This window comes from Halichoerus grypus, chromosome X, assembly GCF_964656455.1.
Source record: "Halichoerus grypus chromosome X, mHalGry1.hap1.1, whole genome shotgun sequence".
NCBI classification, from domain to species: domain Eukaryota; kingdom Metazoa; phylum Chordata; class Mammalia; order Carnivora; family Phocidae; genus Halichoerus; species Halichoerus grypus.
Window position 1 is genome coordinate 111,288,121 of NC_135727.1, and position 72,089 is coordinate 111,360,209.

A 72,089-nucleotide genomic window follows, 5' to 3' on the forward strand; every position below is an offset into this window, starting at 1 on the left:
AATCTTAAAAAAAATCACGTAGGGTAGCATAAGAAAAAAATTAATTCAAATGAATCCGCATGAACCCAGAATACAAACTGAATGCAAGAGGAATGTGGTAATGGCCGCTCTGCACAAAGTAGGAAAGACAAAGGGATTTCCGGTGGTCTCAGAGCCAGGGAACCTAGAAATTGCCAGCAAGTCATCACCATGAAGAAGAGGAGTCCCTCCTGGGAACGGAGGGCTCAGTGGGATAGTCTGAGAAAAACAACAGGAACAGGACAGGGCTTCTCAGACACACACTTGCACACGTGAGGTGAGTGCAAGAGCACCACACGGAGGGCTCGGTGGCTGGGCAGCCTGATCCCACAGGCTTCTGAGAAAGAGTTCCATGCTGAGGCTATCCCCCAGGGCAAGAACTTTGGAATGGGAGATAAAAGAGACAGTCCAGATCTAGCGGGAGGGTGGGATGGGAAGCCAATAGAGGCAATTTTCGCAAATAGGTGGACAGATAGCTACACTGAGAGACCATGTTTTTTAATGTATCAAAGTAACATGAGAAGAGGGAGCCCAAGAGCTTTGCAGCTCGGAAAGCTATCCTGGCCCAACGCTCACGAATTCCTTGTAGAAGTACAAGCAAACTTATCTTCCGTAAACAGGGGGAGCAGAAAAGGAGAGCCTGCAATTTGATATGTGAAAATATCAGGTTTTTTATATTTTTCTTCTTTTCTCAGGGGTAAGGGTAGCATGTCATTATTATATGCTGTAGCAATGCAGCTATAACACAACTGTCAACATTGGAGGAAGGAGGGGAGACTGCAAGGAAAGAAGAATAAGCTTGCTGGTTGCCTTATAAGAATAAAAGGAAATGACTTAAGAACAGACGTTCTGGGAAAGTGTGAGGAGGCAAGAAGAATTTACTAACTTAATATTGCTCATGGTAGACAAGCCGTAGGCAGGAGGCAAGAACCTCTGTGCCTGTGGGATATGGAGGTAGGAAACATTTTTGCATTAGGACCCTAGAGACTCTTCAAGAATGACAAGAACAACTTTGGAACTGGAAGCCACGCTCGCAGACATCAAGGCACATTCCCAAACACTCAAACAACTTAGGAGAAGCGCCCTTGGAAAGTCAAGGAACTTAACCCCGCAGCGAGGAGCAGCCAGAAAGCATATGTGCACTATCTGGGGGGCACAAGCCAGCGTTGCCTAAGGAAGCATATGGAGGTGTCACAAGACCAGCTCCTCCATATGCTTCTAGAACATTTCATCTAAATTTTTGAGGAGGGAGACAAAAGATCTGTTACATAGAAGACAGAGCGTCTATGCCTGAGCATAACAGCTGCAGTGAAAAGTAGTCTGGCAAGTAGGAAAAAATATGAGCTCAAAATCAAATGGATCTAATTTCAATCCTAGCTTCACTAAGTAAAGGTTATCTTGGGTAAATTCCTCACTTTCTCTGAGCTTCCGTTTTCTCATCTCTATGGTGCCACTAATAATCTATCCAGCAATACCACGGTGAGGACTGGCATGTGGAGGTACAGAATGTCTTAGTCCTTCCTTCTCTCGTTCTTCTTCTCCTCCCCCACTCAAATCACCCTTGTAGGTCAAGTACAACAATATCTTGCACATTGGAAGACTACTTCTTGTTCTGGCTTCAGGACTTAAAACAGTAGCTCTCCCTCTCCAAAAACTTACTTTTCTCAAAATTTAACTTTCATGTATAAAATAATACTTTCTATTTGGGATACATATTAATGATGTTTTAAATAGCTTTTTATAGTTCCTGCCCGACTGTTTTCTTATAGACCATTAAGCAGTTGTTACATTCCATTTGTGGCTGAAGTTCTCTCTGCTTTGCTTTTACTGTGCCATATTGGTTAATAAACCATGTGGGAAAACTGCCAGATGAAAGGCTCTTCATCAATGCAAGACATTAGTATTCTATCTTTTTAGAAGAAGAGTTTACTCTCTAGGCATATGGAATTGAATCTAATTAAGGGCATTTGCATCATTTAGTTCTAGCAAAAGCAACACTGTCATTCTGTCATATTAATTTTATTTCTGTCACCTTAATGTTTAATGGCTGGGTCTAAAAAGCTGGGATGCTTGGCCATGCAGGAGAACAGTGAGGAAGGCATTGTGAACAGTATCATTCACTTCATACCTGCTGGCAATCCAAGGGGCTTCCTGAACTAAGCTCTGGTGCTTACACAGCCATAGGGGTCCAACATCCCAGTTTCCTACAATGTAGTACAGCCCCAGCAGACAGGAAGATCACACTCGGTAGACAAATACACAAAACAAGCTGGTTAAGAGCAATCGGAGGCAGTGTGGCTTCTTTCTGGTCAAAAAGTGAAGGGGGAGAATCACAAACCTACCAGAAAGCAAGCAGCCATCATATCTTGCTTGAAAGAAGCAACCATGTGCAAACAAATACTTTTCCTCACAGGAGCTGAATAATCTCCCCCAAATAAGCCAGTCAAATTTCCATGACCCCACACCAGGTCACTCCCCTGCTTACAACCCTCCCCACTGACCTTAAGGGCAAAATAAAAATCCTTAGTAGAACTGATTCAAGGATTTCAAACTCAGATCTGGTATTAGAGGATAAACGACAAGTGACCCTAGGCCTGTGTGTCAGGAAGGTATAGGAAGTGATGGGGACTGTGCTGAATGGCAGGGCACACGGGCCAAACTACCTGACTGGCTGTTGTCAGGAGGAGAGTAATGCCAGATCTTCTGACAGATTTAGAGAAGCCAGAAAACTAGATTGTAAAATCTGATTTTTATTTTTATTTATTTTTTAAGTTTTTATTTTAATTCCAGTTAGTCAACATACAATGCTATATTAGTTTCAGGTATACAGTAAAGTAATTCAGCACTTCCAAACATCTCCCTGTGCTCATCATGACAAGTGCCCTCCTTAATCCCCATCCCCTCTTTCACCCATCACCCCCCTCACCTCCCCTCTGGTAACCAGCAGTTTGTTCTCTATAATTAAGAGTCTGTTTCTTGATTTCTCTCTCTCTCTTTTCCCTTTGCTTGTTTTGTTTCTTAAATTCCACATATGAATGAAATCATATGGTTTTTGTCTTTCTCTAACTGACTTATTTCACTTAGCATTATACTCTATAGCAAATTTGTCATTGCAGATGACAAGATTTCATTCTTGTTTATGGCTGAATAGTATTCCATTGTACATATATACCACATCTTCTTTATCCATTCATCTATCAATGGACACTTGGGTGGCTTTTATATCTTGGTTATTGAAAATAATGCTGCTATAAACATAGAAATGCATGTAACTCTTTGAATTCGTGTTCTTGTATTCTTTGGGTAAATATCCAGTATTGCAATTGCTGGATCATAAGGTAGTTCTATTTTTAACTTTTTGAGAAACCTCCATACTGTTTTCCATAGTGGCTACACCAGTTTGCATTTGCACCAACAATGCACGAGATTTTTAAATAATTCAAACTTAAAATACTATGTAAGCCAACATTCTGCAGAACAAACAAAAGCAAATCTGGACTAAAGACCACCATTTTGTAGTTTTGGCACATGCCAAGAACTATATATATGTATATGTATATATATATATATATGTATATATATATACACACACACACACACATCTATGTGCATATTATTATTTTTTAATTTTTTTTATTTGACAGAGAGAAAGAGCGAGGGAGCACAAGCAGGGGGAGCAGCAGAGGGAGAGGGAGAAGCAGGCTCCCCGCTGAGCAAGGAGCCCAATGCGGGGCTCAATCCCAGGACCCCAGGATCATGACCTAAGCTGAAGGCAGCTGCTTAACCCACTGAGCCACCCAGGCGCCCCTCTATGTGCATATTATAACTATATATATGATATATACAACCATATAACTATATATACATATATACATACATATATGCATATATACATACATATATAGCTATATGGTTGTACAGTTCTATATATGTAATTTACATTCATGGTTCTATATAGTTTTGTACACACACACACACACACATAATGATATGGGTACATGGTTCCAGATATATAACTTATATATAACTGCAACTTTTATATATAACTATATATTATATATAGTTGTATATGGTTATATGGTTTTATACACATATATATAAAACATGTAGATACATAGTAGGAAATAAATACATGGGAGAATCTTCAAACTAAGACAAGAATTTACAACTAGAATAATTAATATCATCTAGCCTACATTCCATATTTTTAATCATTTGGGCAGGAGCTAAGTTCAAGTATCACTTGGTACTGATTATAAAAAGAGAGCCTTACTAAGCAAATTTATGGTATCAATTTAAGTGAATTCTTAACTTCTTAAAATTAATTAATTCCAGAAACCTCTGAGTATTCACTAACACACAAGGCAATTATATATTAGTCAAGACAAAAACTGATTCTTCATTAAACGAAGACATATATTAGATTGCTGTTTCTGTCCCATGTCCAGAATACATCAATATTCTCAGTTGTCATTTTTAATGGCAACAATTCAAATCTTTCACTATTTTACATAGACATCTCCAGAAACCAGTTCAAAACAGAAACTTTTAACCTAATATGATTTTACTACTTTCAACTTACACTTATTATGCTTAAAATACAAGATTGTTTCCAGTGACTTTGTTTTTGCTTCTAAAGATTAGAAAACTGTAAAAAAAAAAAAATAGTTCATACATACACATGGTTCAGAAATCAAAACACTAAAAAAAAATAAGATTAGAAAACTGTGCTTGAGTTTGATAAGGGATATCAGTATATTCTTCCGCTAGTTTCTTGCATGACACATAAACTAGCTTCAAGGAAGTTCCAGGAATGATTTTCAAAAATGTTTGAGCAATGGTAACATCCACGTAATAAGTACCTTCTCCCAGGGTGATACTTTTGAACAATGAATTTATTTAAATATCTAAGATACAGAATATTTTTAAACATCTTATTTCTTTATAGGTATATGCCATGCAGTAAAATCTAATAAAAATGAAATGGAATAATTCCTTTTTATTACCTCCAGTATGTGGGTATACAAATCTATGTAAAGTTGAAAAACAAACCTCATAATGGTAAGGATTCTTACTATTTCCTCATGAATGGATTTTTCATAACTGGGTCACTGGATAATTAACTATTGGCCTGAAAAAGCCACTTAACATATTGTGCATCAACATGTACTAAAGCTGAAATAATACATTCCCAAGTTTAAAAACACTTCCTTCTTATGCCTTGTCTCACAACTGCAGAATACCGGAGGGTCTTGTAATTCTTGAATTTTAATCTTTGTACCACAGCTTTACAAATAATCTGGAGCGGGGCGCCTGAGTGGCTCAGTCGTTAAGCGTCTGCCTTCGGCTCGGGTCATGATCCCGGAGTCCTGGGATCGAGCCCCGCATCAGGGTCCCTGCTCCGTGAGGAGCCTGCTTCTCCCTCTCCCACTCCCCCTCCTTGTGTTCCCTCTCTCGCTGTGTCTCTATCTGTCAAATAAATAAATAAATAAAATCTTTAATAAAAAATAACCTGGAGCTTACAAATACAGCAGGAGAAGGAATCACCTAAACAGAATCACTTAGCTGGGCAGTAGGAGTCTCCAGGAGGATCCAAGTATTTATATGCAACTATCATCATGAAAAATGTCAGAGCTCCTTTGGTTCACCCACCGTCTAGAATGATGAGTGCTAGTGCCTTCCAATTCAGACACAGCTGTAAGGACATCAACAGGTATCCTTTTATTTTGTATCTATTGTTGCCTAATGGGGACAAAAATGATTATTGAGCATCTGCCAATTTGATAAAGTGCTACAATTATCCTAACCGTGTAATACCTATCAGCTTTTTAACAGGGGTTTAAGTGGAATATACCCAGGGAAAAGTAGCTTAAGTCTCTGAGTAGTTTTAGGATATATTTCATTATTTGGGACTTCTCCTTAGAAATCATGGGAAGGGAAAACTGTATTTTTCCACTTTAAGCCAAACTTGGACATACTAAAATACATATTTGTTTGATTTGAAGAAATCATTTTTTGAAAATCAATTAATGTAATCCATCATATCAACACACCAAAAAAGAAAAATCATATGATCATATCAGTAGATACAGAAAAAGCATTCGACAAAATCTGACACCAATTCATGATAATAAAAAAAAAAACCTCTCAGTAAACAGGAATAGAAAGGAACTTTCTCAACTTGATAAAGATCATCTATAAAAAACCTGCACTTGACATCATACTTAATGGTGAGAAACACAAAGCTTTCTAAGATCAGGTACAAGGCAAGGATGTCCCCTCTCACCACTCCTTTTCAACACTGTACTGGAAGTTCTTGCTAATAAAGTAAGGCAAAAAAAGGCACACAGATTGGGACGAGGACATAAAACTGTCATTGTTCCGAGATGACATGATTGTCTATATAGAAAACTTGAAAGAATAAACATAAAAACTTCTGCTCCCCCTGCTTGTGCTCTCTCTCTCTCTGTCAAATAAATAAATAAAATATTTTAAATAAATGAAGTTTGCATGAAAAGGCAAAAGACTCAGAATAGCCAATACAATATTGAAAAAGAACAAACTTGGAGGACAAACACTTCCCAACTTCAAGACTTATGATAAAGCTGCAGTAATTGAAACATTATGGTACTGGCCAAGGAATAAACAAATAGATGACACAGAATAGAGAGGACTGAAGTGGATCACCATCAGTATAGTTAACTGATCTTTGACAAAAGAACCAAAGCGATACAATAGAATTCAGTAAATGTTACTGGAACAACTGGAGATACACATGTAAAAAAAATCTAGACAGTTTCACCCTTCACAAAAAATTAACCCTTTCACCCTTCACAAAAAATTAACCCTTTCACCCTTCACAAAAAATTAACTCAAAATGGATCATAGACCTAAATGGAAAATGGAAAACTACAAAACTCCTAGAAAATAATGCAGGGAAAAACCTAGATGGCCTTGAATTTGCTAATGCCTTTTAAATACACCAAAGACATGATCCATGAGAAATCACAGATAAGCAAGACTTCCTTAAAATTTGAAACTTCTGCTCTCCAAAAGACAATGTCTAGAGACTGAGAAGACAAGCCACAGACTAGGAAAAAAATATTTGTAAAAGACACGTCTGATAAAAGACTGTTATCAAAATATACAAAGAACTCTTAAGACTCAAGAAAATGAAAATAACCCAATTAAAATATGGGCCAAAGATCTTAGGAGACTCCTCACCAGAGAAGCTATACATACAGATAGCAAATAAGCTATGAAAAGATGCTCCACAGCATATGTCATCAGGGAAATTCAAATTAAAACAATGAGATACCATCACACACATGTTAGAATGGCCAAAATCCAGAATACTAACAACACCAAATACTAATGAGGATGTGGAGCAAAAGGAACTCTCATTGACTACTGGTGGGAATGCAAAATGGTACTGCCACTTTGGAAGACAGTTTAGCAGTTTCTTTAAAAACTACACATATTCTTACCATACAATCCAGCAATTACATCCCTTGGTATTTACCTAGAAGAAATAAAAACTATGTCCACACAGAAACCTGCACACAGATGTTTATAGCAGCTTTATTCATAACTGCCAAAACTTGGAAGCAACCAAAATGTCCTTCAGTAAGCAAAAGGATAGATAAACCGTGGTACATACAGAGAACAGAATATTATTCAGTGCTAAAAAGAAGTGAGCTAGCAAGCCATGAAAAAACACAAAGGAAACTTAAATGCATATTACTAAGTGAAAGAAGCCAATCTGAAAGGCTACATATTGTATGATCCAAACTACATGATATTCTGGAAAAGGAAAAACTATGGAGACAGTAAAAAGATCAGTGGTTTCCAGAGATTAGGGGTAGAATGATGAACAGGCAGAGCACAAAGGATTTGGGGGTCCTGAAAATACCATAATGATGGATACATGTCATTATATATTTTACAAACCCACAAGATATACAACAACAAGAGTAAAAAATAATGTCAACTATAGACTTTAGGTGATTATGATATGTCAATGTAGGTTCATCAGTTGTAACAAGTGCATCATTCTGATGGAGGATGGTGATAAGTGGGGAGATTATGCATGTGTGGGAGCAGGGGATATATGGGAAATCTCTTTACCTTCCTCTCAATTTTGCTGTGAACCTGAAACTGCTCAAAAAACATAGTCTTTTTTTTTTTTTTAAAGATTTTGTTTATTTATTTGAGAGAGAGAGAATGAGAGACAGAGAGCATGAGAGGGAGGAGGGTCAGAGGGAGAAGCAGACTCCCTGCTGAGCAGGGAGCCCGATGCGGGACTCGATCCTGGGACTCCAGGATCATGACCTGAGCCGAAGGCAGTCGCTTAACCAACTGAGCCACCCAGGCGCCCCATAGTCTTTTTTTAAAAGATTTTCTTTCTTTCTTTATTTGAGAGAGAGAGAGAGAGTGCACGAGAGGGGGGGAGGGGCAGAGGGAGAGGGAGAAGTAGAATTCCTGCTGAGCAGGGAGACCAATGTAGAACTCGATCCCAGGACCCTGGGATCATGACCTGAGCCGAAGGCAGATGCTTAACCAACTTAGCCACCCAGGTGCCCTAAAAACATCGTCTTAATAAAAAAAAAATTAAAACAAATTCTCCCATCATTATTGTGGATTTATCTAGTTCTCCTTGTTATCCTGTCAATTTTGGCTTTATGTATTTTAAACATACATTATTAGGTGAACACAGATTTAGATATTTTTAATCTTCCTCTATAATTGGACTTTTATCATTATACAATATCCTTCTACATTGCCTAGTAACACTTTTTCCCCTTAAATTCTACTTTCTCTGGTATTATTATAGTTACACTAGCTTTTGTGTGTGCATGTGCAAAAAGGGGCATTAGTATTTTCATGGTGTTTTTTTTCATCTTTTAACTTTCAAGCTTTCTGTATCTTTATATTTTAGGTGTATCTCTTGTAAACATTGGATAGCTGAGTTCTGTTCTTTTTTCTAGTCTGAGAATGTTTTACTTTAATTGGAGAGTTTAGCCCTTTAAATTTAAGGCAGGTGTGGATATATTTGGGTGTAGATATACCATTACATTATTTGATTTGTATTTGTCCCACTATGTCTGAATTCCTTTTTTTTTTTCCTTTTTTCTTGCTTTTGTTTGAATAGAATGAGATTTTTTTCTGTTACTTTACTCCTCTGTTAGTTTGGTAGTTGTTCATTCTTTGACATTGCTTTAGTAGTTAGCCTATACTTATAACATGTTTTCTTAACTTGCTAAATTTAACATAAATTTATGTATTTGTCACTCCTCAGACAATGAGAAAACCATGGGATACTTTATTCCATTTATTCTACTACCAACTTAAGCTCTATTGTACATTTTAACACCACATATGTTTTAAGCCTCATAATACATTATTATTATGGTTTTATACATCTGATATTCATTTAGATTTTTCCACATATTTATCTTTTCCACTGCTCTTAATTTCTTACTGCATTTTTTTTTTTTTTGTCTTTTAAGCTTTTATTTAAGGGCAATGATCTATGATGTAGATTTTAGATCTTATTAAAAGCAGCCACGTCCATGGACTGCACATACTCCTCAAAAGCAGTGATCTGCTCCTCCAGCATATCTGTTCCAACCTTATCATCTTCCACTATACACTGTATTTGAAGTTTTTTAATTCCATATCCCCCTGCAACTAGTTTAGAAGAGCCCCAGACCAAGCTGTCTGCCTGAATGCTTCGGTCACACTCCTCTAGTTTTGCCCTATCTGTCTCATCGTCCCAAGGTTTCACATCTAGTAATATGGAAGACTTGGCAACAAGTGCAGGTTTTTTGGCTTTCTTTGACTCATACTGTGCAAGGCATTCCTCTCTTAGCCTCTTCACTTCTTCACTTTCCTCCTCATCATCAGATCCGAAGAGATCAATGTCATCATCATCTTCACTATCTGTAGCTCCACTTCCTGTGGTGTCTTCCACATTAGCAGGGCCATACTTGCCCAAAGCTTTCTTCACTCCTGGAAGGCTGGCCTTTTCCTTTTCATTAAGACTTGATGTGATTATACCAACGGAGGGCATGATACAAGTCGGCAGGTGGGGGGCCGGAGACTGCTTCAAATACTGCCACATCTGCTTGTGACGGCACATACCCCTCGATGTAGCTCTTGTCCGCTAGGTAGTCATTGAGCACCTGGAGGCCAGCGGGGCTTTTCAGGTCTCCAAAACCTATGGCGTCGGCTGATCCCAGGAACCGGGCGGCAGCAAAGGAAAAGAGGAGCAGAGGTAGTTGGCACCTAGCGCTAAGAAGAAGAAAAGAGGCTTCTTACTGCATTTTAAACCTTCCTTCCGGGGTTATTTTCCATCCACTCAAAGAAGACCATTTAATACTTCCTTCTGTGTGGGTCTGCTGGTGTCATATTCTCTTGGTATTTGCTTTTCTGAACATGTTCTTATTGTATCTACATTTTTGAAGGACATTTTCACTTAATATAGGATCCTGGATTTGCAGTTAATGTCTTTCTGCACTTTAAAGATACCATTCCATTATATTCTGGCTTACTTTTTTGTTTGACAAATTAGTTGTCAGTATTATTATTGCTGTTTTTGAAAATCATATAACTCTTTTCTTTGCATGTTTTCGACTTTTCCTCACTGGTTTTGGTCTTTGCAAAGTCTGCTATGATGCACCTCAGGGTGGTTTTCTTTATATTTATCTTTATTGGGTTTTTTAGTGCTTCTTGAGTACATGGATTGTCTTTCATCAATTTTTTTATAGTTCTCAATATCTCTTCAAATGCTATTTCTGCACCATTATGTATCTTCTCTCCTTCTGGGACTCCAATTACGTGTATGTAAGAAATTTCTATTGAATCTCTGTTTCTTATGCTCATTTATGCATTTTCTATTCCTTTGTCTCTTCATGTTTCAGTACGGATATTTTCTTCTGACCTATGTTCCAGTTAACTAATTCTTTATTTAACAGTATCTAATCTGCTAGAAAACTCATCCACTGAATTATCAATATCAATCACTGTATTTTTCATTTCTAATATTTCCATTTGGTTCTTTTCTAGAGATTCTAATTTGTTCCTGAGATTATCAATCTTGTCTTTTATTTCTTTGAAGACATTAAGCTGTCATTTAAATGTTTTTAAAGTAGCTCCCATTTATTTCTCTTTAATATTATTCCCACATACAGTTTCAGCTTAAAATTCTCAAATTATCTATTCTGAAGTACAACTGAATGCATGATCAGTATTTATAAAATTGGTTACTTAAAACCATTCATTGGAAATATATAAGCACATTTATTTTTTATTTATTTTTTTAAGATTTTATTTATTTATTTGACAGAGAGAGAGATAGCGAGAGCAGGAACACAAGCAGGGGGAGTGGGAGAGGGAGAAGCAGGCTTCCCGCAGAGCAGGGAGCCCGATGCGGGGCTCGATCCCAGGACCCCGGGATCATGACCTGAGCCGAAGGCAGATGCTTAATGACTGAGCCACCCAGGCGCCCTGGAAATATATAAGCACATTTAAATAATAGTAGTGACTAAAAATTACATAGGAAGAGAAAACTTTTGTCCAATCTTGCTACTCTGTACATACATGAAATCAATGGGAGTTTTTATTTAGCTTACAAGTGACTGATACTCCTAGATTTCTGAAAAAATAATATCCTTTTTATCTGAGAAATCACATATTTCCCTTTCTAACTGACCAAGAAAAAAAATAATAGTTCTCCAATTTGTTATTCTCCTCCTTCCCCACACCTTTTTATTTTTTTAATTTTCTCTTTTAGAGGGGGGAGGGGCAGCGGGAGAAGAAGAGAGAGAATCTTAAACAGGCTCCATGCCCAGTGTGGAGCTCGACAAGGGGCTTGATCTCACTACCCTGAGATCATGACCTGAGCCAAAATCAAGAATTGGATGCTTAGCCTTAACTGAGTGAGCTACCCAGGTGCCCCCACACCTTTCTTTTTATTTTTTTAATTTTTTTATTTTATTTTGTTACGTTAATTACCTTGCAATACATCATTAGTTTTTGATGTAGTGTTCCATGATTCATTGTTTGCATATAACACCCAGTGCTCCATTCAATATGTGCCTTCTTTAATACCCATCACCAGGCTAACCCATCCCCCAACCCCCTCCCCTCTAGAACCCTCAGTTTATTTCTCAGAGTCCATAGTCTCTCATCATTCATCTCCCCCTCTGATCTCCCCCTCTTCATTTTTCCCTTCCTACTACCTTTTTTTTTTTTTTAAACATATAATGTATTATTTGTTTCAGAGGTACAGGTCGGTGATTCATCAGTCTTACACAATTTACAGCGCTCACCATAGCACATACCTTCCCCAATGTCCATCACCCAGCTACCCCATCCCTCCCACCCCCAACCACTCCAGCAACCCTCAGTTTGCACAGCAAAGGAAACAGTCAACAAAACCAAAAGACAATCGACAGAATGGGAGAAGATACTTGCAAATGACATATCAGATAAAGGGCTAGTATCCAAAATCTATAAAGAACTTCTCAAACTCAACACCCAAAGAACAAATAATCCAATCAAGAAATGGGCAGAAGACATGAACAGACACTTTTCCAAAGAAGACATCCAAATGGCCAACAGACACATGAAAAAGTGCTCAACATCGCTCGGCATCAGGGAAATCCAAATCAAAACATCAATGAGATACCACCTCACACCAGTCAGAACGGCTAAAATTAACAAGTCAGGAAACGACAGATGTTGGCGAGGATGCAGAGAAAGGGGAACCCTCCTACACTGTTGGTGGGAATGCAAGCTGGTGCAACCACTCTGGAAAACGGTATGGAGGTTCCTCAAGAAGTTGAAAATAGAGCTACCGTATGACCCAGCAATTGCACTATTGGGTATTTACCCCAAAGATACAAATGTAGTGATCTGAAGGGGTACGTGCACCCCAATGTTTATAGCAGCAATGTCCACAATAGCCAAACTATGGAAAGAGCCAAGATGTCCATCAACAGATGAATGGATAAAGAAGATGTGGTATATATATATATATATACACACATACACCATGGAATATTATGCAGCCATCAAAAAACCCGAAATCTTGCCATTTGCAACAACGTGGATGGAACTAGAGGGTATTATGCTAAGTGAAATAAGTCAATCACACCTTTCTTTTTAAACGAAAGATACTAAGCAGGTATTTTTAAATGATCTCAGGTGTTGGGGCACCTGGATGGCTCAGTCAATTAAGTAACCGACTCTTGGTTTCAGCTCGGGTCATGATCTCAGGGTCATGAGATTGAGCCCCACATCTGGCTTCATGCTCAGCACGGAGTCTGCTTGAGATTTTCTCCCTCTCTCTCCCCCTCTGCACGTTCCCCCAATCTCTCTCTCACTCTCAAATAAATAAATAAAATCTTAAAAAATAAAATTAAAAAAAAGAAGATAGCAGTAAGGGAAGAATGGGGTGGGGGAAGTGGAGGGGGAGACGAACCATGAGAGACTATGGACTCTGAGAAACAAACTGAGAGTTCTAGAGGGGAGGGGGGTGGGGGGATGGGTTATCCTGGTGATGGGTATTAAAGAGGGCATGTACTGCATGGAGCACTGGGTGTTATATGCAAACAATGAATCATGAAGCACTATATCAAAAACTAATGATGTAATGTATGGTGATTAACATAACATAATTTCAAAAAAAAGTTTAAATTAAAATAAATAAATAAATAAATAAAATTTTTAAAAAAAGATCTCAGGTGCTGAATCTCCTCATGACAAGGTTTGTGAAACCACTAAATCCATTTGTTTTAGATATACATTATATTTCCCATTTCCATTTCTCCAAGTTATGTAACTATTTCAAAGTTTAAGTCTGGCTTCCATTATAAGAATATCTATTATATGTAAATCACTCAATAACAAACTGACATCACTATTCCTCAAACACATTTGGAAAAGGGATTAATAAATTCAAATTAATCCCAAAGGGTTCTATAGAAGGAACTTTGCTATAACCTAAGTGGGTCCAAAAAATCTATGACTAATGCATAAATAAAAAATCGGAAAAATTTGAGTCAAGCATATCTGCAAAATGTCAGAATTCCCAGAAGCAAATAATCTCTCATCGAATAGCTGTATATATAAATATATAGTACATAAATATATATACTATTTTAAAGTATTTGACTTAAAAATGATTCATTTCCTTTCATAACACTCCATTACTTCTTCCAGATAAGTTTAGAATGTAGCTCTCCCATCCATTCATTGACCTTTAATATAATTATGCTGAGGTATCTCTACTTTGTAAGATAGACACAAAAGTCAGTAAATTGGAAATAATTTTTGGTCCATCCAATCTTAATCAGAATTAAACAGTTAGTGTACAATTTATGGGCTTACCCTCACATTATTAATCAATTTGGCATGGTCATCTACTCTGCCCCATAGTTTATAAGACTAGATAACATAAAAGCCTTTCTTAAAATTATAAGTTCTTACATTATGCTAAGTGAAATAAGACAACCACGAAAAGACATATACTGTATGATTCTACTTACATGAGGTATTTAAAGTAGTCAAATTCATAGAAATATAAAGTAGAATGATAGATACCAAGGGCTAAGAGAAGGGGGGGAAGCAATGTAGTGGGTACAGAGTTTCAGATGTGAAAGATGAAAAATTTCTGGAGATCTTTTCACAACAATGTGAATACACTTAACACTACTGAACTATTCAGTTAAAAATGGTTAGGATGATACTCTGGCTGCTATTCTGACTCAACAAATTTTTTGCCTTTTACTAAAAAAATAGGTAAGATTTTTTTTAAGTTCAAGTTTATCACATCAAGGGTATAATCTTAGCACATTAATCCTTTACAAAGGCAGTCTATTTAATAATATTCCGATAAGCAAAATTATCAGAGTAATGTCACCAAACATACTGTTTTTAAGGACAGTGAAGTATAACTTCAAAGAACTAGGATGCCAATACCTCCGATTATTTTCAAACTCCCAAATAATACTGGTCATATGAAGTCACTTCCCCTGAGACATTATATAGTTCAGGCAATTACTTTTCTCATTTAAAGTACATGTTAAAGTCACAGTGGTAATAAGGCAAGGTAAATCATTTCTGGCCAATATTTATAGGGGCTGCAAACAAGCCTGTAAGAATAGAGTGACATTGCCTGGATTACATGCTTTGTCGTTGCACTAAGTGATAGCCAGAAGGCCTATTTTTAAGAGCTAATTCTTAAATCATAAGTAAATAATTCAAGTGATATCAAGGCTCTTTGAAAGTATATAAAAAATTGGTATTATTAAAAGTCCTGCTAGAAAATGCTAATCCCATTATAGGAAAAACTTACTACTATTACTCATTTTTGACAAATTAATGCATTTTTGAGAAACTGTAATAGCTTTTGTATTGGCCTTAGGTCCCTATTTTCTACTCCTCTTTCTATCAGTTACTGCTCTGACTAGGGTAGGAAAAAGTTAAAGCATTAATATTGGAAGGAGCTTTTCTATGAGAACAACAGCATTTCTGACATGAGCTGAAGTTTCTGATTTAAAAGAATGGCAATTCAGTAAGGTAACAATTACAACCTAAATAAGAATATTTTTTTGCATACCCTCCAAAAAACTGTACAGATCAACAAGAAACATAAAACCACAAAAGCTGCATGATATCATCATAACTAGAAGACAAAAAAGAACAAAAAAACCCATCAAATTACCTGTAAGTGGAAAAATAAACACCAATTTCCAGTAGAGCTATCTTCCAAGCTCCTTCCTCAAACATTTGTGGAAACCTAGGGTGAACCAGAAAAACTGCAGTGGAGAAAAGAGGACAACAAAGGCCCTAAGACTGAATTAAATAGTCTCAAAGACTCTTATCTTACACCATATACAAAAATCAACTCAAAATGGATGAAATACTTAAAACATAAGACCTGAAACTAAGACTCCTAGAAGAAACATAGGACAAAAGCTTCATGATATTGATCTGGGCAACGATTTCTTTGACATAACACCCAAAGCACAAGCAACAAAAGCAAAAATAGTCAAGTGAGACGACATCAAGCTAAAAAAACAAAAACAAAAACAAAAAACCCGTCTTCACATCAAAGGAAACAATCAATAGAGTGAAAAGGCAACCAATGGAACAGCAAAAACATATGCAAATCACATTATCTGATAACAGTGAATATCCAAAATATATAAGGAGCTCCTGTAATTCAATAGCAAAAAATCAAAGAGTCCAATTAAAAATGAGCAAAGGACTTAAATAGATACCTCTCCAAAGAAGATATACAAATGATCAACACATATGTGAAAAGGTAGTTAACATCACTAGTCACCAGGGAAATGCAAATCAAAACCATGAAAGTGTGTCATATCACATCTGTTAAAATGGCTGTTATAAAAAGCTAAGAAATAATAAGTGTTAGCAAAGATGTGGAGAAAAGGGAACCCCTGTGCACTGTGGACAGGAATGTAATTTGGGACAGCCAGTATGTAAAACAGTATGTAGGTTCCTCAAAAAGTTAAAAACAAAACCAGTATATGATCCAGCAATCTCACTTCTGGAAATATATCCAAAGGAAATAAAATCATTATCAAAGCGAGATCTGCATTATCGTGTTCATTGCAGCACTGTTCACAGTAGCCAAAATATAGAAACAACCTAAGTGTCTGTCATAGATGAAGGGATAAATAAAATGTAATACACACATACACACACACACACACACACACACACTCACAAATGTTATATTATTCAGCCTTTAAAAAGAAGGAAATCCTGGAGCACCTGGGTGGCTCAGTCGGTTGAGCAGCCGACTCTTGTTATCGGCTCAGGTCATGATCTCTGGGCATGGAGCCTGCTTAAGATTCTCCCTCTGGCCGTATCCCGCCTCTAAAAAAAAAAAAAAAGAAAGAAAGAAAGAAAGAAAGAAAAATAGAAGAAGGAAATCCTGCCATTTGCTGCAACATGAGTGAACCTGAAGAACATCATGCTAAGTGAAACAAGCCAGATACAGAAAGACAAATACTGTATGATCTCACTTCTATGTGGAATCTAAGCAAGCTGAACTCATAAAAGCAGAGACTAGAATGGTAGTTGCCATCAACAGATGAATGGATAAAGAAGATGTAGTACATATATACAATGGAATGTTACGCAGCCATCAAAAAATGAAATCTTGCCATTTGCAACAACATGGATCGAACTAGAGGATATTATGCTGAGCGAAATAAATCAATCAGAGAAAGATAATTATCATATGATCTCACTTGTGTGTGGAATTTAAGAAACAAAACAGAGGACCATCTGGGAAGAGAAGAAAAAATAAAACAAGACAAAACCAGAGAGGGAGACAAACCATAAGAGAGTCTTGATCATAGGAAACAAACTGAGGGTTGCTAGAGGGGAGGGGGGTGGAGGGATGGGGTAACTGGGTGATGGACATTAAAGAGGACATGTGATGTAATGAGCACTGGGTATTATATAAGACTGATGAATCACAGACCTGTACCTCTGAAACCAATAATACATTATATGTTAATTTTTTTTAAAAGTACATATATAATAAAAAAAGAATGGTAGTTGCCAGGGGCTGGGGGTTGGAGGAAATGGGCATTGCTGTTCAACCGGTATAAAGTTTCAGTCATGCAAGATGAGTAAGTTCTAGAAATCTGCTGTACAACATCATGCCCATAGTTAACAACACTATACTGTATACTTGAAAATTTGTTAAGAGGGTATATATCTCATGTAAATGTTCTTACCACAATAAAAAAATGATTTAAAAACAAGCAATATTTCAGGGAAGTTTCTCAATCAGTCTGAATCCTAGAATGAATGAAGACAATATGGAATAGAACTCCAACCCTTGATAGACAAGTAGTGTGAATGAGAAATAAAGCTTTATTGTTTAAAGTGAAAAAAAATGTTTTTTGAGGGAAAAAGAGATCAAAAACTATATGGACAAAATTCTTTTGCTCAAAAAAAATGAGCAAAAGATTAAGAGATGGTTCCCTAAAAACCCCCACAAAATAGCCCTTAAATATACGATAAGATATTTAACTTCACCCAAACTGATGGAAAAGCAAATTAAATCTACACCAGTTCTCACCTAGCAGATTAACCAAACCAAATCAAACCAAAACCACTTTGTAACACATTTTGTTGAGGTTGTGGGGGAACAGACCCTCTCCTTTTCCCAAGGCTGGGCTCCTTTTCATCTTTTAGGTGTCAACTCTGATGTCAGAGTGAAGACATTGACTTTCCTTGACCACTCAACACAAAGAATCTGAAAATGTTTTGTTAATTGCTTATTTATCATTTCTTGCCCCTACCCCGGAAAATAAGCTCACTGGAGGCAGGGACTTTACCAGTCTTGTTAAGTGCTGCATCTCCATAATAGATGTTCAACAATCATATGATGAAAGAATGAATGATAGATATCTAAACTCTTTAGAGAAAAAAATCTATCTGCAGTATGACAACTTTAGAAAAGACAGTATTTATAAATTCTAAAAATATGGATTCTCTTAAAATTCTAAGGACAGATTGATAGATCAGCATTTCTGAAGATGTGAAAATGTAGCAGGAATGAAATTCTAGCTTGTATAGGTTACCTTTAGCATTCCCGTTTTAACTTACAATTACTGTTTCTCACAAAGTGGTCCTGTTGTATTGTAATTACAAGCCTCAAGAAGCACACATCACTGTGTCTTCAGAAAACATATAGCAAGGTTATCGCTGGGAGATGAAATTACAGATTTTTGTTCTGTTTTTTTTTTCTTTGGAATTTTTGACACTGAGCATGAGTTATTTTTGTAATTAGAAAAAGGCAATAAATGTTATGTTTTAAAGGGAAAGAAGAAGTATAGTTCAGGAAGGAGCAAGAAGGACAATTTTTAATGTGAATACGTTCCATCCCAAAGTCTACCAGCCCAAGCAGCATCATTGGGAAGAAAAGGCCAGGTGTTTGCCTTTCAGCTGCTCAATTCAATACAGCGAGCGGGTTTGTTGCTGTTGTTCTTGTTCTTGTTTTTAATGTGTTCTCCCAAATGCTGAGAGCGGTGTTCCCAAGCCTTGAAAAATATATTTATGTAGGTGAGTCATGCCAACCTAAATCTGGCTGGACAAGCAGGAAGTCTAAGTACATTTAAAAATAAACTTCACTTTTGAGTCGATCCACAAGAATGATGTTTTGCAAGCTGACAGTATCAAGTCGGCAACTTGGGTACTTGTCACAAATACAGATTCCCGGGTCCTAGCACAGGATTCCAGTCAAAATCTCCAAGACCAGTCTAGTTTGGGCAACATGAAGCTGGAACTTGGGGTAAGCTTGCACCTAGTCCCCATCCATCTCCAGAACCCTGGGAAGATGACTTTTTGTAGGAGAGCCTTTCTCTTTCCCCAAATGCAGCACTCCGGCATAGCGCCCGGGCCCCCATACTTACTGTCAAGCAGTACTAGCGCAGCAAAGCCAAAAGGAAAACAGAAATGAGAGGAAAAGCTCCTGACTCCCCACCCTAGATAACTCATCACAAAAGCCTGGAAAGTGATTTTCATGCATTTCATCTTTATCTGAATCCTTTAAAAAAGCTGTTTGAGTATTTCGTTATATCTTCTGGGAGCATATGTAGTGTTTTCAGATTCTCTCACAAATCGATATTATTTCTCAATAGCTCTGGGAGAGAGCGAAACATTGATCAGCTATCCGCAGAGCATACTGCCACAGGGATACCATCTTCTCAAACATCTACTGACAAAGGCAGTATGTCCAAAGGCTCATTGGCTCATCTCTTGCCAGAGCTCCTCAGAGAAGGAAAGGTTGGGCTTTGCCTATTTCTCCCTGCTGCCATGTGTTTGCATGTTACCTGAAAGAAAACGAATGAATCCTATTTCCTCCAAGGACAGCAATTCGAGCTGAGCCCAGGCAGCAGTGATGCAACGGGCGTTGGATTCATCATGCCCACAGTTCTGCACCTGTGTCCCTGCCAGCAGGAGCGAGGCAGCGCAACCTAACGCTTTGCTCAGTCACCTCCCCGGGGACGACAGTGTACACACCAAGGAAAACAAACTCATAGTGCACATTATTTCTATTAAGCAATATGTACAGTTCATGTAAGCCATTCCCTAAAATGTTGTATCTTATTATAATGCTTAAACAATATCATATAAATATATCTGCACCTTGTCTGCTGATCACAAGGATAAAATCCTTCCGGGCTGTGGAGCTTCTCTTTCCATGGCAACCAACAAGGCAACCAGTTGCTTGCATGCCAGAGCAGATGGAATATCAGAGCTGCTCTGGGTGCTGCTCAGGATTTAACCAGAGGCCCTGACCCCATCTGGACTCTCTCATCTGTTCCATTTTCTTTTGGATCGTCATCAAGAAGACTCTTCCTCCTTCTGATTTCGAGCCCACCACATCTCACACAGTGTAACCAACCTCCTCTCCCAGCCACGTCTCTAGAATAGAATCTTGACGGAAGGGTTCTCAAGAATGCTGGGTCCCATTCACTCCATGTGCCAGTTAGTCCTGCTCACATCACACTCACCTAGCCAGCCAAGACACCTGAGCCCCTGACAGAGCCAGACACCACGGTGTCTGCCAACATGGCCAGGTGCCCTTTCTTCTGTTCTATACCCCCGCCCCTCAAACCCAATCCTAGCAGTTCAGTTGGGAGAAAAAAAACCTACCTGAGGGTTTAAATTAACCAAAAATTTAAAAGAAACTGTGTCCTTCCAGTCAGGAGACAGAAACCAAACCAGGCATCTGAATAGGGAAAATTCAGTATAAACAATTAACTAGTAGAAGGTGGTTACTACTAATAGGGTAAAAGAGAACTCTAAGAGTACAGGAATAGTAAATGCAGGGAACAGCGACTCCTTCTAGGACTAAGGGAGATAATCCAAGGAAGGAACAAACTTGAAAGAGACCCCACCCCCATCCAAGATTGAGATTTTGATACCACTGGAAAGGGCATGACTGTAGCTCACTGGATGGCAGGGAAGATCGCTGGAGCACCCTAGGCAGAGCTGGTCCACAGCCAGTGGTCCACAATGATGAGCGAGAATCCACCCACCAGGGTACTGCAGAAACTCCTTGGATGGTGAGTACCACCGGGTCTCACATACACCATCGGCAGCCATGTCATGAGAGCAAAAGGTAAAACACCCCAAACCAGCAAGAGAAACCCCTTCCTCTGCTATGCCTTATACTATCCCTACAGCGCCTTCTACTGACAAGGATGTGGCGCAACAGGAACCCTCATTCACTGCGGGGGGGAATGCAACATGGTAGAGCCACTTGGAAAGACAGTTTGGCGGTTTCTTACAAAGTTCCATCCACATGACATCCTCGTGGCCTTCAGGGCCCTTGTACCTCTCGTCACATGTTCCCTTGGTGTATGTCCACCCACAATGAACAAACAATAAAGCAAGAAGGACCCCCAAAGTAGGAAATGTTTTTTTTTTAAGTGTCCCATTTTTAAATGTCCATGTATTTAAAAAATTAGCAGGGAAAAATGTACTCTCAGGGGAAACATGAGCAGCTTACCTATCAGCAAAAGTTGTTACCCTTAAGTTAAAAAGAAAAAAAAATTGTTACCAGATGGCAAGAAAATAATAAAGGCCAGAATAGAGAACGGGCAAAAGAGAAAAAAGAGGCAATTTACAAACTAAACACCAACAGCCAATAAGCACATGGAAATAATATTCAGCTTCATTAGCTAGCAAAGGAGTGCAAGTTACAAGAACTTGTCAGGGTGGCTGAGACAAAAATGCAAAGCCCCAGAGATAGCAAACTGGGTGGGGAAAGAGGCATTCATACACATTTCTGATTTGGAGTAAAAGTTGGTATAAACTTTGAGGATACTCATTTGGCTATATGAACCAATGCTTCAAAAAGTGATTTCTTCTCGATGTGGAGAAAGGGGAACTCTCCTGCACTGTTGGTGGGAATGCACACTGGTGTAACCACTCTGGAAAACAGTATGGAGGTTCCTCAAAATGTTAAAAATAGAGCTACCCTATGTTCCAGCAATTGCACTACTAGGTATTTACCCAAAGGATACAAAAATACAGATTTGAATATATGCACCCCAATGTTTATAGCAGCATTATCAACATTAGCCAAATTGGAGAGAGCTCAGATGTCCATGGACTGATGAATGCAGAAAGCAGATATGGTATATCTATATACAATGGAATATTACTCAGCCATCAAAAAGAATGAAATCTTGCCATTTGCAATGACGTGGATGGAGCTAGAGTGTATTAGGCTAAGTGAAATAAGTCAGCTAGAGAGAGACAAATACCATATGATCTCACTCATGCATGGAATTTAAGAAACCAAACAGATGAGAATAGGGGAAGGGGGAAAGGAAAAAAAGGAGAGAGGGAAACAAGCCATAAGAGACTCTTAACAATAGAAAACAAATTGAGGGTTGATGGAGGGAGGTGGGTAGGGGATGGGCTAGATGGGTGATGGGCATTAAGGAGGGCACTTGTTGTGATGAGCACGTAGTGTTGTATGTAAGTGATGAATCACTGAATTCTACTCCAGAAACCAATAAACCGATATTGCAATGTAAAAAAAAAAAAGTGACTTCCTCTAGAAAATGTGCTTAGAGAAATAATCACATACATACGCATGGGTTAGTCAATTAGGATATTTTTCAACGAATCATTTATAATAGCCAAAAATTAAAAATAGCTTAACTGACCAACAGGAGGGGACAGAAGGCTGTGAAGTCCAGGAAAGAACTGTAGAAGCACCTAAAGGCATAAGACGGAGGTCTGCAAACTTTTTTCTTTATGGGGCTAGAGTCTCTGTCACAACTACTTGACTCTGGCGTGGTAATGCGAAAGCAGCCACAGACAATTTGTAAAGGAAAGGGCATGGCTGCAGTCTGACAGAAGTGTATTTAAGAGTACTGTGATTGGAATTTCATATAATTTCCATGTGACATAGACTATTCCTCTTTTGATTTTTTTTCCAACCATTTAAAAACGTAAAACCCATTCTTACCTGGCAGGCTGTACCGAAACAGGTGGCAGGTTGGATTTGGCCAGCAGCTGTGGTTTGCCAACTCCTGGCACAGGAAAAGGCTCAGAAAATATTGTTCAGGGATTGGAGCAGATTAATAAGAGTATCAAAGCATGGAGAAAGACTAGAATCAGAATATCCAGGATTGGAGCCCCAAGTTTTTTCAAAGCTCCCTAGACGTAGCCAGGTTTGCGAGTCACTTAAATAAACTGTTAAATAGTAGTTCTTTCTGAGGGATGGGATTATGGGCAACTTAGTTCTTTTTTTTGTGAGCTTTTGGTATGTTCCAGATTTTCTACAACGAATAAGTATTACTTTACTAATCAGGAAAATGTTAAAATTACTAAAAAATATTTTTAGCTTAGGTCCGAGCTCTCAACCTCGGCACTGTTGACATTTTGAGCCAGATAATTCTTTGCCGTGGGGCTGTCCTACGTACCATAGAAAGTTTAGCAGCATGCCCAGTCTCTACTCACTAGATACTAGTAGCAAACCACCCCCCTCAAGTTGTGACAACCAAAAATATCTCCAGATATTGTGAAATGTCATCTGGGAGACAAAATCACCCTCAGTCGAGAACCACCAGCTTTTAGAAGAAAGATCTGATCGTCAGCAGACTTTGGTGAGGGGAGAAAAGATTGAGTGCTATACTTGCATTTCCAAACTTAAGGCCTCTGTGAAAGACTCTGCTTGTCCAAACCATACAATTATAAATAAGATACAGTTTATGAGAGTAAATGTTGCACAATTAAGACTGTAATAGTACTTGCAGTACGTTTTCTTCTTTTCACTTCCTCTCAACTGTCTGATTAATCAACATTCCGGACCTAAAACCCTTCAGAAGGGTGGATTTGTGGACTCAGTCCCCTGAACTTTGGGCCCATGAAGAGGTTACCTAGGCTCCTAGAACTGACAATATGAAAGTGGTTCTTAACTTCTAAGCTTATTTTTCTATAACGTGAGGAAAAGTTTTGCACCCAACCCTTTTTATTATGAAATATTTCAGACACACAATTACATAACAACCACATATTAGCCACCAGAGCAGCAGAATAAAACCTCGTACATACAATTGCTGTGCTGCCCATCTATCCCAATTCCATCCGCCCAAAAGGAATCACTGTCCTGAATTACCATCCCTATACATTTCTTCCTACTTTTTAACCAGTTATACAGCCTGGTTTCGGCTCTATGACCAGAGCCTTGAGTAAACTCGTGCTTCAGCTCCCCTGAGGCCCAGGGACCTCACACATACCTTAGTCTACCATCAAAAGATGAAGCTCATCCCGTGCAACCAAGAAAGGCTCTTGGGAGCTGTACCTGAGAGGCTCAGTCCTCTCAGTGACTATCTGGGCTGCCTTCCTCCTGCTGTAACCTTTACACTCCTTGAAGCCTTACGTGAGTAGAGACTTGTCAGTCTTTTCAATTTTCAACCTTCTAGACACCTTCAGTGATATCTGATCTACGATCATAGAACAGGATTACATTTATTCTTGGTGGAAAAGATGTATTGTTCTCATATGCCTTTTGGAAAAGGGCCTTCAAATTTTTCTCACTCTTTACACTCCAAACTGAAAAGAAAAAAAAAAAAAAAACTGCATACAGCTACTACGAAACAGCAGCAGGGGTGATAATGACAAATGTTCCTCCTTGCCCATTTGTAGCATTTTTGATTTTTGAAGACTTAAATGAATATCCTTTCCTCTAATAAAATCTTTCTACAAGAAACCTTCCCTCTGACATCTCTAGTTGTGAATATTGTTTTTTGTATAATTCTTTCAGTGACCATAATTTACATTCATGACTGAATTATTATTGGGTAAGATGAAAGCCTGAAAAAATAATCTTGACAATGTGCAATGAGATCCCTTAGCCACGCCTTGATGTTCTCCCAGCCTGTGTTTGGCTCATGCTGTGTTCCTCCTTTGCCTTCTGCTCCTGTCTGAAATGTCCTCTTCCATATCTCTCTTGATATATATTCTTCTTCTCCTTCAACAGTTAGCTAAAGTCTGGCCTCCTCCATTAAAGTCTTCCTGTCCTGTTCCAAAGCCTTCCAGTAAATTCATTCCTAGAGAACACCATGCTAGTATTATTCAGTTGGCACTCGGTGGGGCTAACACTAATATTCCATCAGACAGACCTGAGGTCCTTCCAGAAAATTGTTAAGTTCTATAAGAAGAGGAATCTTGTTCGATTTGTCTTGCTTTATATATCTTTACTTTGAGGACAATGCCTAAAAATTGCCTTGCACATATTAAGAGCTGGTTGAGTATTTATGGATCAGCCTAACAAGGAGAAGACAGAGAACACTGTACTCAAGAGTCTGCGTTCTGAATCAAGTACTGGTTGTACTGTTTACTATGGGCAATTCACTTAACCTCTCTGACTCCATTTTCTCATTAACAAAATAAGGATAAGTACGGAATTTACCTTGCTGGACTATTATAATGATTTGCAGGGATGAAATGAGGTAATGCCAGGCAGCTGTGAGAAAAACTCCCTGTGTTTCACCACTATTCTCACACTCACAATACTTCTGACACCAGATGTGCAGGTTTCTGCAATATCAGCTGGATGGAATCCAGTTCAATTCTGTTCTGGTACCATCTACCTGGAGTTAGCACCAGATCCCACAAGTTAAGGGCTCAGTCCCAAAAGACTGCCTGTACTTTAGAAGCCAATGGCAAGTCCCAGGTTGTCACCTGTACTTTTGACTGACCTGCTATAAATCGGGGTTCCCATGACCCCCTCCTTCCTTGAGTTTAATAATTTGCTAGAACAACTCACAGAAATCAGGAAAATACTTACATTTACTGGTGTATTATATAATAGAGTATATACTAAAGAATACAGATGAACAGCCAGATGAAGAGATACAGAGGGTGAGATCTGGAAGGGTCCCAAGCACAGGAGCTTCTGTCCCTATGGAGTCGAGGTGCACCAGCCTCCCACCACACCAATGTGTTCACCAACCCACCAGCCCCCATCCTGAAGCTATCCAGGAACGTACCAAGCATTGCTTCACTAAAGCAACAGACACTCCTATTACCCAAGAAATTCCAAGGGATTTAGGAGTTCTGTGTCAGGAACCGGAGTCGAAGACCAAACATTAGAACAAAAGATGCTCCTAGTGCTCTTGTCACTTAGGAAATTACAAGGGTTTTAGGAGCTCTGTGCCCAGAACTGGGGGCAGAGACCAGTATACATGTTTTCTATGATTTCACAGTGGCTTAGAATATAGTAAACCTCAAACAATGAGATTTTTTTTAAAGATTATCATCCATAGGATCCAGAAAGACGTTTCTTTTTGCCTAACGATTGCACTAGTTCTTCAAGATGAGAAGACGCTATTAATTTACACAGTAAGAGTGACTCTCACCAGAGTGATACCTCATTCCCCATGCACAAATAGGTTTGCAGAAGTCAAATTTCAATCCACTATTTAAAATGTCCAGGGCCGCCTGAGCAGCTCGGTCAGTGAACTGTCCAACTCCTGGTTTCCGCTCAGGTCACAATCTCATGGTCATGATATGGAGCCCTGAATTGGCTCTGCGCTCAGCATGGAGTATGCTTGAGATCCTTTCCCCCTCTCTCTCCCCCCACCTGCTCCTCCCCCTGCTCACGGTCTCTCTCTCTCTCTCTAAAAAACAAATAACATAATAATAAATAAATAAATAAATAAAACACTAAAAAAAAACACAAATAAATAAAATCTTTAAAAAATAAATATAAATTTAAAAAATAACAAAAAAATAAAGTGTCCAACAGGCATCAGCAAATCTGAAATAGCTAGATTCTGTATACATTATAGTGGATGATGCTGTTAATATCTTCCTGTGCAATTGAGTACTTTTGTACTTTATTGTCAATTTTTTTTTAGTTTCAGATTACATGTTTTTACTTCTAATTAAATCTACTACTGGCCATAAATATACTACATGTATCTTTAAATATTTAGCCTTCTTGCATTAATGCCTTCTTTCAGTGACTACTGAGCACAGACTAGACTGGGTTAGGCTGTCTGAGGCATTCAGACATGAACAAAACGTATTAGATCCTCTTAAAAGTCTGCACTCTCTCAGAGGACATTAAACACATACCAAGCACCCATAATATGAGGTAGAGTGGGACAAGTGTCAAGAAAGAACTGAGAGATTTCCAATAAGGAAGAAATCACTTCCAGGTGAAAGAGTAAGGTAAAGTGGCAGTCACATGTCAAGTGGCCTTCAATCCCCAGAGAGCTATGAAAAGGTAAGAGCACATTTCACAACTAGGACACCAGCTCTTATCATATAGTCAACTGTTCAAATTTGAACATACTGAGTTACTGATACTTGTAACAAATATATAACCTAACTGAAAGTAACAAATTATTGTTTCTCAAAATAGACGGTAAACAGAACAATAATTATTAATTCTATTACCCCCTGTAATGGATTTGATCAGTCAAAGCCTTTGGCAATAATTAGTAAATACTCAGATTGCAAAGATTTATAATGTGCCCTTGCTAATAGCAAATGCTCTTTGGATCAAAGCGCACACACACACACACACACACACACACAATTCTGTGCACCCAACGCTTAAAAACTGAAAGAAAATATTCTTATTTCCATCTTATTCCCCCCCAGCCTTCTAGTGCTTTGGAACATACTATTCCCACCAAACAATGAGCCATGCATTAGAATATCATGTCCAATTCTGGACATGTTGCAATTTGAGAAAGACACTGATATTTATTTGGATAGAGGAGAGTGACCAAGACAGTGAGGCTCTAGAAATCATAGTTTATGAGACATGGATTGGATAAATGGGTATGAATGATAAGAAGACTAAGGATGGATATCAGAGGTGTCTTCAAATATTTGATGGACTCATGTTTTGCTCAGGAGGTTGGTGGCAAAAAAAATCTGTTATTTATAATAAAATGTGAACTGAGCAAGAAATTTACTTTTATAAATAAAGACTAAAAAGAGATCAATGTTACCAAAATACTCACTCTCCCTCATTTGCACTTCACTGTCTTCTTAAATGGTCCAGAAGTGTCGTTACATGTAGAGCCATTTACCTACACTATTTACATTCCCATACATGTGTCAGACAGTAACTCCCCTAAGGCTCAAGTACCATCATACAAAAGAGCTGACATCTGCTATTCTAGAGCCAATGAGGAGAGTTAGAAGCAGGCACATTTGAGCTCAACCAAAAAAATAACCTTGTTTCATCAAGGAAACAATCTTTCTAGAAAAGTACAGAGCTGCCCAATACTGAAAGTATCCAAGCAGAATCTACAGGATTATTTGAATGGTCATAACGGGGGTCACTGGAATGAACAGGGTCATAATCTCTGAAGCCCTTTTTAACACTGAAAATTCATGCAACAGAATAGAAGAAAATACCTGGAAAACACACTACTGTTCTTTAATTCCAAAGCAAGTATTTTCCAAAACCAAAAAAAAACCAAAAAAACAACAACAACAACCAACCAACAAAAAAAAAAAAAACAGCAACGGATCTTTTCTCTTCCTAAAGTTTTCTAGTGACCCAACCCCTTCCACAAGGGGTGTAGCATGGGAAATACTATCACTCAAGTTATTGGAAGAACAAGAACATAGTTTCTCTAAGGAAAAATCCAACACAACTACATAAATAAGCATTTGAATAAGGGGCAACCCGTAGATAATTTGTTTAAAATCTTAATTGTTTTGTCAAGCATAGAGAGCTGAATTAAAGACAGGCAATCAAAGGCAGTGATTATAAAGCACTTATCTAGTCAGAGTCATGCTAACAATGGGATCCCCTAGCCATCATGCTAGCACTGATATTATTTTGACATTTTTATAAACAATCTGTGAGAGGGAGACATCTCCAGATTTGAAGAATAAATTTAGCCTTTCCAAGTATTGAGCTGTCAAACTGGCTAGGGATAAACTGCTTTAAAATGTCACATGATTGAAGGAGTGGACAGCAGAAAAGAACACAAGGGCGTCAAGGTGAATGTCAAGTAATGCTTTTAAGTAAGAATTACCCCAAGAATCAGTCATTTAATAATGGATGACTCTCAAATCCAGATCTTTAATCCTGACCTCCCCTTATGAAGACCAGACTTGGACAGCCAACTACACATCTTCCCCTGTATGGCCCACGTGCACCTCCAACACAAGATATCCATATGAACTGTTCATCTCCCCTTCTCCCCCACTTCACATCCTCCTCCTATAGTCTCCTACACATTCGCTAGTACCATCAATCATCGAATGCTCAAGCCAGAAACATGGAAGTCACCACATTCCACCTGTAGCAGAGACTGCCAGCTAACCACCAAAATCTATGCTCCCCTATAATACATATCCCTTGCACGTCAAGAGTGGTCTTATGACAAGGTTCTCTGCAATGAAATAAGAACAGAAGTGAGAGGGGCCTACTTTCAGGTCTGGCCAATAAGCTCTCCTGTGCTCCCACCTTCATGCACTTTCCCCCTTCCTGAGGACGAGAATGACAATAATCAAAGCAATCTTGGAAGATATATGTTGAAGATGGTCCAGGTGTGATGAACTGGGACCCTTGAAAACTGGAACAGATCCATCCACCATTGACATTAGCAATCTAGAACACACTCTGAACCTGAAAAAGAAATAAACTTTGATTGTTGAAGCTATTACATTTGGGCTCTCTTTGTTATGGTAGTTTAGCCTAGCCTAATTAATACACCACTCTTGTCTCTGCATAATCCTAAATCACCAAGTCCTTCTTCGTACATATTTCTCAAGTTTACTTCCCCCTGTCTCTCCCTACTTTCAGGGCCAAAGCCCCTTCTCTTCACTGGTCCACCATCTCCTTATATATGTCTGTCACTCCAGGCTTGCTCATTTCTATGCTGTAAAGCATATTTGTTAGGTTCCTTGCAAGTCTACATTTCTCCATTCCACCTTCCTAACAGCCTCTGGGGAGGTTATCTTTTGGAAAACCACCTCTCCCCAATGACTTAGCAGCCTTGCTATCCAGATTGGAGTAACACCATCCCCTAGCCTCAGGGGAGGGTTCTAGATGGAATTAGTCAATCAGAATAGTCCTATCCCCCTCCATCCAGTGACTGGTTCAGTGGACACGTACAATCAAAATTTTGGTTTGATTCAGTGAGAGATACTCTTTATGTCTCTATTTTCTCACTTTGATCATAGGAAATGAAGTATAGAGTCCCAGGAGCTGTTAGCAGCCATCTTATAGCCAGCAAGTAGTAGAGACACCCTGGAAGGCAGAGTTGGAAAAAAATTTATCTTTGGTGACATCACTCAGCTGTGGGGTCAAACCTAGTTTGCTACCTCTAGACATTCCACTTATGCATGTCAATAAATTCCCTTGTTATGTAATCCAATTTGAATTTGACTTTCTATTATTTACAATACAAAGAATGCTAATTGAAACACTCCTCATCCCAATCCCAGTTCAACCTCCACATAACCCACTAGAACAATGTCTTTAAAATGAAAACCTGATCAAATAATCCCCCATTTAACATCTTTGAAAGCATCCCTGTGGCTTTAGCCCAATATTCTGGGCCCTTTACCTTATTTACCTCTCCAAACTCATTTTATGGTCTTTGAATCTGCATCATTCACATCCAGAAATACCAAGGACCTTTTTTGGGGGTGGGGGGGAGGGAACACTGAGCCATTCCCCTACACTATGCTACCCTGCCAGAACCACTCTCCCCACAATGCTCTAATTTCCTCCTCCTAGATGGATATAGTAGCTCTTGGAACTACACACATCCTTATCCATGTTGAAAGAGAGGCAAAGACGCCATTACAAGACACTGATCGCAGCATCATGTGCAGTAATAGAAAGTCGGCAACAACTCAAATGCCCATCCACAGAAGAATGGATAAATGAATTATGATATATTCAGATAAGACTCTAGGCAATAAAATAAATGACATGTATCAACATGGATAAATCTCAAACTCATGATGTTAAGGAGAGAATAAGTCACAAAAGAACTCACATAGTGTCATCGAAACATGAAAAACTATAATATTTACTGTAGAAGTAAAAATGTGCTTGAGAATGGCATTTCTGAGGAAAGAGGGAGATAAATGGCATCAGGGAGGGAATACAAGCAACTTCAAATCTATATGTACTATTTCACTTCTAAAAAAGGATTTAAAGCAAATGTTGCAAAAAGGATAAATCATAGCACAGTAAAGTGGTGAACGAGAACGTTCATTCTAATATTCTTTGCACTGTTTTGCATGTTTAAAATATTTTTAATAAAATATATTTGTAAATGTTAACGTAAAATATAATGTTTAGAAGCTTTCTGATCTTCCTTCTCCAACCTCATTAAGTACATTAAAGCTGGTTCCATAGCAGTTGGTCTATGATGAGAATGATGACGAAGGTCTGGTCACCAAATTTTGGAAAAGATAGAATCAAGCTAGGGAAGGTCTACAAAAAGCAAACGAAATAGCGCACTGTGTTGGCGGGACTGGGGAAAAACAGCTTCTCATACACTGCTGATAGAACGATGAATCTGTCCAACCGACATGAGAAGAATCTGACAACATCTACTGAAGAAAAGAAGGGCAGGGAAAATGGAGGGAAGAAGCCCTAGTCAGCTTACTAGGGTTTTTGGTAATACCCCTGGAGGAATTGTCTGAGCTATTAATAAAGACTTCTGGGCACATCAGATGCTTAATTTACTAACCAATATGGCAGGAGGCAAGGCAATCCTGTTTCTTTATTCATTCCCTTTTCCATTTTTCAGTTTTTTTATAACAGTAAATGTCCTTAACCATAAGGTTTGCCTATAAAAGCTCTCACACTTTTATTCCCACTTACATAGCAGGCAAGGAGTTGTTAGGTTGCTGGAGGACAATTTTTTTCATTAGATTGAATCTAGCCCACCATGTGTAAATCAAATAATCTCAAAAGGCTTATGTGAAGTTAATAAAAACCACACAAGTAGAAATTTTATACTTTGTTGCCAAAATCACATGGATGATAGAATATATGTGGGTGTGTGGGTGTACACACGTTTTTAGAGAGAGAGATTTAGGCACACGTAGGTGAGAAGTTTACACTAACCACTAATTCTGATTACTGAATGTAAAGAGTCACATGCCAACATGAAATAAGGCTCTCTATGACTTTTAAGTTGGCAGCTGAAAATTGTCCTAAACACAAATGTCATAGTTATTATGGTGATTTGATTATCGCAATCACTAATGTTGAGAAATCGCATCATACATCAGGAATCTACTGAAATTCTGAGTGCTTACTGTGTGGGGGTCAAAACTAGCTTCATTATAATCTTACCGTGGCTCTAAATCATAGTTTAATTAGGGAGGAAAGCAGATTTTAAGGGGATTCAGAGAAGAAACAAATTTAGGTTTCTACAGGGAGACAAGATACAGAAGTACTCCTTGGTAGGAAGAGACCAAGAAAGCAGCAGAGGTACTCCTGAACACTGATTAAAAGCACTACCTACTATAAATTTCAATTTTGTTAAATATCATTAATCTTGATATTAACCGGAGACAGAAATATTACGTTTGTTCTGATTCATAAAACACTCACTTGACTTAAGAACAAGAACTCCAGCACCCCACAATCAGATGGGCAATTATTTATTAACCGCTGCACTGCCCATACTCTACAACACACAGAAACATACCCTGACGTCACAGATGGGTTGCTCAATAGTCGTCACTGCCTGGTTGTCAATAAACTGTCAAGCCAGAGCCCTCCAGGAAAGCAGAGAGGGAGAGTCATAAAAATCAAAACAAGTGTGGCTGGGAGAATGGTTCATTTACTAGAACCCCTAATTTATACTAGAAAATTTTCAGCTCTTCTTGCGGCTGCATTCAGAAAATATTGGTTAGGCACCTGCCCTCCACTAGGGACTGGAAATACACAGCAATACAAACTTCTCCCTCTCCCTCATCTATCACACGTCCTCAGCTGCCACATTGTATCAGTTCTGCCTCCTTGCCTACTTGCTCTCCCACATTCCCTCAGCTCCTCCTCTCCCTTCAGGGTGCTTCCGCCTTCCTTCAAGAGCTTATCCCATGCTCACAACTGGACCAAACAACATATATACACAAAGAATAGTCACGATAGCATTGTCTACAGCAGCGAAAGGCTGAAAAGAGCCTCTAAATATCCACAACACGGAACTAGCTAAATAAATTATGATCCAATAATCAAATTCTATGAAGCTGTTGAAAAGAACAAGGCAACATTCTATGCACTGATGTGAAATGATCTCTAAGAGACATTAAGTGAGATGCAAAACGTGTTTACCATATGCTACAATTTGATTTTAAGGTGAGAGCATTAAAATAAAATGGAGACCAGGCTTGGAAACCCCCACCCCTACGCCGAGCAGACACAGCCATGTACACCATGTCAGCAAAACTAAATCGAGCTTATTTCATGAACACAACCAAAACTTAACTTAGGCTATTTCTTATAAATGCCTCTGATAATCATAAAAGAAACTTAAGTCATCTTCCAAAGATGATATGAGATAATCATTTTTAGCTAATCCCCTGCTGTCTGGAAACCCCCATTGTAATAACCAATCCTGGCAAAGGTTAATAATTTCCTCATTTTTACTTTATAAGCCAACTTGTAATGACAAGCTTCTGAGCTTCATGTCAGTTTTGGTATTGAAGACTCTGTGAACTGTTCTGTACACAATCAACTCTTACTAATATGGTTTTACTGATCTCGTTTTAATTTTTACTCTTTCTGGACTTCTGACAATACGTATATATTAGAACACATGCATATATATGTACACACACTATTATACATATATATGCACGCTATTTTATATACACACGCACACAAACACGCACACTTATGCACAGGCTCAAAATATGTCTGAACCTGGTAGCAACGTTTTCCTCACAGGGAAAGGAAGTGGGTGACTGGGAGATGGGGAAGGAAGGAAACTTACATTTTCTTGAGACCTTCTGTCCTTTTTGGAAACTTGTACCAAGTGTATGACTATTCACAAATTACATAAATACAATGCTTTTAGAAGGAAGAAACTACTTTTAAAATGTAGCTCACATCAGAGCTATTGCCAGACAAGTCTCCTAACTGCTCTCTCCCACTCTATTTTTTATATGGAGGTGAAATTTATATGACATAAAGTCAACTACTTTAAAGTGTCCAATTCAATGCATTTGAGTACTCTCACAATGTTCTGCAGCCATCACAACTTTCTACTTCTGGGACATTTTCATCACCCCAAAAGGAAGCCCCATGACCCCCATTAATGGGTCACTCCCCGTGGCGACCACCAACCTGCTTTGTGTCTCTATGGATTTGCCCATTCTGGACATTTCATATACACAGAATCATGTAAAATAGGTGACCTTTGATGTTTGCTCCTCCAACCCACACTTGAGTCCAGAGTTAAGCACCCCTCTCTTGCCATCATAGCACCCTGTACTTGCTTGCGAGCTATAATCTACTTGCTTGCTTGTCTGTACTTTGGTAGAGAAGATATAAGAGGGCAGGATCCATGCCTGTCCTGTCCCTACTGCAGAACAGACACCCATAAACATATGATGTCGAATGAATGCTTCTAAAACACAATCCGAACATATATCTCCTCACTTACATAACTAGTTTTTTGGATGAAAGGAAGAAGTGACTTTTTCTCCCACCATTATTTTCAGACCTCCTTTGTTCGGTCAGTCTCCTATTTCCACCCCTAGATGATCTCTCAGCTTTTTTGAGGAGTAGAAAATGTCCAGAAAAGGTCCAGTCTAAATCAGGAAAGAGGCATGCATGAGGGATCTTAACACAGGACAGAGGCGAAAGGAATTCCCAGAATGACTATAAGGAGCTGCTCAGAGATAATGGACTGTGCAAGGGACCTGCAGAACAACCCATCCAGCCTGAAACAGGAAGACGAGATTTCAGAAACAATAGTGCAAAAGAAGAAAAATGCAACTGATACATTTCCTCATCGACTATATCAATCATCATATGCAAAAGTTTGGGGCAGATTTACTGAAGGTACGGAGAAAACTAAGCAATTATTAACACCAAGAAGAGTAAGAATAAATACAAGGAATTCTAGACATAATAATGTAGACATGGAATACTGACTTAATAAAATAAGCCACGATACAATTATATTGGGAAGAGGGAGGGGGGATGAATACACATGTATAATGTGAGGGAAGAGGGTAGTAATGAAAGATAACTAAATCCCCCATAGTCATTACACTCTCTCTGTAGCTGAAGCTCTATAGGAAGGCCAACTGTAATCAAAAGCTTGCTTAGTAAATACATCAGAGTTAGGGGAAATGGGTTAGAATTTGCCCAGAACAGTCCTATTCGCACTGATGCCCAGAATTAATTATTAATAGCCACGCACACACGCACACACACACACACACTTCACTCTCTAGAACAATGTCCCAGTTTGGAAGATAAATGAGATGGGATGGGATACACCTGTTTCTCAGAGCAGTCACCGGGCCAGGGCCCCCTCTCCTCAGGGCACCCTCTCCTCAATGACATGCTAAAGACCATCATTATCTCCCTTTATGACTGTTTTCTTTCTTCTTTTTTTTTTTTAAGATTTTATTTATTTATTTGACAGAGAGAGACAGCGAGAGAGAGAACACAAGCAGGGGGAGTGGGAGAGGGAGAAGCAGGCCTCCTGCAGAGCAGGGAGCCCGACGCGGGGCTCGATCCCAGGACCCTGGGATCATGACCTGAGCCGAAGGCAGACGCTTAACGACCGAGCCACCCAGGCGCCCCCCTTTATGACTGTTTTCTATGACGTGTAACTGACTAGCCCTCCCCCACTCTCAATCTCAGTCCCAGTGACCCAGTATTTCATCAGATGGCCTAACATGTAGCCTCAATAAAAAGGTAACACACCACATCTGTACGGTGTTTCTGCATCACGATGCTAGGATCTATTATGTTTCTTTTATAATATAAGCCTTTGGGCCATCTTAATTTCCTAGAGAAGAGGAAGTGGTCAGCAATGTACACTATTACCCTCAAGTTCTACCTACAGAAACCTTGTCAGCTACGCATCCTTAAGAACTCAGTCAAGGTGGAGTAGTACCTATGTTGGCTCGTAGGCACTTTATCGGTGGATAGGAAGGTGACAGAAACTTTCAAATTTCTCAGACAGGGAAAGGACATTTGGTTTTGGTGTGAAGAGCCTCACATGTTGAGCAACAACATTCCAAAGTCCGCCAGGCAAATAAATTCAAAAACTGAAAAGAGAGGAAGAGGGAATCCCCAGCGATCGCTCCTTTACAGTTGTGCACTTGCAGCCCGTTCCAGCAGTTCTGGGCCCGCCAGGCCTAAGGGTCATTTTATGCCCCTGTCAGGATTTTTTTTTTTAAATATCTCAAAATAATTTGTCTTAAGAAACCAAAAAGACTTCAATCCTGCCCCAAAACACAACTTGTTTCTGAATCCCAGGACTCAGGTCCCAGCTTAGCTGGATTTGTTTCTGCAGTCTTTTAAACTTATATTTATTGTCTTAATCCTCCTCTGGGGAAAGAAGTTGTATCATGATGTAGAAATATGAATTTCACAGTTGGTAAAACTTGGCATGCAACAGCAATACAGGGAGGGCTTGGCAGGGCTCCGGGAATGGTCCCGCATTCCTCCACTCCCTTTCTCAAACGCTTCCAATTCTCACTCCCCTGGCTACTGGTTTTGTAGCCACCTTCTCTCAACTACCTTGGCGCCAACTCAGCAGCAGCAACCTGTTCCTTCAGGAGCAATGGGACGATGGCGGCCGGGGCCTTGCCGGGGCTGAGATTAAAGCTGTGAACTCAGTCCGTCCTCTTTCGGCAGCGAGACCACACAGGGCTTGGCAACGATGTGCCATCGTGCAGTCTCTTTGGAAAGGCCTCCCTTAATCCTCCAACCAGGATCGTTATCCGAGTTTCCAGTGTCTTCTAGACTTTGGTCTGTTGGAGTGACAGGCCACAAACACCAACAACAACAAACACAACACCAACAGCTCAGCTAGAGACTGAAAGAAATTCCAAAATGTCATCCCAATCTGCCAAAACCCCTAAAATTCGAGAAAAATAAGCAGACTAACGTCAAAGTAGAACTGCTCACTCATATTTCCCAGTCTCACGAAGGAATTATGTGTTTGCATACATTATAACGGTTCCCATATAGTGTTGAAATTTGGTTACCAGCAGGGAATAGAAGGAACCATATAAGCCAAATACCTTGTTGAAAAACAAAGATCTCTGGGAAATCATTTAGAAGGGGAAAAACAGCAAAAAAAAAAAAAAAAAAAAAAATCAACTAGTCTCAACCAAATGAGGAAACTATCACATTGTAATGCCAGAAACTTCATAAATTGATAGCAAAGGAAGGAAACAAAACTCCAAACCAAGCTCACGTGTTATGGGGCAAGGCTGTCCATTTAATTTTTTCCCACCCCTCAGATACTAAATCTTGTATCTGTAAAATCATGGAAATTTTCACTCATCCCCCAAATTTGGAGCAAATCTAACGAAGCCAGTATCACCCCCTTTTCCCTCATTTCAGAGGGGCACAGATGTAAGTGGCTGCTGGAGAGAAACAGAAGTTAAAAGAGGTGAAACTCTGGATGAAGTGAGGGCTCAACGGATGCAGGTTGAACTGGGGGACAGATCTGAAGTCTCTGGTGTCTAGCTGCTGTCCCCATGTGAATGAGATATGCATCTTATCTAGGTGGAGGATTCCTGGTCCAGGGCATTTAACAACGGATCGAAAGCCCAGAGATTTCAACTAAAATACACACTCCCTTGGGACACCTGGGTGACTCAGTGGGTTGAACGTCTCTTAGTTTTAGCTCAGGTCATGATCTCATGGGTCAATGAGATCGAGTCCCAAGTCAGGCTCTGTGCTCAGCGGGGAGTCAGCTTGAAGATACTCTCCCTCTACCCCTTCCCCACTCTCTCTCTCAAATAAATAAATAAAAAAAAAAAAAATACACACTCCATTATTTAACCCTCGTCCTCTGCCATGTCCCCAGATTAAACAGAGATTAAGTACTAAATGTCCAATTTCAACTGTAGCTTAAAGTGCAAATAACATTAATCTCATATAAAGTGGGATACGATTAGGAAGTTTTCTACACTGCCTAAGAACAATCAAAAATTATAGACAGAGCTGTCCAAGTAAAGTATGAGAAAAATAAAAGCAGCAAGGAAAATATGCAAGCATACCACACCAAAATGCGAAGAGAAGGAAAGAAAAAAAAGACAAAGAAATCAGTCTGAGGAAATATGTTATCCAAGGAACAGAAAGAAATTAGTCCACAAATAATGAAACCATATAACAACATAATAGGAGCTCCATACAAAAAGAGCTTTTTAAAAAAAGACTAGATTTTTATTTTGCTTGAATATTCATAATCTCCAAAAGGGCACTAAAGTCACTAATAACACTAGTTATGGCCAGGGCAGGTTAACTGGATAGCTGGAAAATGAGAGTGGGTATTTTCCCATACGTTTGTCCTTTCATTTATGACCTATGCAAATACTACCTATTTAAAAAAAGCTAAACAAAAAATAAATTCTGGTTAACAGAAAAGAACAGAAGCTCAAAAGCAAGATGATACATGGAGATGAAAAGAGAGATTACAGATCTAAGAAACAAATCAAGGGTCAAAACCATGCATGTAGAGGTCTAATAGATAAAATGAAGAGAAGAAGGCACAGAATTGATAAGGCTGAGATTCACCCAACTGGCAAGGGGAAAAAAAAAAAAACTGAGGTATCACAATGATCAGAAATTTAAAAAAAGTCAAAGCTAGCAGAGAAAAGCTAATAATGAAGGAAAGACAAAAAACAATCCAAAAGAAAGGTAATTGGTGTCCTTAAAGCAGAGAACTCATCAAAGATATCAGAAAGCCATAATATGCAAAATAAAAAAACACACAGGTCCAGGAAAAACTTACCTGGGACACATCTCAGATTCTGGTTAGGGTTATTCAACGTCAAAGATTAGGAAAGAATTCTTCAGGAACTCTGGGGAAAGAAAGCAAATTAATTGAAGGATGGTGGGGCAAGTGGGTTGGTTCAAGCTGTAATCAGTCTTCTCATAATAACATTCCAAGCAGAAAAGTGGGAATGTGTCTACAACATTCTAAAGGAAACTATTCCCAAGAATATTATACCCGGTCATGATGACATTCAAATAAAAAGGCAATAGGCAGACATTCTCAACCATGAAAAACTCAGGGAATGAAACACACATAAGCCTTTCTTAGAAAACAAGACTACTTGAGTACCAAATCTATCCAATTAAGGTAAGTATTAAAATGAAAACTTGGGGATGAAAAACACATGGTTAGAGAATTGGGAGTAAAAGTCCCATTTAAAAATAGATTAATTCTAGGGGCACGTGGGGGGCTCAGTCAGTTAAGCGTCTGCCTTCGGCTCAGGTCATGATCCCAGGGACCTAGGATCGAGTCCCACATCAGGCTCCTTGCTCAGCAGGGAGTGTTCTTCTCCCTCTCCCTCTGTCGCTCCCCATGCTTGTGCTTGCTTTCTCTCTCTCTCTCTATTAAATAAATAAAATCTCTAAAAAATTATAATAAAAAATAAAAATAGATTAATTCTAGAGGACTGTGTGAAATATCAAAATAGAATAAAACAAACATAAACCTTAACAGTTCAAAAATAATTATAAAATGAAGAGGAGGTAGGGAAATGGAAGAATAAAAATGCTAATATCTTTATATCTCATATCAGGAATTTAATACTGTAAAAAAAACAAAGCACACACACACATACACACCCTTAATTTTTCATATTGTCTTTTATCTTAACCTAAGACAGATCATGGGATCATTTAGGAAAGAATAACTCTGTGGTAGAGAAATGCTGACTTAAATTATAATGATTCCTTTAGGTTTATTTCATTGTATTTTAATTTTCTTAAATTCAGGTGAAACTAGAATTAATTATACTTAACAAATGGCTTGTGTAGTATAACCCTATTTTAAAGTATGTTATCTACTTGTCCTTCTTTCCATATAGGTGCACAGAATAATATCTGGATGATGGTCCCTAATGTTAATAATGATTCTTTTGAGGTAGTAGCTTTTTTCCCTTTCTTTATTACTTCAATGCCTTATGATCAGCAAGAATTAATTTTACTAAAACAAAAGAAGTGATATTAAAAATATAAACCAAGGTGTACCTAGGTCAAATTAGTTTTCAGTTCAGCTCTATGCATATTTTTATGAGCTCTTACTATGTCCTAAGTCCTAACTTTAGGCTTTGGGAACAGATCAGCAAACAGAATAAACACAACCTCCATCCTCACACTGCTCACAGTCCGTGGAAGGTTTTTACTTCATTCAGATCCACCCACCTGAAACCATATGGGCCACAGTCTCCATGGAGGACAATGTTTATTTTTTTTTCTTTTTTTTATTATGTTCAGTTAGCCACTGTATAGTACATTAATAGTTTTTGATGTAGTGTTCAATGATTCATTTGTTACATATAACACCCAGTGCTCATCACAGCACATGTCCTCCTTAATATCCATCACCCTGCTACCCCATCCCCCCACCCCCCACCCCTCTGAAACCCTCACTTTGTTTCCCGGGGTCCATAGTCTCTCACGGTTCATCTCCCTCTCTGATTTTTCCCCCTTCAGATTTCCCTCCCTTCCCCTATGGTCCTCCGTGCTATTGCTTATGTTCCACATATGAGTGAAACCATATGATAATTGTCTTTCCTCTGCTTGACTTACTTCACTTGGCATAATCTCCTCCAGTTCCATCCATGTCGATGCAAATGGTGGGTATTCATCTTCTCTGATGGCTGAATAATATTCCATTGTATATATGGACCACATCTTCTTTATCCATTCATCTGTTGAAGGGCATCTTGGCTCCTTCCACAGTTTGGCTATTGTGGACATTGCTGCTATGAACATTGGGGTACATGTGCCCCTTCTTTTCACTACATCTGTATGTGTGGGGTAAATACCCAGTAGTGCAATTGCTGGGTCATAGGGTAGCTCCATTTTTAACATCTTGAGGAATCTCCATTTCGTTTTCCAGAGCGGCTGTGCCAGCTTGCATTCGGAGGGCAATGTTTAACAGCAACTTTACAGAAGACCTTCTTGGTGCCAGATTTATGAGGAGGCCATGCAGACAGTTACTTTGAAGAATAGCAACAAATTCATTTCAAAATCAAAGTCATTTTAATCTGCTACATTGTGCAGAGAGTGATCTGGGAACTTGAAGGAGGGTAGGGTTGGGAAGCACTCGGGTACTTGAAAGACGTTGGGGTGGGAAGCTGAACACGAATTCACGTCCTAGCTCTGGCACTTAATTCTGGTGAGACCTCGACAAGTCATTTAATGTGCACTTCCATTTCTTCTTCTTAAAAACTGGCAACATAAATGTATTGTTATGAGGACACAGTTAAGTGTTCAAAGTCTATAAAGCACTTAGAACAGCAGCTGAAACACAGCTGAAACTAAGTGTCAGCTATCGTTATTTTTCAATTGCAATACTTGCGTCAAAAATCACAATTTATTGAGATAGAGTCTGCCATCATTGTTGGTCCCATTGTCATCAAGGGGATTTAAATTCATAAAACCATTTCTATACCATGTGAGCAGATAATAAAAACATTTAAAAGCAGGGAAAGTTCTTTTCTGGGTTAAGAAATTAAAGTAAATTAGCTCTTTAACCTTTTTGAATAATGAAACTCACTGCAGTCATATTACAAATGACTAAAGGCATATAATAAAAGGTTCGCATTCACCAAATTATAAGGCATTATTACGAAGCTATAGAGTGTTTGATTAGCCTTGAGGCAAGGAGCTTGACGTATCTTAATTGCTTGTTACTTCTCCTCTACCTTCTATTGATAAACTTGAAGTTAAAAGAGGGTAAATTTGATTTACTCAGGCAAAGACAGCAGATGTTATATGTTGTAAATTTTGCTCAAAGCCAGCAAGATAAGAGAAGGCATTTACATGGTTGTCTGTTTTCAGTTTCATTTATGTGGTACAAGTAGAAAAATTAGAAAAGTTTTGCTTCTTCCTGTCTAGTGCTGATTAAATCAACCTGAAGAATCCCACTAAATTAATCACTGCAAGACAGTGTTCTTTATGGCTTCTAACATTATTGTGACAAGAAGACTAGGAGTCATAGATTTCTGATAGCAGAACCAGGGAACAAACCCAGCAAATAGAAGGATACATAAAATAAGTGAGAAGAAAAATAATTTACAGATTAAATAATGCTGCCTTAGGGCTAAAAGTCTCCACTATTAGCTTGCTGGAGGAGAGAATATCCTTGCGAGTTTAGTGAAGAGTCATTGGCTAGATACAGCTTGAAGGGGAAAAAAGGTACAAAGTCAGTACAATATATCACACAAAGAAAGAGAACATTAAAGAGGATGGGGTGTTTTTTTTTTTTTTTTTATCATAATAGGAGCTTTATAAGGGACTCCTCTGTTCTCAAAATTGCCATACTCTCAAAAACTTCTCAAAGGCAGGCCTATAATCTACAGGTTTCACAGCTATCGGAAAAAAGAAATGCAGCTGTTCTTCCATCCTTCAATTTAGGCCCAGAGAGAAAGACAGTCCTGCGGTGTTAAACACTCGATCTGGAGCAGGTCAAGAGGATGCAGTATAACCACAGTTACTCAATTCATACCATAAGTCTAATATTGCAATTTTCTTCTCTAATCCTCTGGGAATTTCAGAAACCCAGGGCTGTAATTAACTTGGTTCTGTGTCTTAGTTTGAACAGTTGAGAAAAATAAACTGGAAGTTTAATGAGGGATCAGGCCAAGCCTTGATTATAAATGCAGTTGTAAAAAAACTACCATTAATAGAGCACTCTGGATGTTCCAGGTATGGGGAGGTATGGGGCTAAACCATTTACATATGGCATGTATTGATTCTCCCATAAAATTTCTGGGAGGTAGGTATTACTCCTGTTTTACAAATGAAAAAGCATAGGGGACACCTGGGTGGCTCAGTCGGTTTGGGCTCAGGTCACGGGGATCGTGGGATCCAGGTCTCAGGGTTGTGGGATCCAGCCTTGGCGTGGAGCCTGCTTAAGATTCTCTCTCTCCTCTCCTTCTGCACCTCCCCCCACCCTCTCTCAAATAAATAAATAAATAAATCTTTTAAAAAACACAACCATTAAGTAACCACAAGTTGCCCATCTACCTAGGACCTCTCTGTTCTATCCCTCAGGCCCTGTTCTCCTTCTGGCTAACACCTGTGAAACACCCAAACAGGCAGAAACTTACAAAAGCAGGGCACCTGGGTGGCTCAGTTGGTTAAGCGACTGCCTTCGGCTCAGGTCATGATCCTGGAGTCCCGGGATCGAGTCCCACATCAGGCTCCCTGCTTGGTAGGGAGTCTGCTTCTCCCTCTGACCCTCTCATGCTCTCTCTATCTCATTCTCTCTCTCAAATAAATAAATAAAATCTTTAAAAAAAAAAAAAGAAACTTACAAAAGCAACATTCTGTAAAGGGGGTTTTCTTTGATGCCTGTTTTTATCCATTCTGTGCCCAGGAACCCTCGCCTGCGCAGTCTGTTAGTTCCTCCCAATCTAAAGGACTACAACAACTTCCGGAGGACTCGATAAAGCAGAACTTTGTTGAAAACAACAATAAAGGCTGGATCCCCACCATGGAATGAAACAGTTGATCAACAGCCAGTTGAGCAAGCAAAATTATTTAACAAGCCACAAATGGAATTTGTTATGGTCCTTAATTTCCAGTTCTTTCAAACCATCAGCGAATGTGGGTAAGAAAACCGTCTCTGCTTGGATACTGTCCATCTTTCTCTTCCCGTGTGACCCCGGTTCTGTGGCTTTCCTGTTGTGCGGCTTACACATTTCTGGTCTCAGACCAGTTTTCACTGTGGCGAGATTTTATTTCATGTGAGCCTGTAGTAACAGTACAGATGTGCTCAATCTCTGCAGTTACACAGAGATCCCTTGAAGTACCCAATCTCGATCAGTGGTGCATTTCACTGCGCTCTGCGAAAATAGCCTGCCACTAATCAACCAGTCCCCACCACCTCGCCCGTGTTGGCTTTCCTCTGGGTCCTCTGACCTCCAATGTCCTCAGCATCCTGCCTGGCAGCCAGCAGTAGGAGGGGTGTTTGTGGTTCTGGTTTTCTCCAGGGAAGAGCAGCTTCCTGCCAGAGATCCAACATGAAAGCCACTCCCTCACGGGGTCAGATTTCACACACCACAGTACCTCCTAGTAACAGAGCTGCCCAAATGTGTAGTTTTAAAAACACTTCCCCCATTATCTTTTGAGTTTCCCTTCTTGCCCCCCGCAATGGGCTCCTACTTCAAATAATCTTCAAGATGGTATAAGATTTAAATCCACTCCGAATGTCAGAAAACCTCCTCAAACTTTGTTAATTACAAAATAGGGAAGAAAGGAAGGACAAGGAGGAAGAGGGCAGGCAGGAGGGCAAAAAGAAGAGGGCAAAATTAACACTTAGTGAAGTGCAAACATCAGGAGTAAGTCCAACAGTGAAATGTGATTCTAATAGCACTGTAACTCTGCCTGTGCCTTAACAGCCCACGAATAGCAACAAAGTCATCTCTGCATCAGGTCAGTGCCTCTGACATCCATCCTGCCTTGAGGGCCCTCTACCCGCCCGCCAGCCCAAAGCCCCAAGTATCCTAGGCAGACCTTCAAGTCTAGCATGTAAGTCTAAGGGCATAGCAGCATGGCACTTAAGAATGCTGTCATTTGGAACCTCGCTATGATACGAATAAGAAAAAAATATGAAATGGGTAGCTTTTAAATCATAATTTAAGTCTAGGCATGATCATATTGACAGAGATTAAAATTAGCTAATCGATTTTACTTAGGCTTTTAACAATGAAATTAAAGAGCAGAAAGAAATTTGAAATATAACTATTGGAAAGGAAAGGCAAAACTATCCTTACGTGCAGCTCATATAATCATATCCCTGGATAACCAAAGAGAATCAACTGGAAAACAAATAGAAGGAAAGTGGGATATAAAATTAATACACAGAAACCAACAGTCATCCTGCACCCAAACAACAACCATAAACCAACATCATGGAAGAAAAGGCCCTCTATACAAGAGCAGCAAGGACGATAAAAGGCCTGGGAATATACTTACCAAAAAATGGACAAAACCTATATGAGAAAGACTATGAAATAATCACAAAGGACACCAAAGTAGACTTGAAAAATAGACAGACCCCTGGAAAGGAAAACTCAGCATCATAAATGCAGCAATTACCCCAAATTAGTTATAAATGAAATATAATCCTCATAAAAATGCTAAAAGATTTTTTTATAGGAGACAAGCTGATTCAAAAGTTGATGTGGGAAAATAACTAGAAAAACTTGAGAAAAGAAGAAGAATGAAGAGGAACCAGCACTATAAGATGCCTTGGTCGCTATGTGAAAAGCTCTTGGATCTACATTTCACACTCTACACCAAAATAGATTCCAAATGTATCAGATGTTTTACCAATCAGCTTTGAAAGCATTAAAGTGCTAGAAGGACTCATAAGAGAGTTGTCCAATAACTGTGGCATGATAAAGGCCTTTCTAGCTATGACTTTTAGTCCTAAAACCTAAAAGAAAAGATAAAAGTCAATGAAATAAAAATTAACTAATTCTTTTCATGGAAAAAAATATGGAAACCAAGTCAAAAGACAAATAATATGAGGGAATTTATTTGAGACATGACATTAAGTACTAATCTCCATTTTAAGTTTTTTTTTAAAAATCTTCTAGAAATTGAGATGGAAAAGATTAACATCCCAATAGAAAAATGGACACAAGCCCCTTAAACATGTGATAATAAGCCCAAGCTTACTCATAAGATCCAAAAACTTGACAGCACACACAGTCTGTTGGGGAGACTGTGAAAGTAATTTATACATGACCGGTTAGAGGGCAAAATGGTAGAACTCCTATGAAGAACAATTTGGCAATGTCGATCAAAATTACAAATAAATTTGCCCTCAAGCCTAGCAATCCCACTTCCAAGAATTCAACCTATAGGTATACCTTCCCATAGAAGAAATAATGTGTGTATGGGTTATTTTCTCATAACATTGTTTGTAATACCAAGAGACTAGAAACAAGCCAAGTGTCCAACAAGAGAATGCTGACTAACACACTGTAGGACACTCACACAGTAAGTGATGATGCAGTCAGGAAGCTCTCTTTGTACTTACTCAGAAAGATTCCCACAATATACTATTAATGAAAATGATCCAGAACAGTGCATGTAGCATACTACCTTCTGTGTGAGAAAGGAGAAAAAAATATGTATTTGTATCAGCATAAATACTGGAAGAGCAAATAAACTAAAGTAAATGGGCATTCATAGAAGCAAGGTGGGAATCAGGAAGGACAAGGACAATAATGGGAACACAGCTTCTGAATGTGTATTTTTTATGCTGTTCTGAATTTGAACCATGGGAATATACAGAATCTTAAATGTTAAAATTAAACAATATTCACTAACTTTTTACATGTTATGAAAGATTTCTTTGGTTTTATATTTTATCAACTTTAATTAGTTTACAAAAGATAATTTAGTACCTTAAGTAAAATTTTTATTTAATTTCCCCGCAAATATCTTAAGTTTCCATAAGAAACACATTTTAGGGGCTCCCTTAGCATAGTGAAAATCTAAACCCCTTTGCCTTTTCTCCAAGTTGGCCCCAAACCATTTACCCAGCTTCAGTTCCCCAAATGTACCCTTCATTCCAGCCAGTATACCAGCTATTAACACATGTGAAAGAGTCTCACAGCAGTGGAAAAGAAAAAGGGTTAGAAGTTAGGAAGAGGACAGAGAGCCAATCCAGCTAGGGAAGGGAGTGTCTAGAAGAAGAGATCTCCTTGGGTAAGCCTGTATTAGGACAGAGCAGGTCCAGGTTCCTGCATATTTGTGACAATGGCCCACACACTCTCCAACAACATTAGCTACCAGGTCATATTAAGCCTACATCCTCTGTATTGGAGTTAGTCTCACTTCTACTTAGGAAAGATCTTAAAGTGAAGAGCCTTAGATACTCTCTGTAAACCCCATTACTTCAGCATGTGACATACTGCATTATTGGTCCTAAACTTCAGTCCTCCCTATATCTACACACCCTGGCCAAGTTGCTCAACAGTCCCTCCTCCTAGAGGCACAGAGAGTTTCCCCAGGTCATTACTGTTGGCTTTGGCCATAAGCCTTGGTTTCGCCAATAGAATGAGGACAGAAGTGACTATGTGGCTAAGACTTCAGACATTAAAAGACATTGTGTATTTTGGCTCACTTCTCTTGCACTTCTGCCATATTCATAAGAACATGCCCCAGCTAACCCACTGGCCCAAGAAAGATGAGAGACATGTGGAAACCTGGATCTAACTGGCAGTCTGAGTCAAGCCCAGCCAAGCCAAGCCTAGATCAGAAGGCCCTCAGCTAGTACACAGATGTGTGAGTAATAATAAATTGTTGTTTTAAGCCACTAAGGTCTGAGGTAATTTGTTAGGCAGCATCATTGTGGCAATAGCTAACTCATACATCTAATTAATCCAGTTCTAGAACCAGATATAAAATATGGTTTCATCACATTTTTATACTCATTCCCACATTAAAAATAAAAAACTTTACCTACATGTTTGCTGATACCTTGAGTTTTTTTTTAAAGAGCAAAGTGTTTTATTCCACAATTAAAAATTAATGCCTCAAAATATATGTTAGAAATAAAATGTTATTTAGAGGTAACTGTCAGGGGCTAAACTGTGCCTCCTCAGAATTCATATGTTGGAAGTCCTAACCTTCAGTACCCCTATACCTCAGAATGTGACTGTATTTGGAAATAGGACCTTTAAAGAGGTAATTAAGGTTAAATGAGGTCATTAGGGTGGGCTCTAATCCAATATGACTGGTGTCCTTATACAAAGAGATTAAAACACAGACACAAACATAGGAGAGACCATGTGAAGACACAGGGTAAGACAGCCATCTACAAGCCAAGGAGAAAGCCCTCAGAAGAAACCAACCCTACTGACACTTTAATCTCAGGCTTCTAGCTTCCAGGGCTATGAGAAAATAAATTTCTGTTGTTTAATCCACCCATTCTGTGGTATTTGTTATGGCAGCTCTAGCAAACAAACACAGATTTGGGTACTATGAAGTAGGATACTTCTGTAACAAATATCTAAAAATGTAGAAATGGCTTTGGAACTGGATAATGGGTAGACAGTGCATTGCCAGGAACATACCCCCTGTGTCACAGAGGAATTAAGATCTCTGTTCCCACCATACCTATGTCTCCTCAGGCTCAAACTCCCAAGTATAACTCAGCCTTGGAGCCTAGAGGTGGAGAATGGGGATCTTTCTGGACACTGGTCAATCAATAGGGCAGAGCACAGGGAAGGGTACCAGGGCTAGCTGTCTAGGGGATGTTTGAAGAACTTCGCAGGTTACCAGATAAAACAGAGGACACCCAGTTAAATTTAAATTTCAGATAAACAACTACTATTTAGGTAAATGTATATCTCAAATACTGCGTGCAACATTCTTATACTAAAAAAGTATTTGTTGGGGGCACCTGGGTGGCTCAGTCAGTTAAGCAACCACCTCTCGATTTCAGCTCAGGTCATGATCTTGGTGTCTGTCATGAGACTGAGCCCTGTGTCGGGCCCCACACTCAGCAGGGAGTCTGTCTGAGATTCTGTCTCTTCCTCTTTGTCTGCGCCCCCCCACCCCGCTCATGCTCTCTCCCTCTCTAAAATAAATAAATAAAATCTTTAAAAAAATAAAAAAGTATTTGTTGTTTATCTGAAATTAAACTTTGAGTCAGCATTCTGTACTTCTGTTTGTGAGATCTGGACAACTCTCCCTCCCCTTCACTCCTGTCCAGGATTGAGCCTATAATAAGGAACAGTGATGGGGTAGTCTCAGGCAGCCGCTGGTCAAGAAAGGGGCAGCAGAGAAGGGATGTCCCAAAACATATATTTTTCATTAACAGATGAACAGTTCAACAAAATATAGTATATAATCACAATGGAATTTTACACAGCCTTAAAAAGGAATGAAATTCTGACAACATGGACGAACCTTGAAAACGTTATGCTAAGTGAAATCAGCCAGACACAAACAGGACAACTCCTATATGGTTTCACTTGCATGGAATACCTAGAACAAATTCACAGAGACAGAAAGTAGAACAGAGTTTACCAGGAGCTGGATGGAGTGGGGAACAGGAAGCTGTTGTTTAATGGGTAAGGAGTTTCTGTTTGGAAAAAAAAAAAAAGTTTCTGTTGGGGAGGATGAAAAGTTCTAGAAATGGACAGTGGAAACAGTTGCACAACAGTGTAAATGTATTTATGCCACTGAATTGTACACCTAAAAGGGTTAAAAGGGTAAATCTTATGTATATTTTACCACAATAAAAAATTAATGTACATTTCAAGAAAAGAGAATCCTCGAGGCCCCTTGCCATTGCCTGGAGCGATTTTCTTCAAGCCAGTAAGGGATAAATGCTAACTGAGGGCTACTGCATTATTTTTCAATAATTTGCATGGAGGTATATAACTAGATCATAAACTCCTATTGTTACTAAATCATGCTTCTTTATATCCTCCTCAGTATAATACACATAGCAGATATTGAAAGTTACTTTTTAAAAAATATTTATTTATTTATTTGAGAGAGAGCGCATGGGCACATGTGAGCAGGGGGAGGGGCAGAGGGAGAGAGACTCTCAAGCAGACTCCACGCTGAGTGTGGAGCCTGACATGGGGCTCAATCTCACGACACCGAGATCATGACCTGAGCCGAAATCAAGAGTCCAACGCTTAAGTGACTGAGCCACCCAGGTGCCCTAAAAGCATACTTCTTAAAATATTTAATGCCTTTGGCCATATATTTCTTTTTGGTCAGCATAAATTAGCTTATATTGGGAGCTTTCCCCATACTAAACATTTTTACCAATGACTCATTACGACTTCTGAGTGGCTATTCTGGACCAAGTTTTACTAATCAAACAGATTTTAAGACATTATATTAAACTAGTTTCATGAAGTCCATGTCATACACAAAGCCCCAAGCCCTTGTTAACTTGCTTGCTGCTATCACAGTGGTAGTTTACAGACCAATAAACAATTTATACCTCAAATACTTAAGAGATCAAGGTCTACCAAAAGATCTTAAGAACTTTGAACCAGGAAAATAATATGCACAATGTTCCTAAAAACATTGATCTTTTAAGTATTCAAAAAATAAATCCTCACTGCTCTGTGATTTTGACATCAGATGAAGGCTATAATAAGATACCAATGAAATAAGTTTATTATATTTCATCTGAAATCTGATAACAGTATCCTTAACACAACCACTACGAAGATAACTTACAAGGATTTGTCAAACTGTCCTGACAAGCAGACAAACAGTAGATGAATTGTCAGAAGATTATGTTTAAGCATGAAGCAAATCTCTAACTACTAACCTCTCAGTTTCCACATACATAAAAAGGATTGAAAAGTATCTGTTCCACTGACCTCACAAGGTTGTTTTGATAGTCAAATGAGACAGTAACCTTGAACACACCTTTGGAACCTATAAAGTACTATATAATATCCTGTTGACATTATGAATTTCAGGAGTGAAACTGAACTTATCCCCACCACAAACAAGGAGCTGAACTGTCAGAAAAACTTTTGCATTAAAAAGTCCAATGTGATGTCAAATCCATAGGAAATTGAATTCATATTTCAGAAAATACGTTAGATTCCAGGGCAGTAATTAATAGGATGGTAAATGGGACCACGTGTCTGGACCAATTCCCAGGGCTTATTCAAAAAATTCACTGAAGTAACCGACATTTGGTTTGGGAGTGTTTGAAGAGAGTGTTTAATGTATTCAGCAGATAAGAGGTTCAAAATTTTCCAGAGATAAAGCAAAAACCCTCATTAAAAAAAAAAAGCGTGAAATAATGAAGTCATCAACTAAGTTGTATATAAGCTTGTAAATTGTGTAGTGTCCTAGTATAGACAGCTAATATCTAATGAGATCTTTCTCCTTGGTGGAATCTAGATACCACGGTAAAGGTCATGCTTATTAAAAGTCTGAACGTTCCAGTTGGAAACGATTTCTGCTAGCTGAGCCAAAAATCTTAACTGGTTCCTAACATAATCGTATTGCCTTGGCCTCATCAACATTATGTTCTAGCCAACTAAACTGGGAGTCTTCCTTCCTTCTCCAATGACCTTCAAGAATATAAGCAAGAGGCTCCTCTTTCATGAGAGTATGACATAGGGATACAAGGACAGAGACAGAGGGAAAGAGCCCATAGAATAAAAATTTCAACTTTGAAAAAGAAAATTACAAAGCTCTTGGACTTGCTCAATTTCTAGGGGGGAATAAAAAAGATATCTCCAGACTCTACTAAGGAAGCACATGGTCTAAGGGATTTTGGAAATTATATTTATTTACCCTAAAAGATAAACAAAGAGGATCAAAATATCCCAACTTTGGATGTTCTTAGTGATTCTACAATTTGGTTACAAAATTAAGTTAATTTACTTCAAGATTTTCAGGGTTAAAAGATTTACTCTTAAGAAGCTCTCTGCTTGAAATTGTTATTGTTGAAGACAGATTTAAAATGCATTAGGTATATTCAGAAAACTAAATGGAAAAATAACAACACTAATTGGGCTGACCCTCCTGCCTCCAGAAAGTTAAGATATATGTTTGACAGGTAATTAAATGCAATATTCTAAAATGGGAGTGAAATCAACAGAGAAACTCTGCAGAATACCAATGGCAGAGTGGCTTATGTTTCTCTTACCTTCCTTTGACTCCCACAGAATATTTTCCACTAAAATGGATATTTGAGCCACTGCCAAAATGAATAGCTTCTCTCTGGGAATAATGCATATTTTGTACAGTTAGAGAGGCAATTTGATGCTGAAAAAAAACAGTTTTTAATATTTGGTACACATGGGTCCAAATTCTGGTTTGTCACTTACCAGCTTGTGATGCTAACTTATTTAATTTCTCCAAGCCTCAGGAACTTTTTTCCTCTATAAAATGGGGACAATAATATGCAAGATTGTTAGGGAGAATAGAAAATTTTATAAATATTTATAAAGCCCATTTTGGTGCTAGAGCATAGTAGATTCACAATAAAAGTTTGTTGAGCTGCATATATAGTAAGAGTGTCAATTTCAGATGATATCTCTAAAGGAGAACATCATCATTGTGATGATAATAGCTATTATTTTCCTGAAAAGGATGTAGTTCCTTCTACCGGGACTATTCTTAGCACTAAGAGCTTTCAAACACAGATCTCACTCTTTTAGCACTCACACCCAACCACAAGTAGATTTAAACCACATCAGTCTTCCCCTTACAGAGTTATAATTGTATCAAACGTTGAAGGTTCTGATTGGATAACTCAAAGGATTTCCCACCTGCTGTGATCCCCTTTGGCTGAGTGGCAACAAGAAAACAGCTATATGTGGGTTGACCTATAAAACTCATTTTCAAAAAAACAAATGGGCATTTTAAGAAAAGATTATCATCTCCAAATGGGAGGAGAGAGTTGTTTTTTCAATCACATTATCCATCTTCATCCTATTGTATTTCTTTAGGGCCATTAGGAATAACACATGCAAACGAAATGAAAACGGGATGCTCATGCAAGGGCTTGGAGAATGCTAATGAGATCTTTTAACTCTAAAAAAAAAAATCCCATAGCAATAAAAATATATGAAAAGGAAATCCACAGAAAATAATCAAGAGAAATGCAGGAAAAAATAATCAAAGATTGAGCACATATTATAGTCCAATGAATTGGTCTGTTTGGGTTTAACGACGATGAAATATATATATATATACATACATCTAGATGGCCTATTTGTGGTGATTTCCTTCAGTTCGAGCATGAACACATTTTTTCTTTACTAAGAATGGGTTCTTTTGTTCTCAGTTTCATTCGAGTACTAGTGGACTCAACTTCTCCTCAGTATTGTGGGATACCATGCTGCGGAAATGGCTTCCTATAATGAGCACTGGTGGGGTGAAGGAAATGCTGCTCATGTTTACACCGGCACATAGGCACAAACAAAAGCTCCAGCACACGGGCAGCATTCTGTTGATCTGCTGATTTTCTCCAATATGGTTCCTGCCGAGACACAATAACAAGGGAAAATAACAAAAAGTCAGCTAAGAGATCTGCTGTGGGGATGAGGAGAAACGTCTTTTTAAAATAAGACTATAATACGGTCATATAGTGCTGAAATTCACCCACACTGGTCAAAATGATTCATAAAGACGAAGTTTCAAGTCTATTCAAAATATTGCCACAGGGAGCTGTACTGGCGCATGTCAAATAATAGAGTCCAAGAGCATTAGCCCGTCTAAAGGAAATGTTCATTATCTATGCCACCCCCTCTCCCTGCCCTTCTTACCACCCAACTCAAGGGGATTGTTGGAGGCAGACAAGAGTAGGTCGTGGGGCCAGAAATGGACATGGTTCATAAGGGATGTGTAGTACATAACATGAATAGAATAATTTTATGACCTGTGAGCTTCACCACCATGCCCTCCATTTTTAGGAAACAATAATAATTTTTTATTCATTTATGAGATTTCCCATCAGAAGACTGAAATCAATAGCATGTATCTAACTGGCCTTCCCATCCCAGGGAATATTCCTTTTGTATGAGCATGTACCAGAGATTACGCTCCACAAACTTTAGGAAGAGGGAAGGGAATAACTTAATCTGGGATTCCCTTAATTAGGTGTGATGTTCTGTCTTTCCATAAATAATCTTACATCAGAGCCTCAAAATCAGTTACCACAATGGAAGGAAGACACAGTAGATTTCACAGTGATTTATTCTGGCATCTCAGTAATGCAGCAACGGCATGTCTGTACGCCATGGTACCGGTTGTAGGTACATTACAAAAATAAATCTAGGCATAGGGAAATGTCCGGCCTTAACCCCCAAACTGTTAGCAGATGGAATACAAGTGAAAGCAACATAAAAAGCCATATAATGAATTTAATGACACTCAAATGGCTTGGTCTCTGCTGGATGCCACTGGCCTCCCTTTAAACATCCTATTCAATGCCACTCACAATACTGGCAGCATCACTTTAACTGACAATTTTCAATTTGCTGTGACTCTTTGGACCAATTCTACCACCCAATCACTGCAACTGAAGTGTTGGAACAAAGGTAAGTTAATGGCTCAAAATAATTCTTCCTCTGCCACCATGACTTCCCCTCTGCCCTCCCCAGTTCTGATCCTCCTTTCTCTATTTGTATAGTAGGTGGACAAAAGGTTAGAGAGAAACAGAAGAATTGAGAGGAGGAGAGAAATTCGGTAACCATTCATGGCCCTCAGGCCCAATACCAGAACCTGTGATATCATTCCACCAAAGACATGAAGATAGGAAAAGACTCAAAAATAAATTTGGCACTGAGACCATGTTGGGGAACAGTCTTGACCTTAGATGACAGAATTTGAATTCAAACACTCCTAGATGGAAAACCAACGAGACCTAAAGGAAATGAAGTTTAGTAAGGATTACGGTGGATTAATGAGAATTCTTTTAGTTGTGATTGACAGAAATCTAATACAAGATAACAAAAATAAATGGGATCTTTGAATTATGTAATTAAAAGTCCAGGGAGATTCCAGCTTCAGGAATGGTTTGAACCAGGGACTCAAACGATGTCTTCTGGATAACATTTCTCTCTATCTCTCCATTCTGTAGCTCTATTTCTCTCAGTAGGTTCTTTCCTGTGTTTCATCCCAACGACTCAATTGTCCCAGCAGAAGAGAAAAAAAAACCTATATCCTAAAAAAAGAGCATTAGCCCGTCTAAAGGAAATATATATATCCTAAAAAAACACCCAGGTTTGAGTTCCACTGATAGTACAAGTTCACATACCCATCCATGCAGTGAGGGGAAGTGTAGCAAGGAGGGGCATATTGGCCCAATGCAAAGTTCATGGTCTGAGAATTTTCCAAAGGAAATTGAAGTGCTATTACCCCAACAGAGAGGAAAGGACACAGGGCAGAACAAAGAAAAGATATCCACCACATTAGGTCTTCATGCTTAAGGAGGAAATGTAGTCTAGATATGTACAGTTCAGTTAACATAACAGAAATTGCTAACTGTCCCTCAATATCCATTTTCTCTTTCTTTCTCTTGGTAATAAATTCCCCAAGTCTTTTCTGGTACACCACCACCCTTTCAGTTAGGTGTAGCTGTCTAAGTTTAGGCTGATGGGATGTGAGAGAAAGTCATGTGCAACTTTCAGATCATCTCAGAGATGAAGATGTTTCCAGGAACTTCTTTCTCCCTTCTTGCTATCTGAGAAAGAGCCACAACTACTGCTGCCACCCTTGACTAAGATCTAGAAGCCACATAATGAAGATGACAAAGTTGACCCACTAGCCTGGGTCACTGAATGACCAGGTAGACCAGAGATGTTTACCCAACCTAAACTACCTATCTATCTTTCAACTTTTACCTGAGACAGAAGTAAGCACCTTATCCATCTATCTTATATGCCTTATTTAACACATATTTTTGAGATCTTTTTGTTTACCCCATACCCTAACTAATATAAGACTCACTATAACCAAGTTCTAGAGAAAAATGGCCAAAGTATTTTCAAATAATGGACCTATAGGGTTTATGAGTACATTTTATTACATATATGTAGCATTTTATGTAACCACAATACTAAGATATATACTAATAGCATATTTCTTCATCTTTCTAACATTAGATCCTTACACAAGTAAAAGGATAGTAATAGTTATCTCTGGGTGGTATAATTAGTCATGATTTTTACTCCCCATGCTTGTCTTCATTTTATAAATTTTCTAAAATTAGCTTATAATATGTTTGAGGTAAAATACAGGATAATATCAATCTTATAAAAAGGAATGAAATGGTTTTTCCAAGGGAATTCTGTTCAGGAAATTAATATATATTTACTGCTCAGTGAGAGATGATATAGCAGTGGTCAAGAGCCAAGTATATAATCTCAGATATTGTGGCAGGTTGCAAAAATGGCCACAAATTCTTTCCATTTCTGCATCTATACCCTTTTGCACCAGGATTGTGCAGTTCTCTCCAACGAGAGATGGATCTATTTCCCCACCCCTTGAAATCTGAGCCTAGCCATGTGATTTGCTTTGGTCGATGAGACATGGGCAAATATGATGGAAGCTAAGACCTGAAAAGTACTTCTGCACTAAAGTTTGCTCCTTGAGAGCCCTGAAAACCACCTGTGAACAAAGCCCCACTAGTCTGCTGGATGACGACATGTGCCCAAGTTAACCCTGTTACCCTAGATGACATCAAGCCAATCACCAGACATGAGAACGAGGCCAGACTAAACCATACAGCCCTGGCCATGCAGGCCCAGACTAGAAGGGCCAGCCAGATGATCCACAGCACCGTGAGAAATAATCCCATTGGTTTAGAGCCACAAGTTTGGTGGTTGATTGTTATACACCCTCTTAAATACAGGCTGTCCTCTAGTTTAATCATTTTAAAGAGTAAAGGACATGTTGTACATATTCTATTGGTAAAAATGAGGAACTTATCAGTGAACATCATATCATAATTTGGGTTTATTTGGCCTAAAGCACAGGGGAAAAAATGACTAAGGCCAGAAATTAGACATTGAAAGCAATATATAAAAGCTGTAATGAATAAGGCATTTTTAAAGTTACAAGGTTCAAGTAGCATTATACAATGTTTTTCACTCCTGTAAAATTCTCAGGAGAAATGTAATGGGCAGGAGAATCACAGATGTTTTAAATTGGAAAGGAATTTATGGTTCATAAGATTCATGCACTTCGCTTTACAGTTGAGAACACTGAGACTCAGAAAGGTAAACTGGTTTACCTATGTTTTATATGATTTATGCCAACTCCACAAAAATGCTGCACTGCATTGCAAAGGTTTCTTGATTCGAACCCCAAATCATAGGGCAATTTCAGAGCCTGAGAGACAACGGGTCTAGGAATTTTGAATCGGTACACCACCTGACACTTAGGAAGAGCCCAACGTGAGAAAATCACAACGAGCAGCTTATGGATGTAATAAGGGTGTGGCTAGTCCAAGGAGCTCTCCATAAACATTGGCTCAGTTCTTTTTTTTTTTTTTAATATTTTATTTATTTATTTGACAGAGAGAGACACAGCAAGAGAGGGAACACAAGCAGGGGGAGCGTGAGAGGGAGAAGCAGGCTTCCCGCAGAGCAGGGAGCCCAATGCGGGGCTCGATGTCAGGACCCTGGGATCATGACCTGAGCTGAAGGCAGATGCTTAACGACTGAGCCACCCAGGTGCCCCATCATTGGCTCAGTTCTAATAGCACCCTTGTACTCTTCCTCCAAAATACAGCCCCCCAAAATTGAGGGCAGACAATTTTAAAAGAAGATGGAGAGATTCTGACTGGCAATTAGAAGTAACGAGAATTTTGTTAAAGCCTTAGATTTCTCTTCCACCACAAACTCTTTTCTTTTTTTATTTTCATTTAAATTCAATTAGCCAACTTATAGTACATCATTAGTTTCAGATGTAGAGTTCAGTAATTCATCAGTTGCATACAACAGCCAGTGCTCATCACATCACGTGCCCTCGTTAATGCCCATCATCCGATTACCCCATCCCCCTACCCACCTCCCCTCCAACAACCCTCAGTTTGTTTCCTAGAGTTAAGAGTCTCTCATGCTTTGTCTCCCTCTCTGATGACTCCCCATTCAGTTTTCCTTCCCTTCCCCTGTGATCCTCTGCGCTCTTATATTCCACATATGAGTGAAACCATATTAATTGTCTTTCTCTGATTGACTTATTTCACTCAGCATAGTACCCTCCAGTTCCATCCACGTTGATGTAAATGGTAAGTATTCATCCTTTCTGATGGCTGAGTAATATTCCATTGTATATATATACCACATCTTCTTTATCCATTCCTCTGTTGATGGACATCTCGGCTTTTTCCATAGTTTGTCTGCCACAAACTCTTGATGAAAATTTTGCTATGGACTGAATGTTTGTGTCTCCTCAAAATTCTTATGTTGAAACCTAATCCCAGTGTGATGGTACTAGGAGGTGGGCCTTTGGGAAGTTCCAGAGGGATTACTGCCCTTATAAAAAGAGACCCCAGAGAGTTCCCTCGCCTCTTCTACCACATGAGGACACAGTGTGAGTCTGGCCGTCTATGAATCTGGAAGCAGGTTCTTACAAACACTGAATCTGCCAGTGCCTTGATCTTAGACTTCCCAGCCTCCAGAACTTGTGAAAAATAAGTTATTTAAGCCACCCAGGCTATGGTATTCCTGTTATAGCAGTCTGAACTAAGACAAATGTCTCACAGCTGAAATGGAAAACTTCTAGAATCACAATTCAACTTATTACTGGAAACCAACCACCTCATAATCTCAGAGGCTTAAAACAATTTATTCTGTCTCACAACTCTGCAGGTTGACTAGATAGCTCTTCTGGTATCTCTCCTGGACTCAGTCATGCAACTGTATTTGGCTGGCAGACGGGCTGGGGCTGTGCTCAGCTGGGACTGACAGCCTTGCTGGGCCTCTCTCTCCATTTGGTCCTTCATCCAGGACTTCTTCATGGAACCGTGATCCCAGGCAATGCTCAGGAGGACAAAGAAAGGCTCTGGGATATGGCCAACTCAGATTCAAGGGGTGGGACAATAGATTCCACTCTTTGAGAGCATAAACTGCAAAGCACTGTGGCCATACTTCTCATCCTACACTCTGATCCAGGCTCAAATATCTACTTTTCTGTCATTTAAACCTAATAAAAAATGACACTGCTGAAATGAAATTCTCTAGAATTGCACACCTAAATCTGTCAGCTGCACCGAACTCAAATTTTTCCACAGAGACACTGTGGTACATGTCTTATTGTGATTGTCAAATACATTAATAATCTCCCTGAACGAAATGCTGCATTAGGAATTATACTCAACAGTCATCACCATAAGTCATATCCAAGATGATTATAAATTCAGCTTTGCCAATACACAATGCCACAAAAGGAAGTGCTAGAGTTTTTTCTGTCAAATGGATTTAAGATTTGAATGTTAAAAGGTGTACCAACAGGAAATACAGGTGAAGCTTTTTTAAAAAAATGGTATTTAAGTGAAGATCTTTTTGAGCATGACCCACAGGCAGAAACCATAGATGGAAAGATTGATCACTTTGAATATATACAAATTTAAGAGACTTGTATAACAAAGAAATATATCACATTAAAAAATAATAAAAAGAATAAATACTGACAGTGCTTACTAAGCACCAAGTACCATTCTAAGTACTTTGCTTATTTTAGTTCATTTGATCTTAATAGCCCTATGAGGTAGATACTACTATTTTCCCTATTTTGGGGTGAGCAAACTAAGGCACAGAATGGTTGTCTGTATAAGATACCAAGGTCAAACAGTAAGTAACATAGCCAGTATTTGAACCCAAACAGTATTGGCTCCAGGGTCTAAATTCTAAATTACTAAGCTCTACAGAAAACCTGGAAAACATGAGCAAAATAAATATGACAAAGGTTTAATATCATTGATATGTTAAAAACTCTTGCAAATAAAAAAGAAACAGAAAAATATACCATTTTCTATGGACAAGGGCTATGAACAAACATTTCACAAAACGGAAATGTAAATGGCCTATAAAATATGAAAAATGTTCATCCTCACTAGGAATCATAAGAACTCTAATGAGATACCATTTGTCTCCTGGCCAGTTTAGCAAAGACAAAGAGAATGATAATACCCATGGATATTATCTCCTTGCTAGTAGGAAGGCCAAGTGATAAAATACTCCTGGAGGATCATTTTGATATAGATACACCATTCAACCACTCAAATATGCATACAATTTGATCCAGCAATTTTACTTCTAATAACTTTCCCAAAGATATCATCAGACAAGCACATGAAGATGCAGGTTAAAGAAAATTATTATTGCATTGTTTATAATATTTATTAAAATATGGAGAAAATGGAAGATGGATTAAATACACTAAGATTCCTCCATATAAGGAATATTATTTTGTTTTTAAAAATGGTGATGTATATTTTCATTACCTGACATGGAAAGAAGGTCATGGGGGGGAGGGAATCGGAGGGGGAGACGAACCATGAGAGACTATGGACTCTGAGAAACAAACTGAGGGTTCTACAGGGGAGGGGGGTGGGGGGAGGGGTTAGCCTGGTGATGGGTATTAAAGAGGGCACGTATTGAATGGAGCACTGGGTGTTATATGCAAACAATGAATCATGGAACACTACATCAAAAACTAATGATGTAATGTATGGTGATTAACATAACGTAATAAAATAAAATTAAAAAAAGAAAGAAAGAAGGTCATGAGGTACTGTTAAGAAAAACAGATTTCCAAAATTGTTTAAAGAGAATAATCCTGTCTTTTAAATCTGTGTATACATAGGGTCATGGAGGATTTTTTTTTTTAATCTTCATAATGTTACACTTTAGCCTTTGTATAACTCTTAATGCATCACTTCCATAATCATAAAAAAAAAAACAATCCCCTTATTTCTAGAAGTTTAGAGCACTGAAACTCTTTCCAAGCGCTAAAATGATTCCCTTTAGAAAAAGCTACCAGCAAGAAGACTTTTCTGTTCCTCATCTCAGTGAATACCTATGTGACTGATTTTGCTAGAAACACAAGGAGAACATTTACTGTTACACAGTAAGGGCTATTTGATACTCGGAATGACCCAGCGGTCAGGGTCCCACGGCCTCCAACACCACGTCCCCGGCCTGGTCGGCTGTCTAATCCCCAGTCACCTGAGAGCTGAAAACAATGACGAGATGACAAATCATAGCTCCCCAGAGCTCCTCAGCCAATCCAATTCAAGGGGGAAAAGGCAGCCCAGTAATAGAGACTTTCAAATGGGTTGGAGGAGAGGGGACGAGAGCCCAGGAAAACCCACTTCTTAAGTGCAAGCAATTAACAGTCACTGCATCGCGGGCCTTCTTAAGCAAAGCTGTCACATGCTCAGAGCCAGGGACAGTCAGAAGCTGTAGAGGGTCCTCACCTGCTGAGTGATGAAAATGGCTGGCACTGGGGTGCCAGCTGGAAAATCAATTATTCACATCTACTAGACAGCTCCCCCCTACGCGGCCGGCAGCGGCAGGTCGCAGGAAGGGAAGGCTGTTGTGCTTTGTTGTTAACATGCGCTATCCATCTCTCTGGCCTCGGAGCTCAACAATAGCAAAATCAATAGGCTGCTTCAAACTAAGAAACAGACTAGTTGGGCACCAACTGCATTCCAAGCACCTGGAAATCTCCTAACAACTCTGCCACAGACGAATGACAAGCGAGGATTCCTCGTCCCACCATCATCATTTTCCACATGCTGCGTCCTTCCTATTTCCTGCAGGAAGGAGAGCCCAAAGTTCTGTGTATCCCTAACGATCAGGACACCCTCACCGAAAGTGGGAAAACAGGGATTCACTTTCGAAGGCTCCTCTGCTGTTTGTCATCCTCCTCCTCACTTGCCTTATGTGCGGGTGGCCCAAAAAGCTCTCTCTACCTACATGCACCTGTCTTTTGAAAGAGCAAAAGATGAAGCTCGGAAAACTCGTTTTGGTATTTGCCAAGCATTGTGTAATAAAGAAAATATAAAACTTGTTTTGTCAAATCGTTTCTGTTTAAAATATATTTTAAGAAAATATTAATCTGTATGGTTCTAAGGCCTGCCACTCTTTAAAAATAAAAGTTAACACAACTGGGGGGCTGCAAAATGGTAGACATTGCAGGCAACAGTTTGGCGATGTCTTATAAAGTTAGGTATATACTTATCGTATGCCCCAGCAATCCCACTCCTAGCTAAATGGCAATCTATGTTCACACAAAAACCTGCGCATGACTACTTTACAGCAGCTTTATTCATAATATCCCCAAACTGGAAACAATTAAAATTTCCCTCCCTGCGAAATGGGGAATGGGTAGTAAGCACATGGTGGTACCTAAATAGAAAGGAATACAGGTCAGTAATTAAATAGAACAAACTACCAAGATACGCAAAAACATGGATGACTCTTGTCAGTCTTATCCTAAGTGAAAGAAGCCAGACTCAAAAGCCACATACTGTATGATTCCATTTATAATTACATTCTGGATAAGGCAAAACTGTAAGGACACAAAACAGCCGAGTGGTTGAGAGGGCCTGCAGGTGCAGGGAGGAGCTAACTCCAAATGGACAGCTGGATGGAAGTGTTTGGAGTGATGGACCTATTTCTGTATCTCTGTTGTGAAGGAGATTATATGGCTGCACGTGTTTGTCCAAACTCACAGACTGGAGTCACAACTCACACCGCATGAGTGAATTTGACCATTGGTAAGCTGTGCCTTAAACTTAAAAAATTTTGGTAGGAAAAAGGACTCAAGGAATTCCTCTACAGCGGTAAACCACTTTGTCTCTCATCCCAGTGCATCTGCCTTCAGTTTCACCACCCTTGCTTGGACCACACTGTCTTCTTTTATATCCAGGCTAGATCTGCAATGCAGCTTGGAGCTAGAGCAGACAGGACTCACCAGAACATATCCCTTCTCGCGAGGCTCTAGTTCTATGGACAGAAGTCCTACCCAAGGCCGGTCCAGATTAAAAAAAAAAAAATGCCTTTATGGCTGCTCCATCTCAAAGCCTTTCCTTCAAAAGCTTCCTAAAAGAGAACAAATAGGCAGGGATGTCACATACATAAAGCACCTGACCAAAAACTCAGGAGTCCTGGGAGGAGTTTTACCAAATCTGCCAGTCATTTACATTGTGGTCTTCAACAAGTTACTTCGAATGTGTATCTGTCATGGTCCCAACAGGAAAAAAGTCAAGTCAGGTAGCTCAAGAAACTTCCAAAAGCATTAAAGGGTGAAGGGAATCAACAAGAGTGTTTGAACACCCAGACTTTAACAATCATGTGAAGCTGTTTCTACCCTTATCCTGAAGGTGCCAGAGGAAAAAGAGATGGTGTCCGAGGGACCTAGTGAGATACGATGCTGCGAAGGAGGGACTTTACTTGAGGAACTGTGGTCATGAAAGAATGACTCAAAGCCAATGTCACAGCTCAAAACTTGGAAACACCATGTCTCTCCTCCCCTCTCTATTTTCCTCTCGGTGTCTCCCATTGGTTAAACCCAAGAGGCCAGCTAGAAAGGGAGCTTAAGTGATATAAGCCTTGGTGGTCAGCTTCCAGGACTCAGGCCAGGGCAGAAAGGGACAGAAAACAGATCCTAGAATGAGTGGAATGGAGAAAACAAACTAAGAATAATGAGGGCCACATTATTTAGTAAAGTTATGTAGTTTGATCACTTCTAAAATCCTGGATTAGTAAATAGCCTATGAATCTACCTGCCAGTCAACTTTGGAAGGAAGGCTCCTTCCCCATTCCCTAGGAACCACACTTTCACACAGAATAATTCATATTTCCTGAAGAATGCAATTACCTTCAGCCATTAGGCTAAAACCTGTTTTTCATCCAACTAAGTTGAATTTTACCCAATGGTGGATGGTCAATATTCTTAGTCAAGCAGAACCTCTTTAGAAAAATTCTCAGCTGCCTATCAAAACTTTGACCAACATGCTTGAAAGGAATAAGTATAGGACTAAATTCTGACTTCTTCCCATTAAAGAGTTAAAGATCCTAGAGATCTGTTCTAGAAGAGGGTGCAGCCATCTGGTAGGGCTTCCTTCCTCACTCTACCATCTCGGATATTACATATCTCACTCTACCAACTCATATGAACATAATATAGACATGAAGCAGAAATAGTCTGAAATCCTCTGATTTTTCTCTTTTTTAATCTTCATTTAGTTTTTACTCTGTATGTAATGTGTGTATCCTGATTCCATAACTCTATTAAGCATATGAGTCCATATATATATAATATATATATATATAAATACATATTATATATATATACTTTCTTTCCTTTTCTTTCTTCCTTCCTTCCTTCCGTTTTGTTTGTTCATTCGTTCGTTCTTTCTTTCATTCTTCTTCCATTTATATAAAGTTCCAGAACTAAAACACGAACTACATGGGAAACTGGGTCTCTTGAAGATACACATGGTCTATTGTCAGTCCTTAGAGCACTGCTTAGGACTTATGAGTTATGAGACCTGCTCTACTTTAGTATTTTTTTCACTATTCCCCCAAGTGACATTCTTCATTCTTCCTTTAAACTCAGAAAAAAAAATTTATCTCTGTGTATGTCTCTGGCTGTAGTGGGAATAAAAATAACTCTGCAACATGAGAAAGAAAACTACACGGGGGGGTTGAGCCAAGAACAGCCTTAAGCAGGGGCACCTGGATGGCTCAGTCGGTTAAGCGCCTGCCTTCAGCTCAGGTCATGATTCCAGGGTCCTGGGATCAAGTCCCAAATCGGGCTCCTCGCTCAGTGGGGAGCCTGCTTCTCCCTCTGCCTGCCACTCCCCCTGCTTGTACTCTCGCGCTCTCTCTGGCAAATAAATAAATAAAATCTTCAAAAAAAAAAAAAAAGCAGCCTCAAGCAGTGCAACCCCTCTTGTGCTCGCATGTCCATAGTTGGCATTCAGCAAGGCATTGGTGCCACCACCCAACAAATCAGAAGCCCACAGCTGCCCCACTGAGCTCCAGGGGAGGGTCATGTCCAGGCCACTTCTCCAGAGGCTGTAAGTGGTACCGAGGCTCCTCCGACTCTGTCGAAACCCTAATGCTCTTCATCCATCAGGCATTGCCTTCTTAGACTGATGCCGGAGAGTAATAACATATTAGGCAGGTCATCTGGGGCTCCCACATTGAAAGGAAGGGGCCAAGTAGATGCACGCAGATTGCCGCCACCTCTCCAATGTAGGGTCTTCGTCCAAGCCTGCCAGAATCTATTCCCAGGAAATACAGTCAGACAACCAGTGGCTGGGTTCAAGCTGCCTCATCTTCTGAGCAGTTCTGTATGGAGTGCCTGCCCACTGGACTAATTTGCCTCACAGGGTGAAGGTGGAGGCCCTCTGGCAGTATTCAAAGGGCAGCACTGAGCACATTCTCCATATCACATAAGAGTAACTGCAGCTCTGACCCATCTCTCTCCAAGGCCTGAGGCAAAAAGTGCACAGTGGACTCTTCATGGAAGCCTTTCCTTCTTTCTGAATCGCCTTTCCTTCCTCTGTTCCTCACCCTGCCCTTATACAGAGCCACCCCTTTTCCTCCATTTCCTGTCCTCATAATGATCTATGACTCTCCAAAGCCCCAGTCTACAGGACACCCATCGGCAGGTATCCTTCACCCCAAAAGTCCCTCAATCCAAAATCACTTCTCCCTCCCTAGCACCCCATAGGATGTACACAATGGAGAACTTAACACTCTTGAGACATATGTGAATTTTGAGGTAGAAGTTGTTAAACCGAAATAATATCACTCTCAAAGAAAATAACTAGAAAATGGGCTTCTCCATTTTCAATTAACTGCCTTCCTCAGCAGTCCAGAGGGAAGACAGTGGAGGGTGCAGGGAACTCTCCACCATCTCAGACCTTCTTTCCCAAAAGGAGAAATAACTTCCTGTCTGGCCTCCTCCAGGAGGAAAGTGTCAAAGAAGGAACACCTCTCCCTCCTATGGAAGCCATCACCCACTTTATGATACCCCATTTCTACCCTATAAATAAGGTTTTAATGAGGTCATTCAATCTATTTTAACAATTTATAGTAAAATATCTTTTTTGGAAATAAGTTTATCCAATGTTCGTCACAGATCCCTAACTTCCAAATTTATGCCACTAATAACAATTTTAAATTACTGTTTTTTAATTAACCTCTCTAACTTTGGGAATTTTATCTTTTCCTTCTAATTATCCTCCTTTCAGTTTTATTCCATGCGACCTATCTTAATACTCTTTTCGAAGTAAATGGGCTATAAGTAAATGTCAATACAGATATATTTTAAATACCTCTGTAGATGACAAGTATAATTGTCCTGATTCTAGCAACCAGCACAGTTACATGCTCATGTGGGCGTAAGATATTAACTCCCAAGCTGTGAGAGGGCCCAGGGCTGGGGGCGCCTGGGTGGCTCAGTCGGTTAAGCGGATGACTCTTGATTTGGGCTCTCCCTCTTCCTCTGCCCCTCCCCCTCCTCTAAAAAAATAAAAAGAGGACCCAGGGCTAAAAAAGCTAATAAGAGGTTAGCAACTTACTCCATAGAATGAGATTCACCAGCTATTAAAACAATTCACACATGTGAAGCAGAATGACCTTTGGAAAGCTTCTTTCCCAAACTAAACCGTCAACTCTCCTCCTTGAAAGATGTCTCCATCTAAAGTGGTTATCTCGACTTCCCAACTGACTCCACCTGGCTCCTACTAACAGTATCAGAATTCAGGAAGACCATCACAGATAATTTCTTGTTGTGTTGGGTGCTTTTTGAAAGGGGGAGCAAGATTGGCAAACAGCAACTGAAAAATCCATTAAATAAATCTATCAACAAAATGCAGAATAAGCTGGAAAAATAATGAGACCATTGCTGAATGAGGCAGATGGCTTGGCAACCCTAAAAGACTAACATCAAACAAACATTCATTTGAGTCTTCATCTAGCTTCACTAAATTAGTATGTGAATTCAAACATTTGTCTTTCGATATTTCTTTCCCAATGATGGGAACTATGTGAGTAAAGACCACTAGCAAGAGGAGGAGGAAATGCTAGCCAAAGAAAATGTCACTTGTAAGTCATGCTGACACTAAGCCTTATGGGGGTATAATAGAAACTATTGGAGACTTTCCATCTATACCTCAAAGGCCTAAGGACACATTTGAGTTCTTCCCTCATGTGTAATTATCTGTAATTATTGCCCCAAGTTTTTCAAACTCTGCCACCACATTCTTTGTGCATTGCAGTAGAATCCTTGCCATGCTATTGGTGAATTGATCTTCAATGATATATGTACTCACAAACAGGAAAGATAGACTCACTGTGGAAGTTCATAGAGGGGTGGGGACTGAAGGGAGAAAATCTCTTGCTAATCTCATACATAAAATGAGGGACACAGTCTTATTTAAAAAAAAAAAAAAAAAGGACTTAAAGAGTTTACACTTAGGAATATCAGATCACAGTCACCAAACCATGCAAAGACTATACTGAAGATGTGTGTGCATGCTTGTGGGTGTATGTGTGTGTCCCACAAGATTGACTTAGATTTTCTACTCAAAAACCAAAAATTTCAACACACTGAATATTTATGAGACCATAAAAGAAAATTAGTAGTTAAAAAAAGAAGCCACTACAAAGGAAAGAATTTGTCATTCACTCTGGAGAAGTCCATGATGATCTCTCTTTTAAATGATTCACTATGAAAATAAAAGATGTTCAAAATGCATCAACAGAATATGTGAGCAGGATTAAAGGCAAATTTAAAAAAACAGCTTTAATAAAAAAGAATGAAGTCTTGCCATTTGCAACAACAATGGATGGAGCTAGCGAGTATATGCTAAGCAAAATAAGTCAGAGAAAGACACATACTATATGATTTCACTCATATGCGGAATTTAAGAAACAAAACAAGTGAGCAAAAGGGAAAAATTAAGAGAGAGGGGGGCACCTGGGTGGCTCAGTTGGTTGAGCATCCGACTCTTGATTTTGGATTGGGTCATGATCTCAGGGCTCAGGTCATGATTTCAGAGTTGTGAGATCGAGCCCCGTGACAGGATCTGTGTTCAGCAGGGAGTCTACTTAAGATTCTCGCTCTCCCTCTCCCTCTGCTCCTTCCCCTGCTCATGCATGCACGCACTCTCTCTCAAATAAATAAATAAATCTTTTTAAAAAATAAGAGAGCGAGAGAGACAAACCAAGAAACAGACTCTTAACTCTAGGGAACACACTGATGGTTACCAGAGGGGAGGTAAGTGGGGGGATGGGTGCAACAGGTGATGGAGATTAAGGAGGGCATTTGTGATGAGCACTGGGTGTTGTTTCGAAGTGCTGAATCACTGTTTTGTACACCTGAAACTGATATCACACTGTATGTTAACTACACTAGAATTAAAATTAAAGCTTAAAAAATTAAAAATGTAAAAAATCGCTTTATTCTCTTTTCAGGGCTGTCAGTCAAAAGTATATCTGTGGTACCGGGAAAAGAATGACCTCTCTAGTCATCTTATAGAACTCATAATCCTAATGAGAAGAAATACAATGATTCGTAAGCATAAAATATTGACACATGATGGGAAGCTGTCTTTGGTGAAAAAGTACTTCCAGTTAGATAAGAACTGAAATTCTTGTAAAAGAGAGAAAAGCGTTACAGCCTTTCTTCCCAGTATCCAAGTTGACTCTGTGTGCTAAAATCTAAGGAAAACAACCAAAACGACTCACCTGAGTGTGTGCAGTATAGTCTGAGAGGAAAAATTACCTAGACGGAAATACACGAAAGTATTAATTTATAACAAATGCCTTTGGGTAGGTCAACTTTCTGCAGTTTCCATATTTTTTATAATGAGCACATACTGAGTTTATAATCAGAAAAAAAAGACTGCACATCTTCAAAATGGTAAGACAAATTATAGAGATAAATTCTTTAAATTGTTTTCCCTATTTGCCATGTAGGTAAATGAGGTCAGCTTCTACCCTGAGACTCTCCTGTGAAACACTCTTTTTCCAGTGTCACGAAAATTGCTGCTTCTCATCCTTTTAAAACCCATATGACTTGTCAAACCAAGAAGTAGTTTCCCCATTTTAACTTTAAAAATGTCTAAAATACCCTTTGCATATAGAGTTATTAGTCAAAGCTTAAAATTACAATGGGCTTCCTGCTTTAGCTCGATTTCATAGGGAACCTGGAACCAATAAAGGAGGCGTTAATAGATAAAAGGTTTTTCCTCTAGATACCAATTGTGTTACATCGAGTATAATGTAAAATTCAAGTGTATAGAAATTCACTTGACAGCTACTAAACAAGACAGCATGAACAAGAGTAATCTAATATGTACTAATTTTAGTGGAGAAAATAAATGTTTGTGGGAGGGGGGAGCTTAAAGTGGCATTTAAATGTAAGTACTATTGTAAGTACTATTTCACTGTGAGTTCCCACTGTGCTTCATACAATGCTCAGCACACAGCGAACAGTCAAGCGGTTGAGTACAAAGAACACTGGATTAGAAGTCAAGAGGCCTAGATTCTCGCTCTAGCTTCACCACTATGTAATTAGCTAAATTATAATCCAGCATTTTATCCATTCCCTCATCAGTAAAACAGGAATTGAATCTACCTCACCTGCGTCAGAGGCCTGGGTGAAGATAATGACAGCATGAATGCAAAGGAACATTTTATTGAAATTATAAAGCATTTTTCGGTTGACTAATTTACCCCTTTTATATAATCCTGATAGGCAAAGAAACACTTTGTTATAGAATGGCATCTCATTACCATGAAATTCCCCCAAGACCCAACAAAAATCAAATTCCACCTGCTTCTGGAAATAAATTTCAGGACATGAAACAGTAGGGTATTAATAAAGCATCAAAGATATTTGAAGGGCTGCTCTCCAAGTTATTTGAAATTCCTATTTAAAATTGGAGGGGGAGACGAACCATGAGAGACTATAGACTCTGAGAAACAAACTGAGGGTTCTAGAGAGGAGGGGTGTGGGGGGATGGGTTAGCCTGGTGATGGGTATTAAAGAGGGCACGTTCTGCATGGAGCACTGGGTGTTATGCACAAACAATGAATCATGGAACACTACATCAAAAACTAATGATGTAATGTATGGTGATTAACATAACATAATAAAATTAAAAAAATAAAATCTCATTTAATCCAAAAAATATGTATCATTTTTAAAATTCCCTCTTCTCAGAATAAAGCCACAGTCATTTAAAGTTTTGACAACTGGCACACACACAGAACCAAGCAAGAGCTTTGTTTCTTTTACCAGACTCCCGTGGCAGAAAGATAGCCCCCCCCCCTTGCCTTACAGAACAGTGGGGCTGGAAAATCCTAAATAATTCATTTTCATTTCTACCTGGAGTGACAAAAGGACAGTGCAAAGAATTAAGAGAGACATCAGGACACTGAAAAGACTTATAGACTGATGGTCAAGTTAGGTCAGTGGTGCCAAAGGCTTGAACATGCTCAGAATGTAACAAACCACACAAAGCTGGCTCACTTTACACTAGGGATCAGTAAATTTTTTCTGTAAAGAGCCAGAGAATAAATATTTAAGGCCCAATGGGCCATGTGGCAGTTGGCTCAACTATTTAACTCTGTTATTGAAGTATGACCACAGCAATAGGCAAAACATAAAGAAATATGCCAATAAAACTTTATTTATGGATGTTGAAATTTGGATTTCATATTATTTTCCTACATTATGAAAATGTTCCTACATTATGAAAAATTTTTCTTCTTTTGATTTTTTCAAACTTTCAAAAACTATTTTTTTTTAAGATTTTATTTTATTTATTTGAGAGAGAGAGAGAGAATGAGAGAGACAGCATGAGAGGGGGGAGGGTCAGAGGGAGAAGCAGACTCCCCACCGAGCAGGGAGCCTGATACAGGACTCGATCCTGGGACTCCAGGATGATGACCTGAGCCGAAGGCAGTCGCTTAACCGACTGAGCCACCCAGGTGCCCCAAAAATTATTTTTCTTTTGATTTCATTTAAAAATATTAAAGCCATTCTTAGCTTGTGAGCTGTAGAGAAACAGGCCACTCACTGGATTTGGCCCACAGACTGTAGTTTGCTGACATGTTTTAGACAAAGAATTAGCATGAATTTAGGCCAGGTTCACCAAAAACAGATTCTAAGGCAAGAATTAGCATATAAGTAATTGCTTAAGGAAGTTCTGCCATAGGAAACCAGTCAAGGAGAGGAGGCGGCAAGAAACAGGGAAGAAAGAGAAAGTGTGACAGTCAGCCCTCAAGACGGTCCCCAGTGGCTCCCACCACCAGGTATGTATGCCCTTGTGTGGGCCTCTCCTGTAGTGTACCAGGCTTGGTTTCCATGTGCAACAGAACACGACAGAGGTGATGGTACATCATTCCCAAGATTAACTCATAAAAGACTGACCGCCACTTTTGTCTTGGGTGTGCTCATGCTCTCTCACTCGCTCTCTCTTTCTCTCACTAGCTCTGAAAGGATCCACTGCCATGTCTTGAAGGCACTCAAGCAGTCCTGCTTAAAGGCACACATGGCAAGGACTTGAGGTCTCCAGCCAATAGCCATGTCAATGACCCTGGAAGCAGATTCTCCAGCTTCAGATCCTCAGAAACTGTGCGTTAAGACACTCCTGCTGTGGCCAGAAAGGACTGGCATGATATATTCAGAGCACTAAACGAGAAAAATATGCAGCCAAGAATACTATATCCAGCTAGGCTGTCATTGAAAATTGAAGGAGAGATAAAAAGCTTCCAGGACAAACAAAAACTAAAGGAATTTGCAAACACGAAACCAGCCCTACAAGAAATATTGAAAGGGGTCCTCTAAGCAAAGACAGAGCCTAAAAGCAACATAGACCAGAAAGGAACACAGACAATATACAGTAACAGTCACCTTACAGGCAATACAATGGCACTAAATTCCTATCTTTCAATAGTTACCCTAAATGTAAATGGGCTAAATGCCCCAATCAAAAGACACAGGCTATCAGATTGGATTAAAAAATAAGACCCATCGATTTGCTGTCTGCAACAGACTCATTTTAGACCCAAAGACACCCCCAGATTGAAAGTGAGGGGGTGGAAAACCATTTACCATGCTAATGGACACCGAAAGAAAGCTGGGGTGGCAATCCTTATAGCAGACAAATTAGATTTTAAACCAAAGACTGTAATAAGAGATGAGGAAGGACACTATATCCTACTCAAAGGGTCTATCCAACAAGAAGACCTAACAATTATAAATATCTATGCCCCTAACATGGGAGCAGTCAATTATATAAGGCAATTAGTAA

At 39.1% G+C, this 72,089-nt stretch overlaps 1 protein-coding gene across 1 annotated transcript; it reads right to left on the bottom strand.

Moving 5' to 3' along the window:
- Positions 1–9,503: 9,503 nt before the first annotated feature.
- Positions 9,504–54,034, bottom strand: LOC118555012 (elongation factor 1-beta-like). The gene is given in 8 exon segments (XM_078064048.1): positions 9,504–10,057; positions 10,059–10,311; positions 15,749–15,823; positions 23,063–23,126; positions 24,526–24,651; positions 45,608–45,713; positions 53,129–53,273; positions 54,030–54,034. Coding segments are annotated over 8 exon segments (1,269 nt in total). The 3' UTR covers positions 9,504–9,562.
- Between the last annotated feature and the right edge of the window lie 18,055 nt (positions 54,035–72,089).